Genomic DNA, 72,089 nt, shown 5'->3' on the forward strand with positions numbered 1-72,089 from the left:
CCAAGATCAATCACAAGATTGCAGGAGAGACTCCCTCTGGCTTTTAGATTGGTCCGTTTATTCGGAATGAATTGGGGTCCATATTGTCAGCTTTCGAACTGGTCAGCTTTGGGTCCTTCTCCTAAATAAGAGAAGAAAGAAAATCCAGTCCTCTGAGGCTTCTAATCTCTTGTCTTTTTTCATTAAACGGAATCAAAAGAAAAACAGAAGCCCTAACAGTTTCTAAACATTCTGGCAAACAGCAGGACAGTTGTGGGAGTGGATTGTTTTCAGACTTCTTATTTTTGTGTATTATTTTATATGGGAAGTTAATGATCACATTTACATTTTTTAGAGTAAAAATACATCTTGTTTACAGGGGGTGACACATTTGTGGTCGGGCCTGGAGGAATCAAAATTCAGCATTTGTGATCATAAGGTAATGCCAACAATAATTTCTATGTCACTTAGAAGGAGAAAGAGCCTCCTAAGCTATATTTCTGTTGTAATTTTAAACAAGATATAATAACACAAAGAGAAGCAAAGCCTCCAGACTGGTATTCAGGCTTGATAATTCCCTTTGTTTCAGCCTCAGGAACACAGACCAAAACAATGGGGTTTTTCAATTGATTTTGAAATGTAAAAGCATCATAAAAGGAGCAAATGGAAATGCATAATAAGTAACCGATTGTCGGAGTCTGAAACAGAAAGAAAAAAGCATCAGTTCCATGGTTAGTTGGGGGAAAAGATGTAATTGTTCCAGGAAACAGTGGAATCCTAGAACCACCCTTTTGAGAGTTAACTCCATTTTCTTGCTTAAAGAACTCTTAATATTTTGTACTCCTCGATGTGATATTTATTTCCAGGACAGCATCTAAATTCTGATTCCCAATATCTGACAATAGTTATATTTACTTACATTTATGGTTACTAATGTCCAATTTTGAGTTATGTTGAATAAATATTTGTATAAGAATTGGAGAATTTTTGCCACTACTCTAGAATAATGGAGAAAAATTAGAAACTTCAGGGTATGACTCATGAGAGAATATTTTCCCTGATATGGATATAATACAGTATATTCACCTTACAATATGGAGATGTTTTAGTTCATTCAACTTACTTCAATTAAACCTGTCATAGTCACTGTATATGATTCGAAGGAATTATAAAACATGGCTCCTGCTCTCAAGTAACTGGTGGTCTGGTCAGAAGAGAAAAATGATGGATGTAGGAAACGTTTAATAGCAGCATAGTAAATCTTAGACTGCCTGTGAAGTAGTATAAAATTTTAAAACAATAGGAATCAGAAGATAGAGGTTACTATAGTTCTAGCTCTACTGTTGATTCTGTAAGTAATGTAAATCCTCTTGGTCTCAGTAAAATCTTCATTGGACTTGGACGATGTTGGATTGAAGTTGAACTTGGACAATGTCTAAGTGTCCTATTAGCAATGATGTTAAAACAAAACAAAAAAAAAGGCCAGGTGTCTAAATATTTGAATAAAGAGAAGAAAAGGGAAATTTAGTAAAAGAAGAAATCAAGTTGGGCTGTCATGCTAGGGAAGACTTCAGGGAAGAGGTGAGATAGTCCAGCCTCTTTGAAGAATAAAGTTTATACTGATGCTTCCTTTTTCACTGAACATATGTCCTCGTAGCAAGCAAAGTGGCTATTGCATATCTGGATAGATAAAAGTGTTCCTAAGAGCTTTCTAGGAAGTAATTAAAAATGAAAGGGCTTCATCTAAAAAACAAGTGTGTCCATCTTAGTTTATTTGCTTGATTGCCGTGACATCATCAAAGGGCATGTGTAAAAATTGAAAATGTGTCATAAAGATAGCCTGATGGACAACATATAGTCATCAAGACTTCTTAGGAAATATGTTGCCTGAAAGAACATTAGATTAAACAAACACGTTTGGAAAATCCACTGTATAGACATAAATATAAACCTTTATACATGTGTTTTTAAATATGATAAAACATTTCTACCTTATCAAGAATGTTCTATCTAAAATCTAAAGACTATCAATAGATCTGATACGTCAGTCGGTACCTTAGTTCCTTCCAGGCATATTGCACTAAGCTTTGCAAAGATGAGGCTATTTCAAGTGTGGGGATGTCTTTAATAGAGTATTCTCTGATTCAGCCTGAGGATTTTCATATTTTCTTCTTATTATTATATTAATTCTTATTTTCTATCAATTATCAATAACTGAAAAAACTACAAGACCGTGATCAATTTGAACATTTTTTTCCATCAGTTAAAAAAATTAAGTTGTAGATAAAAACATAGTGTTCTTGGTTTGACCATTTATAGAGAATACTTAAAATGTTTTGAGTGCCTTTATGTCCTATAGTAACCATCTTTTTGAACTTTTGTTCTCAGTACTATTATTTTGCTTTGTGTTTTTATCCAGTATTCATATTTATACATTAAATACATCTATTCATTCCTCCCCTTCATCTGGTGAGCTTAAAATTCTTTGTTTTGGAGTATTATATTTTAATTTTTATGTAGTGACATATATCTCTATAAAATTATTCTACTATATGATATCAGAATTTTCAAAAACTTGCCTCCAACTTTATCACCTCTATTTTCTAAAAAAAATAAGCCATTTTAATAACATACTTATTGAAAAGATGTCTAAATATTAAGTATAGATGTCTGAAAAGCTAAATTTAAAGTATCTAAATATTTAACAAAGGACTCTGATTGCATTTTATAGAACAGAGGAAATTCTTCAAAAGGAGAAATTACAGTGATAAATGTGATAAAATTATATTCCCATTTTTAATAAAAGAGAGTAATGTTGCATTTCTTTCTTTTTCCTTTTAAGGTATGGAATTTCCTAGAAAACTAAAAACTAATTTTCTAACATCCCATTAAGGACACTATACATGGTATATAAATAGCCAATTGTTATCTTGCAGTGATTCCTTTTGACAATGTGGCATACTTAAAAGGAATCAATAGGTAGAAAGTATCTTGTTTACAGCCATCTCATATTTGCTTTGTAAAATGAAAACTATAATCCCTGGAACACTTTTTTTTTCTTTATCACTAAGACTTTAGGAAGATATAACATATCTTGAAGATAAATAGTTCCCCCCCTTTTTTTTCATTATAAATATCAAATGCTATATGTTTAGGGCAATAACCAGTATAAAAAAAAAAAACAGTAGTCAAGGAGGGATGGTACAAATGCCTAACGTGTTTTCTTGGTTGAAAATAACAATACAGTGGGAAAACACTGAACCATATGTAGCTTGTATATTTCAGCATCTTGCAAAATCAGCTACTCTTTCCATGCACAAATGTGCTAAAGCTGATTTTACAAAATAGGCAGCAATGTTTGTCCAAGTACCTGATTCAGCAGCTGGCCCACATTTTTTTACTATGAAAAATGAGGATTAATTGATGAGAATGTTGACCTTCCCTCTAAAGAATCACTTGAAATTTAGCATCTTTGTTTGGTTTGGCAGCTTCGTATTATTAGACTTACATGTTGGTATTTTTAAGCTAAAGAGTAGATAGAAAAGGTAATATGTACATGAATTTAAACAAACAAACAAAAAAACCCAATAAATCATGTAGTCAATTTTTTACTAGTTTTTGGAGCTACTGTTCACTGCTCTGTTTTCAGCTATGAACTGCTAAATAACTTTGGCCAACTACAATGTTTGCTTTGAAAGTTATGTGATCTTATTTCTCTACACTGATGGAAGCCGAATATTTTCTATGTAAAATGATTTGGAAAGTAGGTAAAATTATTCTATAAGCAAACTACTGATATATTGTAAATCCAGTGGATGTATGCTGGGCACTGAAAAGATGACAGAAATTAATTAGGTATGAATCTTGTTTTCAAGGAAATATTATTGGTCATCAGGAGAAAAGGACATATATTCAAATTGCTATTGTTTCTGCAAATAACTTGCTTTGTCACTTTAGGCAAATCATTTCAACTTTGTGGTCCTCAATTTCTCTACATAGGAAGTATTCTAAGTATCCTTCTAGTTTGCAAATTCTATGACTCTTATTTTTCTTAATCTCAGAAATGCAAATATATATAAGAAATATTTTTAGACTTAAAGAACAGTTCCACCAAGTTTTTCTGGACCCATGTGATTTTTTTTTAACTTTAAAAGATACAGAAAATTAGTTGGGTTAAGATAATGAACACCATATACCTCATAAACTAGATTTAATCCCTATTGTTTGTTTTCCTGAAACATTTTAGTGTAGATTACAGGCATCATGACATTTTACTCGGAAATACTTCGTTATGTAATAGCATCACAAGTCCATTATCGTAGCTCATGAAATTAACAAGGATTCCTTAGTATCACCTGATAGCCCACGTTCATGACTTCCTAATCATACCTAAATACCTCTTACGGACGATCCAATCAGTGTCCCTGCACTGCATGTTGCTGTTACGTCTCTTTCGGTCTAGACTGGTCCTCTGCCTCTCCCACCTTGTTTTCTTGTTGTCCTTTTGTTCATGACATTGACATGTTTAAGACATTGGATCCATTGTTGTCCTGTAGAATGTCCCACTTTCTGGGTTTGCCTTTTGGTTTCTTCTCCGTGTGTTTTACTTCTCTAGTCCCTTCTGTTCTATAAACTTGAAGTTAGGTTCACAGGTTTGATTAGATACAACTTAAACATTTTGAATACTTCCTAGATAGGGCTGTATATTTCATGTTGCCTCAAAGAGTTTGTTTCACTGTCAGTGATGATAGGATTGATCAGTTTGTTAAGGGAGTGATAACTTGTATTTTCGATTGTAAAATCTCCCTTTGCATGTGTTCTTGGGATGATTAGATACTTTTCTTCTTTAAGTTGGAATCTATGCTAACTGATCGGTGGCTGTCTGAAAAGTCTAATAAATATGTCATCTCAGCAATCCTATAGTAACATTGAAGTCATGTGGGTATAATAGCACATTAACTCGCTGATAATGTCTTCTCTTTAAGGGGCAAAATGATAAAGAGACTAGGATAATCTTGTCATATGAAATAACTCTTCTGAGAGTCAAGATCTTCACTTTATTTCCTAGAGGATTTCATCCTGAGGTCATTGTCATTGTTTTACAGAAGCAACTTCTTGGAATGCTTGCCAGGAAATAGTATTTCACCAATTTTTTTAAATATATAAGGAAATATAACTATAGTTTATAATTAGCCATGGAGTATAGTTTTAATGTTGATGCTCATAGGCTTTTACAAATAAATATTGGCTATTGTTTACATCGAAGATATATTTGAATCCCCCAATGGGCAGGCACTAAAATACTTAAAATGTAACTATTATGGCTCCAGTGATAAGTGATTGAAAATTGTACAGCCACCTATTTTGAAGAGCAGCGTATGATTTGACTGGTATCTTCAAGTGTACAGAGTCACAGAAATATGGAGCCAGCCTTCTCGTGTGGAGTCATCAGCCATGACGACTGCCCTCCATGCCCCAGCCACACACCCACACATGTTGTAGCAGACCTTGTCAGCGCCTAGTCCCATCCCTTTGATCTGTCAGCACATCTTGCAAAGTTTTGAAGCATTTCCCAGAATTCCCACCCCCGACACATAATTAAGCTGTCACTATGCACTGTATCTGATTTAATAGAGCCTGTTTATTGTCAAGGTTCATTCACACATGTGTATCATAACCCCACATCTTTACCAGGGTTCCCACCATTTTCTCAAGTAAACCATTTGGACTCAAAGCTCGTCTCAGGGTTTGCTTCCGGAAAAACCCAAACTGAGACAAGGCATCCTTCTTCCCCGAACTATGCGCACAAATTTTAAAGAACAGACCTATTTTATCTCCGTATTTGTTCACGTGCAACGCAGCCTGCGAGGAACACCATCCTTTCCTCCCTCCCCTCTCTTTGGGTAGCAGGTATCCATCTTCATTTTTAACATTTAGGTTTATGTCTAATACGTATTCTACATGCATATAAAGAAGAAAATGGTTCTATAAGGTCTGTTACTGTCTAAAAATATGTTTAAAAACATGTTCTTTCCCTTTTTTTTTGCTGTCTTCTTGCTGTGTTTATTTCAATTCTCTAGCCCTCCACTTTCCCTATACCCCATTCCCTAAGGGCAAGCAACCATTTGCAACTTTTGCAGTGGATTCTTGTGGAATTTGCCTCCTAATCATATGATATTGTTGTTTCTTGATTAATGGATTTTTGGCATTGTCTCTGCATTTCCAAAAATGGAAGAAGGATGATTTCACTTTCTTTATTGGCACAGTACCATACAGATTCACAAACATTTCTGTCTCCCAGTTCTCCTAATATGCATGATAATCTTGATTAAATAAATATTCATTGTTTGCATTAGTTAGACTGCGTACACACCATTGACAGAGCTGTACTATGATGATTTTTTTCTTTTTCTTACAAATTTGGTTTTCCTTGCAAATTAATAATTATCCTACATTTTTAAAATTCTTAATTAGAATCTTCTGTGAAAAAACTAAGAGAAAAAAAGACAAGCCACAGACTGGGTAAAATATTTGCAAAACACATATCTGATATAAGACTGGCATCTAAAACATACCAAAAAATAATAATAAAATCTCTTAAAACTTAACAGCAGTGAAAGAAACAACTCAATTTAAAAATGGGTAAAGGATGCTCAACATCATATGTGCTAATGACAATTGATGAGTCTCGTTTTTCTCTTTTCCTTGCAGGATTTCTGCTTCTTCCAATATGCTTGCTTTTTTGTTTTGGTCTTTGTCTTTCATGTCATATGTTTTCTTCAAAATCTGGAAACCCTTTGCTAGGAACTTATATCTAAAAATATTGAAAGAGAGAACTGTATGAAAGTCCCGTTCACTTTGCTGGGTTGGCTGTAGTTCCTACTGTAGGCTGACCTGTCTGGACAGTTCCATTGCAGAGTCCCCAAAGTCACTATTTTTTCTCTAGGGCTGGCCAGATTTCTTAGAGAAGGATTTTTCAGTGACGTTTGATGTCTGGCTGAGAGCAGTCTATGAGTCAAGTGATTTAAAAAGACTGGAATCTCCACATTCAGCATGTAAACATTTACTTCCAAAGTGTGATCTTCAATTGTTCTGGTGTCCCCAGTCTAGACTCCTTCTGTTTTGCCATCTCCAAAGATTAAACGTCTAATCTTATGGGGAGGAATGAGGCATAGTTGCCTAGTTATGGGAGAGAAACTGCAGGTCTAATTGCTCCTTAAGCAGCTTTCAACCAGTTCTCCCCGTAGCAACTCCAAGGGTAGCTGGTGCAGCCATTACCTGTGTCTTTCATTGATCCTCTGATACAAATTAGGTGACATCACAGCTTCCTCTACTGCTGGCATAAGGTCAAGTCTTCCAGGTCTGCTAAGTCAATTGCCAATTATCCCTATTTATGTGAGTTTATGAATAAAACAGGCAAACAAAAAGTCAAATTTGGACTTAACTTCAGTTGTTAAGTGCCTTTGGTTAATTCTCCATCTTAAGCCAGAATTGATTCCACTTAATCTGTAAGAAGACTTAACTCCCAAAATTCTCATTCAGGAGGCGTCTCCTGCCATCACCTACCTTCACCCCATCCTCCTCCAGGTTGCAGAGAATCCTGAGTATTCCTGAGTCTAAGGCAGTGCTTTCAACTTGTGTGTCTCAACTCTTGCTCTGTCTGTCTTCATCCTCGATCTATACAAAAACCTGGAGATGAAAGCCTCTGTTTTTCATCCCTGTGTCTTTTTGCTTAGTCAGTGCCCAGCTCATGGTAGGCCTTCTTTATGTTTATTGAATACATGGATGATTGAATGAACTGTTAAGGAATTGAGCAAAAGGCTAAAATAAAAGGGAGTGGGATTCAACCATATTCTAGCTCTTACCGGTCACTAATAAAATATGCTTTGCTGTCACACTTATGGGCAGTTTCACTGAAGGTGTATGAAAACAGTGTGAATGGAGGAATAAAGAATTTAGGTGCTTTGTTACCTGTTTATGGTAATAAAAGTAAACATGGGTTCAGAGCACTTTCTAGATTATTTTGTGAGACTCTAATTTCTGCATCAACATATCCTTTTGTTAAATTCTATTTTTTTTCTGTCCTCCTCCCACCATCCAAACAGAAAAAAATCCTGAAAGAGTAGTTGCAAAATTACTGTGTATATCTGATAGTTGACTATGCCTCACCAAAGGTCCTATTTATTTGTTTTAACCAATGTTCCAAGGAAAATGTGCAGACTCTCTAACATATTGCTTGGAGGTTAAAGTATGTTCATTTCATAACCTTGACTTAACGTGCTGTTTCTGTATTCCCTCTAACAGAGCCGTATCTATCTCCTGAACATCTATGAAAGGGAACTCCCCTAGGAAAAATAATTTATAAATATCTGACCAGTCACAACTTAATCTTTGATGTTAAAACTTCACAGGGAGCTGCTTTTAGTTACGGAGGTTTCAGAAAATATGTAGTCCAGGCTCTTAGGTCATTCATTTCAGGTATATTAGTTCACCACTTTTAGGGCTTCATGTAACTGAAACATTCCACCCTGGATATTGTCAACTGAAAAAAAAAAAAAAAAAAGCACAGCCTAAAAGTTGAGAATTATGTTTTCTTTGGTGGCTTTGCTGTGGACCATAGCCCAGGAAGGCAGCCTCTCTGGCAGCTCTGAGGAACTGTTCCAAAGAGATAAGTGAGGGACCAGGATATATAGGAATTTTTTGCTGAGGAAAAAAATGTAGTCTAACATCAAAAGATTACTGCTAGTCACAAAAAAACCAGACATGTTAAGTTAATGATTTTAGTGTTTTTCTATGTATGGGAAGTTGCAAGAGTCTGGGCTTGTTGAAGTCATTCCTTTGATGTCCACCTCAACTCTCTAGGGCCAGGATCCTGTTTTTCTCCATCCTGAATTCTCCTGAGGGTGCACCATTGGGGGCGGCTGCAATGGCTGATGGCTTTATGGTCACAACATCCTTTGTTTACTGAAATGGCGGGTGACATTCTTTGTCCATAGTATAGATTCTGGGAGGCAACCCTCCCTGCTAAGCAGAGATGAGAAAAAATAGTCTAGAATCTTCCTCACGAGCGCAACACTTTTTTAGTCCATCCTATTCTAGAGTAGTGGAGTCAGGGAGCCGCTGGTAAGACACCTGTGCCTGGGCTGTGGACTTGGCATTACCTGTAGTGTTGCAGGGTGGTGACAGGGATTCAGGACTGTGTGCTCTGTCCTGTACCTGAAAGGGCCTCTTGACCTGAGGACTCTGGGAACAAATGAATTATCATGGAGTAACCAACCAGATTGGGATAAATTGAGGTAAATTATGTAAAGATTTGTTACACCATAAAGTGGTGCGTCACCTAGTGCCGACCGCTCATCAAGAAGGCCTTTGTGTCTCTCTGCCCCAGGAGTGGCTCAGGTCTGGTTTTATATCTAAACGTCTTGGTCTCCCCCCCCCTTTTTATTTCGTCTTTCCTTGCTCCCTGACACTTGACATCCACTCGCAACCTGATCAAATTTTAAGGGTAAAAATTGCCGTGAGGTTGTTTGCTTCTATCACCTCTGTTCTCTGGCCAGTGGTCACTGTAACTTACGCTTTCCTTCTCCAAAATCTGCCTGGTCAAATGCTCGAGATACTGCACTGGGTCCCTTCCCACCCTGCATTCTTATTCCGTTCTTCACACTATCATTTATTTAATTTTTAACAGACTTTTTAAAATTTCTAATTACAGTTCAGATTTTCTGTAAGATGAATGATGATACCAATTAGCATTGAACAATCTGCCAGACTCTGTGAAAGCAGTTTACAAACATGATCTTAAATCACTTTCAAATAATCCTTTTGTCTGCAAAGGTTGTTTTTTTCTCATTTCATACATGGGAAAAAGGTGAGATTCAGTAAGCTTTGGTGTTTTTCCCAAAGTGACACAGCTAGAAAGTTCTGAAGATGGAATTTGAACCTATGTCTACCTAATTTCCCTGCCCTTGCACTTAGCTATTTATCAGAGAAAAAAGTGAAAGGCACCCATAATTCTATTAGCTAAAAGAAAATATTTTTGATATTCTCTTTTTCTTGTTATTTTGCTTACAATAGTACATGCATAAATGTGCATGCATATCCAAATTTATGCATGTCCACATACATATTTTTATGACTTTTTAAGTTATATATCTATTTAATAGGATAATTCTGTGTATGTTTTTTACTTATAACTATTGTGAAGCTTTTCCTGCATTGTTTTGTATACTTTATGAAAACACAATAATTTAGTTTTGTGAAAATAAACTCATATCTACCACTCAGAGATAACATATTTTAACCACTCCTTTACTGGTATTTACGTGTTTGGGGTTTTTTTGCCCTAATCTTTCGCTGCGAGAGATGTGGTGGTGTGCACGTTTCACTGTCGACCTCAGCCTGCCCTCTAGGGGGCCTCCTTTGCTGTATCCATTCTCTCCAAGCTGCTTTCATTGTTGGAGCCAAAATGGCCAGTCTTCCCATCTCTTACTTTTTTTTTTACTGGCCACCTCCCAATATAGTATATTCCGCCTGCTCTAACTCTAATCAGTCCTCATAAATGTGTACAGAGCAAAAGACTAGCTTCCCAGGAGAGTGACGTTAGAAAGCCTATTTCCCCAGAAGTCAGACACACCCCTGTCTCTGGCTTCTCCTGCTTCCTCCTCCTCATTTCAGCTAAACACCTGCACGGGGGAGGTCGGTGTCCTCTGTGTGAGCACATCGATAACCAGGCCGTCACTAACTGATGTGTCAAGTGGACCCTAGTAGTCCAGTCCTCAACTGCGTGGCCCCTGAGGTTACTGGTTTCCAGCTGCTCCCTGAAATACCGCGTCTTAGGAGCAGGTGCTACCTGCATACTTTTATGTAAATTTGAATGATGACATTATATCCAGAAATTACTCTTAAGTGTTGAAAGATGTGTCAAGTCCAAGGTACCTGTAAAACACTTCGCTACCTTTAAGGTGTAGTCTTAGCCCAAAGAGTAGATTTTGTCACTTCTTAAAATTACCTTTAAAAATTACAACAGACCTTTGTTTTACTAGCTAAGACTTACGGGAGGGAAAGAAAATTCTTAAGACTTGTACTTAACTCCTTATCCTCATTTTTATGGCATTTAGGTCACTTACAAAGCTTCCGAAATTTGAACGTGACTACACTTTTGTAAACCGCCTGATTGCAGTTTTTCAAACAGAATCGTGTAATGTTTTCTGTCTCCTGAGGAATCTTCTAGGTTAGGTACCTTTCTAAGTTCTCTGCATATCACATAGGACTGCCTTATTCCTTATTTAGAATGTTTGCATCAATATCATGAGCAGTGAGGGGGAGATAATATTTGTATCCAACATGCGAGAATCTTTCGTTCCTTCACACACACACACACACACAGACGCACAGAGAGAGAGAGAGACACAGAGAGATAAATATGTGAGGTGATATATGTTAATTAACGAGGTTGGGGGGAATTTTTTCACAGTGCATAGGTATTATCAAGTCATCATGATGTACACTTTAAATACCTTACAATTTTATTTGTAAATTATAACTAAGTAAAGCTGAAAAATATTACTCATTTTTCTGTTCAAATACATTTAAATAACGACAGTATCCCTACTAGAAGGCTCCCCTTGCTCTGCTTTATAACTTTTTAAATTCATTGTTAGCATCTGATCCTCATCAGCCTCTTGCCTGATACAAATGGAACCACCACGTCCGGCTCTGCTGGACGAAATGCCGTTTGTTGATAATAATACTAGTTATGGTTTGCCGATCACCACGGGCTGCTCTAAATACTGTACATACTCAGCTTGAAGCCTCCTAACAGCTCTGCAAAAGTGATGCTACGATGTGATTTTACAAATCAGAAAACAGAGTCAGAGAGGTTGAAGAAGTTGTTCAGCATCACCTGGTTAGTAAGAGACCAAAGTGTGATATGAATCCTGAACTCTAAGAGTTTGTGCTCATTCCACAACTCTCTCCACAGTCGGAAATTATTACCTGCGGGCTTAAATGCAGTATTAACCCAGTGCATTTACCAACAATGCATAGCAGATTTCAGTTAAAATTAGTCAACCTGAAGTTCAAGTGCCATTGCACGGTTGGAATCAATTGAGCATCTACCAAGAACCAGACAATATGCTGGTTACTAAAAATACAATGGAGAGAACAAAAAGGCATGGTCTCTACCCTCATGGTCATAAATGTCTGGTGTATAGGTAATAATGCTCTTCCTACATGGTTTCTGTAACCTGGGGCTTTATAATCTGAGCTCATGTTAATGAAGGGAGTGTATTTACCAGAAACTGCCGTTGCTTCCCCATTTCCCGTAGTCTTTGCTTCAGCTAAGTGCTCCCATTGACCTTCTTCTCTCCCAGCCGGTCTCATTCCTGAATAAAAATCTTGAGCTAACTAGAAATATTTTTTTAAATATTCATACCAAGCCCTGCCCCATTCCTCTTCCCTACCCCATCCTGGAGTGAGACCCAGTCTTCAGTATTGTAAAAATACACCCAAAATGATTCCCATGGGCATCAGGGGTTGAGGCTCCTTAGGAAGCTACTATGTCGCTTACAACTTCCCATCATGAATCCGTTAAGATTCTGTGGCTGCAGCAGAAATCTGACTCAGGGTCAAAGCTCTGTCCACTGCAATGGCCCATTTCTGTTGCCCAGATGTTTTTCTAAGTTCCTGAACTGTTGTTAACATTTCCTTATCTGACTTTGGTGAATTGAGTTCTACTATCGGGCCCCACCTAGGGTGCTGGTCAGTTCAGTTCAGAGACCGGCTACCTTCTGGGCATTTGCATAGTCTAGGGAGGGAGTGTCTCATGAAATAAAGCAAGGAGAATTAAGTGTAAGGAAGTCCTTGCCAGAAGCCTGTGACAATGACAATAGCTGGTGGCTTCTTGCCTGGCACTAAGCGCCCAGTACAGTATGTGCAGAAGCAGTTGTGTGTGAACATCATCATGAGTATTCAGTATTCTGGAGAACTTACTAGGGATACAGTTATAAGACGATCCAGTGGTAAATAAATGTATGATGAGGGAGACAATTTCAATGATGATAAATGTCAATGAAAAAGAAGAATGTTACAGCATATGTTAAATAAATGTTTGGCAAGTGTTAGAATTTTAAGAAGGGAAAAAGTTCTATAGACTAGAAACGTCTCGCTTAATGAAGGAGGGAGATGAAAGATGCGTAGGATTGTTGAGGCGACGAGATCAAGAGAGAGAATTCCAGCAGAGAGACGTTTCGTGAGCAAGAGAGCAAGAGTGGAGTGGATGAGGCCAGCTCCTGCAGCACTAAACAGGGGTGTTAAACCAGGAAGCACAAGGAAGATAAAGGTAGGAGGAAGATAAAGGCCATTTGCTTATATAATCCACTCAAGAGGTTGGGCTCCTATTGAAGGGAAGAGTTGTTGAAGCTTTTAGGGCAAGGAAATGACAAGCAAGCATTGTTCCAAGCAATTCAGTCTCTCTGTGTTGTTGTTCGAATTAATTGGGGATAGATGAGAACTCAGAGAGGTGAAGTTTTAAAATAAAATGGACCAAAAAGAAATGTGAAAGACGTTGCGTACTAGTTTGGATAGGGGAAGCCAAGAAGACAAAGGTGGCCATGAAATACTGGACATCTCAGAAGAATGAGGCTGCCATCAACAAAAAGAGGTAAATTCAGAGGAGGGGGCATTTGGCAGGATTAGATGAGGGAGTTTGTATTAAAGAAGTCTTATTTATGACCTTAGGATCTCTGAAGGGCAAATCCATGATGAAGTACCTGTTATCACATGAAACTAAACCCAGTGACATATGAAACTGACATGAAAACAGCTGAAGGAAATTTTCACAGAATTGTGTAGGGTGCAGAACATGGCAGATGAACGATACTGTGGTTACATAGGATGATGCATTCATGTGAGAAAGATAAAAACTATAATTTTAGCATGATGAGTTATCTTATAAAGCTGTCACTTCTATATAAATTTGTAGTTTCAATATTCAAGGGGTTAACTGTACTGAGCCATTGTCACCACCTAAGCAAAGGATGTGGGAATTATTGCAGACTGCTTCCTAAAGACCTTAACCCAATATGACATTGAGTAAAATAACCAAATGTTTAAGGTTATAAGAAAAAGTTTAAAAAGCTACTTAATATAACATATACTTAGGAAACTATGATAGCTGTAGAAGATTTAGGTTACTTTACTTCTAGAAATACATGTAAGTGATTTGATAAAGGTCTTTAAAAAAGAATAATCCCCCTGTTGAAATAAAAATGAATAAGTCAGAGTCCCAGTCATTGAGGAAATTACTGTTTCGTGAGCAGAGAAAAAATCTGGGCAATTAAATTACTGTAAACCATGATACAAAATATTTCAGAGGGATGAAAAGATTGTTCTGATAGCACAGAGAATGGAGCATTGCTTTCACCCCAGGGACTCAGGAGAAGGTAACCAGAAGAATGAATATTTGAGTTGAAAATCAAAAAATGGAATCATCTGGGTAAAAATGTGTGTCAAGAGTTCCAAGTGCAGAGAATAGCATCTGCAAGGCTGTGATGTCATGAAAAAGCTCAGCAAGTTTACTGAACAGTGAATTTATTATTATTATTTGTATGAGGAGTAAGGAAAAAGGAGAAGAAGAATTACTGAACAGCAGCCAAGGTGGAGAAGGTAAAGTGAATTATTCAGAATAGGCAAGGTTGTGCTGCCATAACAAACACCCCCAAATCTCAGTAATTTAAAACTAGGAGGATTTGTTTGTTTCTTTCACTACATGGTGACCCCAGACAGCTTGGATCTCTGCTCTTCATTTTCCTCTTTCTCCACCATATGAACTCTAGACACTATGATAGGGAAAAAAAGAAACATGTTGAATTGTGCACTGGAAACTCACCAAAAGTGAAACACACCTCTTACATTTTATTAGCCAAAGCAAGTACCTGGGCACACCTAACTTCCAAAGAGCAGGGAGGCGAAACTTTACCATGTCCCTGAAGAAAAACTGAAAATATTGGTAAACTGTATCAACTACTGCATAAACTTTGCTGCAGATTCTGGCCTAATCTTACAGGTAACCAGTGGATCTATGCATGGGAGGAATGACACCAGGGGATTTCTCACATATGAAACCTTTTGGCCAGCAGAATAGAGGTCAACTCAGTGATTCTCAGATTCAGCATTCATCAGAATCGTGTAGAGGGCTTGTTAAAAACACAGACTCCTGGTCCTCACACCCAGAGTTTCTTAATCAGTAGGTCTGAGGTGGGGTCTGGGATTTCTTATTTCTACCAAGGGTGATGCTGATACCTCTTGTCTTGGGACCACATTCTGGGAACCACTGAACTGGTGGCATCAGATACTGGAGTTACTGTGAAAGTCTGATGGGAAGATGATGGATAAAACTAAAGCACCAGCAAAATGACAAGGGAATCAATGGCATACCCAGGAGACATTTTCGAGGTTGCATTACCAGGATTTTATAATATTGGATGCTGAGGGTGAGGATTAGAGAAGGTTGGAAAATGATAACAACTTACTTTCTCTAGATAGATAATTGCTCCATTAATCAAGATGGGGGCTACAGAGGATGGAGCAGGGTTAGGCATGGATGGAGGAAGACCGAAAGGAAGAGAAGGCATTTAGTTTATGACATGTCGTCTCTCAAGTCCCTGAAGACATGCAAATGTGTTATGTCCAGCCAGTGAAATGCAGCTCTGAATCTTGGAAGAATGCTAATACCTGAAAATAGAGATTGAGAATCATCAGGGTATTAATGAAGTGGAAGCCAATGGATAAAATGAGAACATCCAGGAAGAATATTTTGCATGAAAAAGGCAAAGAACCAAGAGCAGAATCCTAACATGCCATAATAATTAGATAAACGAAGAGGATGTCGAGAAGCCAAAATAGGACAATAAAAATGAACAAAGGGTAGAAGAACTAGCAGACGTCTGTGTCGGGAAATAAAAAAGGAGAGAGATTTAAAAATCAGGGAGTATCAGTGGTGTCAGATATTTTAGAGAGATCGAACATGACCAGGACTTAACACAGGCCTATAATAAATGCATCCATCACTTTATTTAGCCAGGCCCTAATCCACCTGTTGGGTGTGGCGTCAGCACAAGTCTCTTGTCCTCATCCTTGAATTAATCATGGGAATCTTCTTAGCCACTAGGTTCAGCCTCTTAAAACTGAAGTGACCCCTGAGGTATTAGTCCTCCTGCAATCATAGGCACAAGAAGAAGGTTATCTTACTCTCTTGGCAAAGGGAGGGAGAGTGAAAAACGGAATGAGTCTAAGCCTTTCCTTGACAACACCTCAAAGACAGCTAGAAACTGGAACTGAAAGCATGCTGCCCTGAGATCCGTAGTTGCTTGTGTGCAAGGGGTCATTGCACAGGCCACCCTCTTGCTCAAGTTTTGGAAATTCTTCCCAATCGCTTTATGAAATATCTATATCCCTGCTTCTATCATTAGGCCCAATATGGACCCTAAACTCTAAGTTGAATCTCTGCCTTTTCTTCTTTCTTGACTCAGACCTCTCTCTCTCTCTCTCTCTCTCTCTCTCTCTCTCTCTCTCTATATATATATATATATATATATATATATATATATATATATGAGTCTGTATTCCCAGATGTATCTCCACTGGGCCTGCCGCCTGGCCCGACTAGTCAACGTGGCTTTTCAGTTCACACTCAGAGAATTGCTAAGGTCATCTCAGGTCTCTGCAGGTCTCTGCAAACTACATCCAACCTGTACCTTCTGTACCTTTCTTTACTATCTAAGCCTAAGCCCTGTCTGGTCCTTGCTGTCATCAAATTATGTCCTTTGTCTTGCCCAGGCAGTTGAGGCTACCAAGTATGGATGCTATGACCATGGCACAGAGTCTTATTAGTGAAAGAAGCCAAACAGAGCAAGATCTAAACAGATCAAGCTAAGCCTTCATGACCATGAATGAGAGATGATGTGTCTTTCTTTCTCTTTTCTTTTTTTTAATTTTTTTTAAAGCACCCATGTGGGAAACTTCTTTCACTTCATTATAACTGAAAGAGAAAAATATTCTCTCTTGGACCTTTATGGACATATTGTGGTTTGAGTTATATGCATGTTTTCTTGGTTTAAAAAAAAGAAAAAAAAAGCCAGAAATGATAAATAAGTGAAAAGGTGTAGACTGGTTCTGAGAAATTATCCTAGTCCTTTATCCTTTTCAATCAAAACTACATGTAAATGTAACAGAAACAGCTCCCCAAATAGTCATTGATTACAAAAGAGCAAAGAAAAGATACATGATGTTATAGGTTTAAGACCCTTGATCCAGTTATTCTAGAGAACCTCAGCTGTCTATATCTTTATTTTCTCATATCCACAATGGAGAGAAATTCATATAGGATTATTTCATGTCATTCTTCAGTCATATTTTAATTAATAAATGTTCAGTAGTCATTCTATGGAAGTGTAGGTAAAAATGAATCCTGAACTTAACCTCGAGTTTATCCTTGTCTTTGATATTAGAGACTGAATATGAGCAACACCTGCTCTATAAATAACTCCCTGATTCATCTGAACATAAAAAAGTTCAGCAAAATAGTTGACTGCTTTAGGATACAGATGGCATCTGTCATTTCAATAACTAAGTTATTGAAATTGAGTAGCAAATATATCTGACAAATCTTCTTCAGACAAATACAGCAAAGAAATCTGGAACAACATCTAAGATATCAGAAGTTGTCTTTAGGCCTTCAAGATTTTCTTTTATTCAGGGGAAAACTATTGTGTCTGTCCCTCTCTTTTTTCTCTCTCTGTTGTGAATTCCATCTGCTTGTAAGTGTCATTGCTGAAGTTGAATGGAAACACTTTTGAGTAGCACTAAAAAGTTCTCATGTTTGAGACCTTGAATGCAAAACTTCTGACAAAAATAAACTTCAAGGTCTGGGAATACTCTTATCAGATCGACGATATGGCCCCAGAGTAGGTTGCTTAAATCTTCTTGGTTAAGCTTGAGTGTGCAAAGCTTAATACCCACAGGCTTGCAATCTTTTTGAATGTGATTATAATTCAGCACCAACTTTGCATCCTGGATAAAGGTTCCCCTTGAACACAAAGCGTGTTACATGCTTGTGTGCTAGTGATCAAAATACTCAGAGGATTACGGCACTTGCTGTTCTTAAACCTCCAAAATGGTGTTAACATGCTCCATCCAATCAGCTAAGCTGTAAATTAAATTTTTGTAGATTGAAGACATAATTTTATTTCATATGCCAGAAACTCATGCATCCCTAGCATTTCTGTTAGCATGTTGCATCCAGCAGCATAACTCAAGAGGTTTAATGAAAGTTTAAAAACAATATGTTGCAGATTTTGTGCCTAATTTATTTTTAATTGCAAACTGTACAACATATTATTGCCTGTGAAAATAGAAATTTAATTTTCTTCCCGTTTTTTTTTTCTTTCTTTTTTTTATAACTCTAATGCAACCTCAGATAAGAAACAGGGTTTTTAACATGCTGTTTTTCTGGATTTTATTTCTTTGTTTTTAGATCCTTGATGTGACATCTTTGGAAAATATAGCTCATGTCACTAACATTATCCTTCAAACGCACTTTCCTGCTTTCAGAATGTGCTATTTGGAATTTCTGTGTGTGCTATTTGCACTGACACAATGATCGCAAGTATATAACGTGCACCGTGGTTACAGCGTCCCTCTTTTCCACGTGAAAATCTGATAGTTTATTCCTGCTAACAGTATCCGTCTTCATATTTAGAATTAATTTAGATTGTGAAGCTTTATTGGTGAAGGAGTAAAAGCACACACAAGGTAACTTTAATCGTAAGAATAGCTGGAGAGTTTGTGAAAATTAGATGTGCTATCATATTTTCATAATAGTAGAAGAAATACTTTCTTACTGTGCAATTTGCTTTTTCGTGTGACCTTTAATTTTTGTAATTGGTCTTCTTGGGCATGCAATGAATGAAAAATCAACATGAGCATCCATTCCGATCTTTTCTTTCGGAAAGTTTTGTCACACTCTGCTGCATCTGGTAGTTTGACTTTGGATGGAATCTGAAATGAAGCTTAATGTGAGTGCTATCAAGTGATTCTAGGAAAATGTCAAAATACAAGAGAAGCAAACAAAGGTCTTCTGTGCTGGATTTGCATTCCCTTCTGAAATCTCTGGCACTTTACATCAGAGAGTGAGCTGTGTTGTTTATTTTAAATGTCCTGCCTTTCTCTTCCTCCCTCTCCTTAGAGAGGGGCCATCAGCTCGCTTCCCGCAGCCCTTCCCTCTCTGTGCTGGGCATTGTGTCAGCGCGGCCAGCTGCCTTCAGAGCTGGTGACAAGACAAGGGCTGCCTCTTGCCGGAGAGGGGTGGGCAGGATGTCATGACTGGGTCTCCTTTCCTGCCACACACTTCTCGTGGCCTCTCCAAGGCCCAGCTTCCAGGGATGGCCAGATCAATGTGATACCCTGTTTCAGGTTTGCTGTTCTGAGCAGGTGCACTAGACAACATCACAGTCTCCATGGAACACTTGTTGTGAGTGAGTACCTTGACCTTGACCTCCTACAAAACATCATAATTCAAGTTCAGGTAGGACTTGTGCCTGGGGTGATGGAGATGGACTTATGCTGTAATATTTTGAGCACTTGAACTGCATTGCAGCTAAAAATTAACTAAAAATGAAGCAGGAAGAAGGTCAGGACAATTATTTTTCAATAAACCTCACATAAGAAATGTAATAACCCTCCTAAACCCGAGAGTTTTAATCATTTTAGAAGAGTATACTCCCATAGAAAACATCTGATTCGTTTAAAATGCTACCTTATAAGCTGCTTCTCTGAGACTTTCGTATGTTTCTATTTTAATTTTTCAGAGTATCTAAGCCTGTGATATGACTTTTCTCCCTTCACGCACCACATGTCCTTAAAGGGACGTGGTATTGATTAAATTATTATCTCCTAAGATATTTGCCGATTTCCAGCTTTGCCACATTAGTTTGGATCAGAGTAAAACATTAATGTAAATTATTCTTAATGAAGTAAATAAACATGGAAAGTCCAAATAGATAAATTAGATCTCTGTGCTATACAAGAAAAACTGACTCTCTATTGTATTTGTGTAGCACAAGTACAAGTATATTTAAAAGAGATTCGATGAAAGGACCTCTTAGAAACCTGATCACAGAATGGGCCAGCCATCCCGAAGAGAGTTTGGATGGATGCTATTGACCAAATCGATGGGGGATGCATGAATTGATGGAATCAGCTGCAGGAAGTTTTTGGAATGTAGCGATATACAGGTTAGGCTGATAAGATTGGTACCTACGCATATAGAAATTATTGTAGAGAAACGCAGTTGCAATTACTAGGACATGAACATGTACCTGCTTTTGTAAACTCCTGTCAGAGACTGAAGGACAGGTTTCCAGAAGGAAAGTGCCTCTCCTGTTTGCTCTCCTCACCATTTCCATAGATCAGAGCGCTGTGGATAAAGACAGTAACGCCCACAGATCCTTTGGTGGAAGTTTTGCTGATGGGCGTGAAGGCAGCTTGAACTTCCGTCAGTCTCAGATCCTTCCAGATAGATCTATGTTAATTCTTAATTATTTGCTTATTAAAGGGATGCTTGTCTCTTTTCTCCACGTGTATACATAAGCTCAGTGTAGCCTTGAAATACCTTCAATGTATGATACTGCGCCATTTGCACACACACACACACACACACACACACACTGACCCTTGCTGGGGTGGAGATTCCACAAATGCATCCATAGCTTTGAAGTTTCGGCAGTCTGCTGAAGAGGAATATTTTCCTTTTAAACGGAATCTTCAAAATGTGATAAATCTTTACTCAGGTCAGAAGATGGATGTGAATATACCTGTCCTTTTATTTATGACTTTACAACTTTAACTCATTGCTGAAAACCAACCACTGAATTGGAAAAAAAAAAAAAACCTGTTAGGTGAAAATTAATATTTTTCCCTAATTTGTATGGGTAAACTTTGATACATTTCATCTCCATCCAAGACACTCCAAAATTGTTCAGTTTAAAAAATATATCCATTAAAATTGAAAGCAAGTTTTTACAGGTAAAAAATTTGAACAAAATATAATTTATTATATTTTGCTAATATTATATTATTATATTTCTTTTGTTTACCAAATACTAAACTATTTTAGAGCTTATGGATTTCTTGCATTCAAACTAAAGTTAAAAAAATAAGGTTACAGTCACAGAGTGGTTAGTTGGGTTTTTTTTTTTTGAAACACAGTTGACTTACCATATTGTGTTAGTTTCAGATGTGCTACATAATGATTTGACATTTGCACACATTTGATCACCACCGTAAGTCTAGTGACCGTTTTTCCCCGCAGAGAGTTATTGCGGTGTTATTGACCACATTCCTTATGCTGTCTATTAACATCCCCGTGACTTATTCGTTATATAACCAGAGGTTTGTACCTCTTAATCCCCTTCTGCGCCCCCTACCCTTCTCCCTTTTGGCAACCACCCAGTTATTTTCTGTTACCTGTGAGTCAGCTTTTGTTTTTGTTTGTTTTGTTTGTGTTGACCTAAAGTTAGTGAAATTTAAACCAAATGATTGTCATTTGAAAAAATTTTAGTTGAGGTTTCTGTGGTTTCATATTGAACATATTACAAATATACAATTCTAAGCTGTGTTATAATATATACATAAAAATAAACAAAGCTATAGTTCAGAGAAACACCATGAGCATAAAGTCAAACTATGAGAACCCTTTGAAACACTTGGGAATAGAATATGCATATGAGGTTGAAGAATTGTAAAAATGTTACTCGTCATCTCTCTTGCTAAAATGACCTGTGCAAATCAAAGCATTGTGGGTTAATTCAAACATGGTGTATGTGTGCCTCATAGATGAGTGAGTTAGGGAAAAAACAAAAGTTTCCGCCCAAATATTTGCAATAGGCTGGCCATCCTTTTAAAATACTGAGGCCAGAAATGAGAAAGAGGGTGAAAAATATTCTCCACTTATCTACGCTCCTGGATTATAAACTACTTGTGAGCAGGGAGCGTTCATCGATGAAACACATATACATTGAATATCTAACATGAGTCCAGTACTCTACCTGATGCTGGGTATACAGAGATGAGAAATTCAGACGTATTCTATGATCTCATAGGATATAGACTCTTACAGCTAAAGATAGATGATAGATAGATAGATATAGATTCAACATAATTCCTTTAACTGTGTTATTTTACATTGAGCAGTGATCATTTCAACCAGTGTAATCAAACTACCTGACCTATCCGTATTCATTCATTCAACATTTATTATTTGCCCATTATATGCTATATGCTGTAATGCAGTGGGATTTCTTAATTTTTTTCCTCAAGACTATGTTTCATACAAAACAACAGGATAGGGGAGGCAGAGGGAAATGAAGTAAAATCCATGAACAGAAAGCTGATTTGTATTAACAATTTCACAATATAATCAGTCTTTTATAAATCCATGCATGTACACAGACGAAACCAATAAGAAAAGCATCGTGTGTTTCTGAATCCAGCTCCTTGATTTTAAGTTACATCAACCTATAAATGTTTCTTTTTGTTCTAACAAATCTGTATTCTGATAACTTATTATTTGTGTAAGATTATTTTTAAAAATTCATTCATCACCATAATATTCTAAATAAGAAGTGTCTTGCGGGCTTCTGTGGTGGCGCAGTGGTTGAGAGTCCACCTGCCAATGCCGGGGACATGGGTTCGTGCCCCGGTCTGGGAAGATCCCACATGCCACGGAGCGGCTGAGCCTGTGAGCCATGGCCACTGAGCCTGCACGTCCGGAGACTGTGCTCCGCAACGGGAGAGGTCACAGCAGTGAGAGGCCTGCGTACCGCAAAAAAAAAAAAAAAAAAAGTGTCTTACAAATTTTATGATCTATACTTCCAGATATATGATAAAGATGACAAGTACAAACACTGCTTTATACAGAGGTGCTGTGCAAAGAGATGTTCAGAGATGTGGCTTTAGGCTTGATTTTGCTACTTTTACTCATTGACACTTCGGACAAGTCATTTTAGACTCGCTGAGGCTCAGAGGTCTTAGGATAATGAGTTCAAATTGTGGCCCTCAACATAACTCACCTAAGGAGGAATGACCAAGAATGCATAGGGGTTTCTAAGACCACAGTACCTGTCCAGAAGTGTTTGAGAGGTACAGTTGCTGGGTGAATGAATAAAAGTACAAGCAGGGAAAGCTTTCTTTTACTTCCAGACCACATTCAAATCACAAGTGTTTAAATTAACTTGGCCTTTTAAGCACAGCTTCAGAGGCATGTGCTGTGAGTGATTCAAAGAAAATAAAATGTGGTTCTTTCCATTAACAGAGTGAAACCTATGTAGAGAAACAAGACCCCAACCTGAGATAAGGAAGAAGACAGGGGCATGTGTAAGCACTGAATATGTGCTGTCAACTGAACTTGAGTTATAATGAAAAGAGGGTGGTCTTGGAGAGGGACATGACTTCTAGTCCTGGTTCTGACCCCTTTTACAAGCTGTTAACTGTATGCCCTGACCTCCAGTTACGTCCCCTGTAATGTGTTTAAGAACATGTACACCAGAAGGAAGGTTATGAGAATTGGAAGGGAGAATGTAGGCGAAGTACTTAGGATAATGTCCCCAGATAGTTTATGCTAAGCAAACATTACTTTCTCTTCCATCCTTTCTCTGTAATCGTTTAACAAAATGGCGTGATTATATATTGGCTGTGCCTGGCTTAGACTGCTACCTTGAAAATGCAGTGTAGTCATGGTTGTGAAAACTTTGAATGTTGTAAAAATGTAAGTATTTGTGAGGTATTATTTCTGGTAATGGATTTTCTGAACTCATGATGTCCAAAGGCCTTACCAAGGAATAGAATTGTATTCCCAAAGACTTTATTATCATATAAATGACAGGAGCATAAAGAACCACCACTTAGATGTGGGTTCCAGCTCTCCTTCGTCTTCATATCAAAGGGAACACATGTCACCTCAGATAGAGTCTGGGGATGGGGTGCTATTAGCAAAGACACACCAGGCTGGATTCATGAGAGCATCAGAGCCCTAACTCCCCTGGTATTAGACACCTAACACAGGTGACAGCGTGTGTTAGAGACTAGAATGTGTGTAGGAAGTCTGTGCCTAGCAGAGACTCTTTGTTGATCACGTGTAGAGCGCTGATTTTGAACTTGTCCTTGCACTCATGTGCTGTTTCCATCACATACTATTGAATACACATGATCTCGGTCACAGTACCTAGCTTCTCCACGGGTTAGTATACTCATTTATACGGTGGGGCAAATGATTATGCTTCCTACGTGGACTGCTTGGAGAATAAAATGAATATGTGGCACATGGTAAGTGTTTGGTGAATTTGAACCATTATTAATGCTAAGTGATGATATGAATAGTCTTTTGTGCATGTATTAGATAAATAAGAAGCTATAACCAAAAAGATAGAGGCAGTGGTGTGTGTTTCCTACCTCCTGGGAAGGAGCTTCCTCTTTCAAGAAGACCCTGGCTAGACAGGGAGAGAGGATTCAAGGTCATCCTCGAGAAATAACTCAGATGAAATTGGAAGGAATACCCAGCAGACGAAGTAAGAGAAGAAAAGCTGTGCAAGATTTAGGGATGCTGATAATAGAATTTTAGTAGTGAGCAAAAACAGGTGGCATAGCGGTATGTACGTCATACAAATACATGTTGGGATATGTCTCTCTCACAATTTCTGGTCTATTTGAAGTAACTCTCTTCCATCAAAACACATGACGTAACACAGCGGCCGACCACCTGAGCTGCTCTGTTACTTCAACCCGCTGAGACTAGGTCTGAACAGCCTCCAGATCTGCTGTCAGCTCCGTCACTTCTCTTTGCTAAAACGTGTGAGAACATCTTTTATTGACCTCTAGAACTTTGGTAGGCAACAAAGACCAATTTAAATAAGATACTTGTGTGAAGAAGTTTAAGTCTCACAGTCCCTTTTTCTTAATGGATAAAATTAATGAAACAATAAAACCTATAAGAAAATGTGATATATGCATACCTGTGATTTAGTTAGATCACTTGGGGTCAACACAAAAGGCTTCATTTTGCAAAGATCCATTACAAAGGCTGCTATAGCAAAATATTAAAGCAAACAAATGAAGGAGCAGGCAAATATTAAGTCGGTATTTTAGAAAGAGTTGACCTTTTTTGGAGGGCAGGGGGTATTGGTTTTTGCTGACAACTGAAAAGAAAGCTATCCAAATGTGGTTTTATAATCGTTGACTTTATGTGTTTATCTTTTTTTTTTTTCTTCTTTTTTGCGGTACGCGGGCCTCTCACTGCTGTGGCCTCTCCCGTTGCGGAGCACAGGCTCCGGACGCGCAGGCTCAGCGGCCATGGCTCACGGGCCCAGCCGCTCCGCGGCATGTGGGATCTTCCCGGACCGGGGCACGAACCCGTGTCCCCTGTATCGGCAGGCGGACTCTCAACCACTGCGCCACCAGGGAAGCTCCTATGTGTTTATCTTTAATGAGGCCCAACACAGAAACAAACTAGATGATCACAGTGGGTTGATGGATTTCCCTGTTAGCTTTCTAAGCTGGTTAAATATAGGTAGTTACTCTAATTACATATTTACTATGCCAGTTTTGCAGCTTTCCGAGTGACAGAAATTCAGCCCCCTGTCACGAGTTTGAGATGTTAAACTGTCCTAAACATTGGCAGTGCTGTGATAGATGAACACAAGCAGCAAGCACTTCATACATTGTCACACGAGGCTAATTTAGGCTGCTGTAAATGAGTGGCTTGTAGGAGGGAAACCAACGTGGTGAAAGTAAGAGGTGTGAAGCCGTCTGGTGACAGTCTCAGTCTGTGTTGTGACGCTGCTTTATTAATGTCTCATAAGATCTAAAGCGGGTTCTGCCTTGCTTTTGTGTGTGCATTCATCATCTAACTGTGTGAGCTGACCCAAGGGCAGTGCTATGAGCAGGATCCTGTTTTTGCGTCGTATTTGTTCTGAAAACATGGATTAGTCAAAAGCGCTACAAATAGGACTTGTCGGAGCAGAACCAGAGAGACTTTTTTGCCAAATCAAAGATCCATTCCCTCACAAAAGATAGACTTGTATTTGTAGTTAATGATTTGTCTCAAGATCTGATAAGTATCCTTCAGATATACAATTGATTTTAAAAGAGAGCCATTGAATGATACCTCTCCACACTCTGTCCTTTGGAAAATCTGTACCTGTCGTCTGTACAACTTATCTAAAAACTATACTTCAGTATTCAAGTTGCTCTATTTTTTTCAAGCAGAATTAGTTTTCAGAAGTATTTTTGTTCATTTCTTATTGGGAAAGACCTTGCTAGCCTCTTCAAGCAAGAAAATTACCCCAAAAGCTTGCAAGATTTATAATGCTTAGGGAAAAAAAAAAAAAGGCAATTCAAAACCTAATGGGACATTTTAGGCCTCATTTACATCTCTAACCTGACCCATTTTCTGTAAAACGTTTTCACTGGTAATTTACATACTAAAAGCCAGTTATTTATCCATCCTAACCAAAAAGTTGATGAGATTACTAATACCACAGTGAAGTTGACATTACCCTGAGAGCTAAATATTGGCCATTTCTAGAAGGTTGACTATTGAGTCATTTATTTAGCTATAATCTCCATTACAGGCTGGCATCCAAATTCTGAGAGGATGACATGAAAGCTCAAATATAGCATTGTCACACTCAATTTATTAGCAGGAGTCTTTCCAGGAGCACATACTTTGGAAATAAAGCATATTAAGGTGCTCTGGTATGTACACACACGTATCTACCCAGGAAAATAAATAATGCAATGAAGTACATTCTCTAAAACAAGTTCCAATATCATATATTTTTTGAATCCCATAATGCTTTGCATATGTTCAGAGCTTAAAATTGTATTGATGTAGTTTTTATTTTTTTAATAATTGTAAGTTCCTGAGATTTGGGGGAAACGACTGCAAGGGGAGCTGAAGTGCATAGTTGCAGAGAGAGATGCTTCTCACTGCCTTCAGGAATATATATATTTTTTCAGGATGAAAAATATATATCCATAAATACATATATTTAGTTTATAAATTTAGATCTATATATATTATGTTCATATTACATACACACTTGTCTTTTTATTAAAACATCTTTCAATATTTTATATATTTGTATTTTAGTATATATTATAGATATTATGTGTTATATATGTTATTATGTTTGTTCTATGTATGTTATATAGATGTCATGTCACCACCTGTTGCTGCTTGTTACTTGATAACTATCACAAAGCACTGGGTTTCGTAATAACGTGGCTCATGTTCATAATATAAGCATCTGTGAAACAGGAACTGCTGGTAGACCTTTAAGTTAGTTGGACCCCAGTTGCGCACATGTTCACAGTCACACTTCAGGACCTTCAAGACCGTCCTGAGGTGTAATGTGCCTGCATGCTAGTTTGAATCCCTCTCTAAGTGGCATATGCCAAATCCTACCAGAATCCAGAGGTTGAGAGTACATAATACATCTACGCGGCTCCTAGCTAAAGGAATTTTGTTTTGTTTTGTTTAGGGTTTTTTTGTTTTTCTTTTTGGCTGCACTGGGGGCTTGTGGGATCTTAGTTCTCCGACCAGGGGTTGAACCCAAGCCCTCAGCAGTGAAAGCACGGGGTCCTAACCACTGGACTGCCAGGGAATTTCCAGGAATTTTTAAACAGATTGCATTGTGAGTCCCTTGATAAGTTCTGGTCCTTTGGGGCGGTGTTCAACCCAATTTTAGTCTGTTCAGCGTCTCCTGCAAACCTTCCTGCCTAGCTTAGTGTAGCATTTCATTGCCATCAGGGCAAGTCTGGTACCAAAGAAGTGACCTTGGAGCCCAGGGTCTGAGGCTGGGCCACCTGAGACGGCTGCGGGGCCTTGCCCTCCCTGGACAAAGGTGGCTCTATTTCGCTCCTGTGTAGTTTTAGTTTACTCAGAAATGAGTTTCAGATTGTGCTTGTTTTCAGAAATTTTGTTTGCTGTTGTATTCTTCCTGTTAGTAGAGGCTTTACTAGAGGCTGCGCATCGATTATAAGCAGAGAAAGCAGTCCTTGGCTCATGTAATTACTAAAAACTCATCTGCAAAGTAAACTGCCATCATCAAACCTTATTATCTTATGACACATAAGAATTGTGATTTTGTTCCCTGTTGTGAGGATGTCACGTCTGGTTGGCATTGCCACCACTGTCTCCATGGCTGTTGCCACCATCACAGTTATGGCTACTGCTAAAGCCCCCTCTTGAGGAAGGCCACTTGAAGGGTTGGATTTCCCCGCTCTGTTGAGTGGTCTGAAAACATAGGTCGTGTTGGCCCTACACTCTGCCTATCTCAGTCTTCCAAAGAGCATGTGGCAGCTGACTGTCCAGTTTTCTACTCAGCTCCTTGGAATATCTTTGGATAATGTCTCTAGTGCTGGAATTGAATGGTAATACTCAATGAATAGTGTATTTTCTATGAAAACACTTTCCCTTGTCAAAGTTTCCCAAGTACATGCTGGTAAATGAAAGACACCGTCTCCAGCTGTATTATTAGATGCTAGCATCAGGCCATACAGCAAAGCATTTCTTTTTTTATCATCTGGGCATTCTTGTGTTTGATCTGTGAAGATAGTATCATTTAAACACCACAATTCCTATACACTCACTTCAAAGATATCTCATGATGATCTTAAACTATGATGTCCCTCTTAATTTCCTAGAAATTAAATATATTTTAAGATTCCATGTCTACCAATGTCTTTTCAGTCATTTCTTCTAGAAATGTTGAGTGAATATTCACTATGTAATAGTTACAAATGAAACAACCATGATACCTCACCTCATGAATCTTGGAGTCCCGGGGAGGAAGTCAAACCAACAAAAAGACCACAATATAATGCCGGGTTATGTTAATTTAGAAGAAAATGGGGACTTCCCTGGTCGTCCAGTGGCTAAGACTTCGTGCTCCCAATGCACGGGGTTCTGGGTTCGATCCCTGGTCAGGGAACTAGATCCCACATGCTGCAACTAAGAGTTCGCATACCGCAACTAAGAGCCGGTACAGCCAAATAACTAAACAAACAAACAAATAAATAGAAGAAAATGAACAGAGGACTGTAATATTCAGTAATGGAGAGAAGGCTGGTATTTAGATAGGGTGGTCAGGAAGCCTAGCTAGCAGAGGACATTCAGATCAGGACTGAAAGGTGATATGGAGCCAGCTATGTGAAAATTAATGGGAAGAGCATGCCAGGCAGAAGATGCCTATACAAAGCTCCTAATGCAGTAAAGAGAACAGTGTAACCACAGATTGGAAGAAGGCTATTCCGGTTGGAGTGTGATGGTGTGTGTTAGGGAGACACACACAAATGAGATTGGAGAGGTGGACGAGGAGAGAGACCATGACCGTGGTACCAAACCTTGGGCACCGTTATCACTGTGTGAACCAAACCTACACTCCCAACTAGGGCCTTCCCCCCGCCCCCATCGTTGGTAGCACGTGCCCCTGAGCAAGCTTGTGGCATATGGGAAAACAGAAAAGAACTGGCATCTTCAGAGGAGAGGCCGGCTCCCAAGAGAAGGGGATGAGAAGCGTCTGCCCTAAATTGGTCCGGGTTTTTTTGTAAACTCACTAATCAAATAAGTTACTTCACCTTCCGTGTGGCAGAGAAATGGGGGGGGGGGGGGCGGAAGTTGCCTGACTCTTACCCTAACGTGGTGCCCACAACAGCTCTGTTGTCTCGCTCGCTCTTCTGGAAGTAATACAATCTATCATTGTACAAAGGAAAGTTCTTTTTTTTTCCCCATAAAGTTGAATTTTTTTCCATTTGCTCTCAGAATCCATGATGTGTGTTATTGTAAAGTGAACATGCTAGATATACCCCAATACACGGTCATACCAGACCTGAATGTTGTAATGTTTGAATATCCTAAGAAAATTAACTCCAATGCTGAGAAGATCAGGGCCAGAGTTTTGATGGATCTGCTAACTAACTATAGTCAACCTTGCGAAATATGCCTTCAGTATTTTATTTGTATCTTTAGTGAATGTTGTGTACCTACACATGCACAATTATATCACATTTATCTATTTATTCCTCTTTTCCAGAAAAAAAAAGCTCATGTAATTATAAATGTTTATATGTAAGAATTACCAACAGAAATAGAGTTTATGTATGTGAACTATTCATGCACAGTCATAGTGGCTTGTGGGTCCCTGTGTAAGGAATGCCTTCTCTCTGCAGGCCAAGAGCTGTTTCCTAAGAAGAGGTGCTGCCTAGGAAGGCAAGGTGGCCACCACCCACCGCAGGGCAGAGCCAGGGGGCCCAGGCCCAGTGCGCTGACGTTGCTGGCAGCTGGCCTACGTGGAGGTCCAGAACGACCCCCTGGGAAGACACAGATGTGGTGAGTACCCATGCGAGGCCAGGCACTCTGATAGCCTGTCTTCTGGAGAAGCTTGTTTTCTGATTTCCTCGTCAATCCCGTCATTCTTTCATACATAACTTTCTAACAAACTGTCAGACATCTGCCTTTTCTTTGTATACTTTTTTCTGCACCCTGCGTGTAGCCATAGTATTTCAGTAGATAAATGACATCTCACCTCCTGTTTTGCATAAGTGTGCAATGTTGCAAATGCCAACTTATAATAAGAAAGAAAGGAGGGAAGGAAGAAAGGAAGGGGGGGAGGGAGGGAGAAGGAGACAAGGATGGAAGGAGACAAGGATGGAAGGAGAGAGGAGAAGTACATCAGCCTACTGTGTAAGCCTGTAACTCCACCGTCATAGTGCTTTTAGCATCGGTTAGAAATAACTATTATCAAGTGTCCGGCTGCCAGGAGCCTTTGAAATCCAGTAATTGTTTATGAGAATGTTATATAGAAGAGGTAGAAAACATAAAATAGCTTTGGTTCATAAAACAGGAAAGATAAATGTTACCAGAAAAAAAAAATCTATAACAAATGTGTAATGAACTCTGTGAATGAAAATCTGTCCTATGCTTGTGCGATTGTTAAATGGAAATCAAGGGTATTTGCTTTGTCAGTGAGCAGGTTCTGCCCCTCTACATAAAAGCAAGTCTGTTCCCGAAGATATGACACAGAAATATAATTTTTATTGTTAGAATTTTGGGGGGCATGCTGATTGTAAATATATTGTAAAGTAAACCTAAGGCTGCGGTTTTCTTTCTTTTTTTTTTCCTTTTTTTTTTAACCATGGTCATTTAAAGTTTTTTGACGTGGAATTTCTAAGTTCCTCTAAACGTAATTATAATCTTTAAACCACTTTATAAGCAAGAATTATAAAAGTAGTAAAGCATAAAGAATTAGTATTTGCGGCACCATATACCCTCTGAGTACTTGACTATTTAAAGGTCTCTGACTGTATTTAGAGAGAACTCATACCAGCATGTGATGCAGGCAAAGACTGAAAGCAGGGATTGTGTAGGACGTCTAAATGTCACAGGTGTTACTGGAATGCACATGTACTTTTCTATGCGTTTTATAGGTGTTCTATATAGCTAGCATTTGACACCATACTTTTACACTTTATTTTCTGACTTTTTCACCTATTACCTTTTCCCAGATTACTAGAAACTAAAAATACCCTCCTGAAATTAAGAGCATGGATGCTTTGGCAAATAAAGGAAGTGCGAGCTTTCTGCTATCATTAAGATATATGCTTATATCTTAACGAAATAGATCATTTCTAAATGAGCTGAACTAACTACTCACTGTCAGAAATCTTCCTGAGATGCGATTTCTGCCTATCAACATAGGATAGATGTGACTTTGGAGATAAGTAATTTGGGCAATCTAATTATTTGAAAAAAGGAGGAGAAAATGAGTAATAAACTTATTATAGGAAAATTAGATTTCAATAAAAGCAGAGTTGAAGATTAGAAAACACGTATAATTAATGAGAGGATTCCTTTTATTTGGCATTTGAACCACAAAATCGAAGTCTTCACATTTTTTCCTTGACAAAACTCAAGTTTTTCAGAAATTAAATAAAATTAAGGAAGAATTTCCTTTCAGAGCAAAGAGAGATGGTACATTTTTAATTAAACACATTATATAAAAATGTAATGAAAAGAAAACCTGTCACTTACGTCATTCTGCAATTTTTAAGGCAAATTGTTCATCACTGAGCTACTAATTAACATGTAGGAGAAATGCTGTATTTAAATAACATCCTTATTCGCTAACTGGATATTACACTAATGGGTATAAAAATATGACACAGCAAGGATACCACTTAAAGCCTTCAAAACTGTGAATATCCAAACTATTTTCTGTCTGATATCATCACAGTCACATTTATAACCAAATGTGTGTTTTATAAGTACTGTTAAGTCATAAATACAATGGGTCTATTCTTTAGGATAGCATTTTTGGAGCTAGTTACTTGAGTAATAATTCACTGCAAACACTTTCAGAGTAATTTTGCAGAAATAAAACAACTCTTGAAGGAACACAACTGCTTTCTTACTAGGAACAGAAATATTTTAAAAAGAAAAGAGCATGTGTTCCTTTTCCCCTCCAATGACTTTATTGTCCTCTGGATCGTGGGAATTTGCTATGGGTAAAAAGAGAGGTGTGTTGCAATTCAGGATCACTTTGCCCACCTGGGAACTTGAGCATCCAGTTCAGAACATGACCTGACTTGTTCAGATGACGCCAGGTTCTCAAATTCTTCTGTTGTCATTTAAATTTCTGTTCCTGTTTGGACAACCCTTCTTTAGTAGAAAGCACAGGAAACACCACGCTGCACCTCTTGAATCTCCATTCTTAAGCTAGAGCTTAAGCTTATTCTAGAGCTAATGTTTCTATAACACGTGGTGTCACAAAGGAGAGTGAAAGTCTCACCTTGGATATGCCTCTGTAATAATTCTCAGTTATAGACTGTAATTAATCTGAATAATGGCAACAGAAGAAACACATGAGAGAAGTAATTTTCGTCTTTAGTTAAGGAAGCTTAATGAAAGCAGCATTCTCCCACTTAACAAATATTTATGTGCCAGGAACTTGGTTGCTAGGTGCTGAGGATCGTGAAACTTACATCTACGCTGTGCTCTCGTAGCAAGCTGTTCTGATTGAGGTAAAAAATAAAGCACACAGTTTCACCTGGATTTTGCAATAGGCTCATCTGCCCTTGTCATAGGGGAAGGAGGGGCACATAGGGGGTCCAGTATTTGAGCAGATTGAAGCTTGGGGTAAGGAGTGGGCAGGATTTTCGGCCGTGGGAAGAACACAAAGTTCTTAAGGTGGGGAACTGCTTGGCACACTTGTTGACCTGAAAGGGGCCCAGGGAAGAGCAGAGAGGAGATAGAGATCACCCTGGAGCAGTGAGTGAAGGACAGGTCGTCCAGGGCCTCGCACACCCCATTAAAGAAATTTGATCATTATTCTAAGTGCGATGAGAAGCCATTGGGGATTTTTAGGCAAAGGAGTGATGAGGTCAGATTTCTATTAAACATCATCACTCGGATAAATGTGCGAAGAACGAAACAGACATGGAGAGGAGAGGCTACGGGAAGACCAATTTGGAAAATTTTACACCAGCTCAGGAAGGGGAAGCGGGTGACGTCGTAGGGGTCCCCTGGGAAGATGGAGACAAGTCTGTGGTTGTCATGGCTGGTTAAGAAAGAGAATGGACCGGATGGGTTAGAGGTCAGAAGGGCCAAAATGACTCTCATGTTTCTGGCTGGAGAGACAAGGTGGTGTTTCTGATTCTTCTGTTCAGTTTGAAGTGGCTACAACATATCTAGAAGGGGTGGATCCCAAAGAAAGCTCTGTATATAGTTCTGAGGCTCAGAAATCTGGACCAAAGGTCTGAATTTGGAGTCATTGGCTTTCAAATGGTAATTGAAGTCACGATAGAGGATGAGGTTGCTTGGAGAGCGCACACAGAGAGATAAAGAAGGAAAGTCCTAAGCAGAGAGAAGCTAAAGGGCTCTGAACTTCAGCCACTGGGTGCAGGGGGAGCAGGTGGGAAGGAGACTGATGAGGAAGAGACAGAGAAGGAGGCGGGAACGTGCAGCGCGACCGAAAGGTCAGCAGAATGGAGTACGAAGCATCCCCTTGAGTGAAACACCAAGAACATCACTGGTAGCCTTTGCAACAGAGTTTTGATAGAGGGGTGGGGCGAAATCCAGGTTAAAGAAGGTTGTTCCATGAATGATAGAGGAAGAAAACGGAGCAACAAACGCAGACAACTCTTTCCAAATATGGCTGTGAAATTGAGGAGATGAATAGGAATGCATGAAGGGAAAGATGGGAAATAAACGGAGGTTTGTTTGGTTTGGTTTTTTTGGTTTAGTGATCGTACAGAATTCCTGAAAAAATAGGCATGGATGGGACCCAGCAATCCAGTGTAGAAAAAGGTATTTTTTTCTTGAATAAAAACATTTTTATTAATGTCTCAATAATGAAATTCATGTTTTGATTTAACTTACATCTTCATCTTTTTTGCTGAGAAAATTTCCAAGTTAGCTTGAAGCCTTGTCGTGTATTAGGATCTTCCTCAGTGGTTTCCATCCTTGTCTACATAGGACAGTCACCTGGGAAGCTGTATAAAATACAAGTGCCTGGGTTCCATTCCTAGAGGTACTGATTTAACTGGGCCGGGTTTTATCCAGAGTACTGGGGGCTTTAAAAGCTCCCGAGTGATACCGGAGGGCAGCCGCGGGAGAGAAGCACTGACGTAAGGGACTGTTTTGTGCAACGACTAAGCGTATTCAAGACGTTTTAAACATTCAAACTTATTATATTAGGAAAAGGTTTTAAAAAGGAAAAGGAATATCTCTTCTAATGTATCAGGAGAAAAAGAGGAAAGGATGGATACAGTGCTAAGAGGCTCTGTTGGTTCCGTGGCGGGAGTTTGAAATATTTGCTGCACCGGGGAGGGTTGTGTTGAGAGTAAAATGAGCAAACACAGTCCTGGGGTCGAAGCAAGTAAACAGTGTTTGAAATAATCATCGCGTTGAATGGAAGAGAATAACAACTAGAGGAAGTCAGCGAAGTCGCCTGGCATTGCCGGGAGCTTCTTAAGGTGGACGACTGTGAATGCTCAGAGGACTGCGTGATTTTCTCCAGAAGCTTCCCAGCAGGAAAACTCCCATATGGTATTAATCCAGGGTGAAATTTTCCAAATAGTGTGTAAAGAACAAAAGAGCCTGAGAATGCAAGAGGGCGGTAAGGGACTGATACATATGTGGGGCTGGGGATGGTAACCGGGATGAGAAACGAAGCAAAGACAGGAAAGCCTGGTGTCATGGTCCTGATGGAGTCAAATAACAGGTTTAGTGGGAGGCACCGAGCAAACAGGATAGGTAAAGAGGGGCTGGAGGTGAGGCAGAGGAGGGCTGGTTTAACGTTTCAAAGTAGAGTTTCAGGAAGGGATACTCTGTTCTGTGACTCTGGGAGTGGTGGATGAGACGGAGTGAAGGAAGAGATCACTGAAAATGTGGATGTCGGGAAACAGCGGCCAGATCGTGCCGTCCCGTGCTGGCAGTGGTAGGCTGGGAAGAGCCGGTAGACAAAATCTTAAAATAATGAAGAGCCGTATCCAGAGGTTTAGCGGTTGGCAACGAAGAGTAGAGGTGAACAGAGGCACCACTAGGTAATGTGGACTCAAGGAGTAGTTTCCCCACACGAGGATAGAAAGGATAACGTCCCGTAGGTGGTGTGGAGCGAGTACCACTCTTCCATAAATAGCGCCGTCCCCTCCTCACTTCATATATGTTTGTCTGTGTTGCATGGTTTGAGTGGAAACAGTCAAGTCTTGTGTGCAACCAGCTAGCCCATCAGCCCCATAGTGATGCCTCGATATTTTGTGAGAGTCGAGTCCTTCATTAACTCCCTGCGCCAGGCATATTCAAAGTCTTAGACGATTTGCACAAGAGGGTCTTCTGGCAGTGATCTGAGGGTAATGGCTTTGAAACGTGGCTAGTGGCTCTAGCGCTCGCTGGTGATTGTGGGTGTGTGAATTAACGTCTCTGCGCTTCAAGCTCCTCATCTGTGAAATGGGAATAAAAATAATGAGTTCCAGTGTGGGATTGTGAAGATTAATGGAAGTAATGTACATAGAACCAGCTGACATTACGTGTCACATATGAAGTATTTAATAAGTAGAAGCCGACTACATCGTTATTGTTGTTATTTTAATGTATAATCCCTCTTGTGTGCTACTGTTCAAGCTCAAAGAAGTGTAAAAGGCTTCTTGAGGCTCCCTCCTGCCTCTGTGACGTCACACATTCTGAAACGCCCCTCCAAGTGCCCATGCCCTATGTCTAACTGGCATGTTCATCTCAAATTGGCTCCAGCCCCAAATTTCTGTATCTTCCAGCCCAAAGTTTATTCTCATTCCAACCTCTAGATACTGAACAGATAACCTTATCTAATAAGTCCTGTATCCCCAGCCCCTGAATCAGAACTTGGATCAAAGTAGGTGCTGAGCAATATCTTAATGTAAAATGGTACAAAAATGGAACTTGCCCTAGGTTGGTAAGAGACATGTTGTTTGTTTATCTTCTAGAAGCAGTGTTAGGTGTGGAAAGCAGGTGCAGGAGAGAGACCGCCTGTGAATCTAAACTGAGGGAGGAGAGAGAGCATATCCTTTGCTTCATCCATTGCAAGTGATGTTTTCTGGTGCACTTGGCTGGGGGAATGGATAATTATGAATTACAGTCATCAGTCTTAGAAATGATGAAAGTTTGTAACATCCCCACATCATGCCTGCTGAGCAGAGGCCTTAATCTGGCAACATTTCAAATATGATAAAAAGATGCTTGAGTAACATTTGGCAAAGGTTTATAAAACATTACATCCCATAGAAACATATTTGAAAGACCTAGTTTTTCAAAGTTTAATAATCGGATTATTATTTAAATGAATCACTTTTTAAGATGTCATGCCCAGCAGGAAACCAATCATGCGAGCAGAACTTCAGTCTTTTAAAATTATAATTAAGTTCAATAGTATCTGGTGGCTTACATGTAATATGGGTGATAGTGGTGCTGATCTTATGCAACGAAACATCATCAGCTGCCGAGAGGTACAATCAGCTTATTCTTGCAATACATAGTCATTTCAATGTGAAAACAGAGAAAGTTAACAGAAAAAAAGACTCAAAATTTTGAAGTAGTGGACTTAACTTCTTTTATTTTAATGACCAGGTTGTCCTAACAAAAGAATTAAGTAGAAGAGATTGTAGGATGGGCTTTCCCAACAATAGAAATAAGATACAGCGTCAGCAAACCACTACTCTTATATTATGGTGGCAAGGAGAGAGGCAGGTAGCACTGACTGAGCACTGCTCTACTGAAAAATCCTGTAGACACCGCATGTGGCGTACCTCATTTAATTGTGATTCACTAACTATCGTCCCTTATTTTCATACTGTTTTGAAAAACGATATGAAGAAAGATTGACCTGGTGAGACAGGGCTATTAAGTGACAGACCTGAGGTCTGAATTCTGTCAGATGCCAAAGCCAGTGTTTTCATCAGTGACGTATGAAGCCTCAATTCATCCTTGGATTGTCTAGACAGCTGTGGGCCATTAACTTATTCATTGCAAGTTAAGAGTTTAAAACCAAGGAGTGGACAAACGATTCCTGAGGTCTTAGAAGACGCGGTAGACCTGCTACAACATATTTTGTCAAAATCCGTCATTTTTCTTCGATACTTGTTAGACTGACACAGCAGGAGTCGGGATTCTAAGCTAGCATAACAAGGCTTCTGTCGTGACAGACTCGTGGGCAAGACGGAGGAACGGGAGCAGGATGACGAAATGGATAGGTAATACTGGTGCTGAGACTGTGTACTGTCAAATAATTATAGCGCCAAGTGAAGGTTACAGATATGAGTGTGTGAATGATAGTGGGACTTGAAATGCATTGTTCAAACGTTTGTCTAAGATACTTTAGAAAGTATTTTGAACAAAAAATATATTAGCAAGTTTGAAGTCTAGAAAATAGATTAACAGGTTTTAATCAGAAGGCTCTACATTCTCTGAATAATTAAGAAATTTGAATTCTGAACCACCCACAGAATGGTAGAGACGTCTTGAAAAGAATACAACTCTGTATAGCTCACTTCTTGAATTGGGGAAATGTGGTTGTGGTTTGAACATTCAGTAGAGAAATGGTTTCCCATCTAATAGAGAGTGTCGTACAGGGAGGGATGCTCCTCTTTGGAGCAAAAGGCTTTAAAAGTGTCGGGGTCTCTCAGTCACTTAACCGGCAGTGAAACAAAGCAGAACAGGAGACAGCGAACTAAACCTAATAGGAAGAGTTTATTCAAGGGTTATATTATATGATAGAAAAATGATTTAAAATAGTAAAAGTGGGGCTTCCCTGGTGGCGCAGTGGTTGAGAGTCCGCCTGCCGATGCAAGAAACACGGGTTCGTACCCCGGTCCGGGAAGATCCCACATGCCGCGGAGCGGCTGGGCCCGTGAGCCATGGCCGCTGGGCCTGCGCGTCCGGAGCCTGTGCTCCGCAGCGGGAGAGGCCACAGCAGTGAGAGGCCCGCGTACCGCAAAAAAAAAAAAAAAAAAAAAAAAAAAAAAAAAAAATCGTAAAAGTGGCATTTCAAAATAATTTCAAGTTGTTTTAAATTTCTTAATATTGAGTAGCATATAGAAAGGTAGTAAATGTCCATAGGCTCTATAGGAGCTTAAACCTGCTGAAGTAATAATGCCTCTGGTAAGCAGCTTATTATGACAGATACAAGTCAAAAAAAGGCAGAGCAAACAGAGACATCAGTACGTCTTCCTCGAGGTTAGAGCCAGTGTTTATTTTAGAACTCTGAGTCAATTTCATTATTCTGCCTCCTTGGTAATCAATTTACTGTTTAGGGTTCTCTCTTGATTAAACCCTGTCACTTCAGGGGAAGTTCAAGAGAATAGAGCATTATTGACATCACAGAAACAGTTGTTAGTAATCAATACATTTTGAACCACATACTGGGTATATCTTTAAGGACATAATTCATCAAAAACAGGCTTACTGGGGCTCTTCGTGCTATTTTCATTGATTTTCCCTTTGTGGGAAGACATGGTAGATATTCTATATGTGAAATAAGAGTTATATTCAAAGTAAAGAAGTCAGCTGCTCAAAAATGCTCAGTTACAAAGAAAAAAAATCAAGTATAAGGATTCTAAAGAAGAAATAAAATGGAATTTAAGTTGTTATTCTCACATTTTAATAGCTCATGCAGAAGAATGTAAGTAAATGACTTACAATTTTTTAAAAGATTACACGTAAGGAATACCAAATTCTAGGTGTGAATTCCATTCTTGACTTTCTGTGTGAAATAGAGGTAGAAAATTACTTTTATTTAGTTATCTTATGGCCACTGCATAGCTTTCTTTTAAATTTAAAATTAAGTGTAAATATACATTGCTTTATGCTGTATGTCTTCTACATATTTGTCTGTTAATGTAAAATTTTAAATAACTATTGGAGTTCACATTATAAAGTATCCTAAATGAACCCTAGTGTACAGCAAATGATTTATAAAGGGAATAATAACCTTCTAATCTTGCAAATCTGTGTTTTCCTATATAATGTTAGCTTAAAAAATCAAGACAATTCTGTTTTTTTTTTTAACATCTTTATTGGAGTATAATTGCTTTACAATGGTGTGTTAGTTTCTGCTGTATAACAAAGTGAATCAGTTATACATATATATATATCCCCATATCCCCTCCCTCTTGAGTCTCTCTCCCTCCCACTCTCCCTATCCCACCCCTCTAGGTGGTCACAAAGCACCAAGCTGATCTCCCTGTGCTATGCGGCTGCTTCCCACTAGCTATCTGTTTTACATTTGGTAGTGTATATATGTCCATGCCACTCTCTCACTTCGTCCCAGCTTACCCTTCCCCCTCCCTCTGTCCTCAAGTCCATTCTCTACGTCTGCATCTTTATTCCTGTCCTGCCCTTAGGTTCTTCAGAACTCTTTTTTTTTTTAGATTCCATATATATGCGTTAACATACGGTATTTGTTTTTCTCTTTCTGACTTACTTTGTATGACAGACTCTAGGTCCATCCGCCTCACTACAAATAACTCAATTTCGTTTCTTTCTATGGCTGAGTAATAGTCCATTGTATACATGTGCCACATCTTCTTTATCCATTCATCTGTCGATGCACATTTAGGTTGGTTCCATGTCCTGGCTATTGTAAATAGAGCTACAGTGATTGTGGTACATGACTCTTTTTGAATTATGGTTTTCTCAGGGTATATGCCCAGTAGTGGCATTGCTGGGTCGTCAGGTAATTCTACTTTTAGTTTTTTAAGGAACCTCCATACCGTTCTCCATAGTGGCTGTATCAGTTTACATTCCCACCAACAGTGCAAGAGGGTTCCCTTTTCTCCACACCCTCCCTAGCCTTTATTGTTTGTAGATTTTTTGATGATGGCCATTCTGACTGGTGTGAGATGATACCTCATTGTAGTTTTGATTTGCATTTCTCTGATGATTAGTGATGTTGAGCATCCTTTCATGAGTTTGTTGGCAATCTGTATATCTTCTTTGGAGAAATGTCTATTTAGGTCTCCTGCCCATTTTTGGATTGGGAAGACAATACATTCTTTTCAGTATTGACAAAGAATCTGAAATGAGGGCTAGGAAGGTAGCGTATCTTAAATTGTGTTAGAAGATGGAATATTACCGCCCTTCAGAGTCAGGAAGAAAGACTGGATCTAAAAGTGAGGGTTTTCACTTTGAAAACAGTGGCCTATTTTGTTTTCTGAAATCCACATATTTTAGGTCACAATCTAACCCCCAAATCTGTCCAAATAGCCCATTATTCTAATTTTTGCGTTGAAGGTGCATTGTTATAAGCTCCTTGAGTGAATTTGCTGTGAAGAAATCCGATTTGTGAAAAAATAAGAAATCTCTTCACAGCTGCATACAGCTGCATACAGCTGCATACAGCTACAGCTGACTCAAACAGCCATTGAATGCACAGACAGACACTTTGTATGTTACCTCACTCCTGGCCCAACCTTAATTTGGAGCCTTACTTTTACCACTTGACCTCCCCACTCTTTCCACGTAATGCCTCACCAGTCCAGTCCATCTGATGCTTTGCTCTAGCTAATGTTATCTGCCAGAAATATTCTCCTTCCTTGTATGTATCGGTGGTTCAATACTTTTTATTGCTGAGCAGTGTTTCATTGACTGGGTATACTTGGTTTGTTTATCCATTCATCAGTGGAGGGGTGTTTAAGTTGTAATCCACTCGGCGGGGCGTATTTTGAATAATCTGCCACGAGAATTGGAGAACAAGTGTTTGTGTGGATCTATATTTTTATTTCCCATGGGTAAATAGATAGAAAATGGCACTTATGTATCTTATTGTAAGTGTATATTTACTTTTAAGTAGTTGCCAAATAGTTTTCCAAATATAGCACTTCACATTTGCATGAGCAATATATGAGACTTTCATCTGCACCACATTTGCACCAAAACTTGGTATGTCAGTCCTCTTAACTTCAGCCACCCTTAAATATGTGTCCTCATGGTGGTCTTAATTTGGTCCTAATGACTGATGACATTGGATATTTTTATGTGCTTATTGGATGTCAGGATATCTCATTTTATAAAATATCTGTTCAAACCTTTTGTCCATTTAAAAGTAGTTATTTGTCTTATTATTGTTTGGTACTTCGTGCATTCTGAATAAATCTATCAGGTATCAGTTCTGCGAATATTTTTCTCAGTACACGACTTGCCTTTTCATTTTCTTAATGGTTGTGCTTTTGAAGAGCACAGGTTTTAAATGTCGATTAAGTAGAGTTTATCATTTAAAAAATTACTTCTGTGTGTCCTATTTAAGAAATCTTTGTCTAAGTTCACAAATATTTTCACCTGTGCTTTCTTTTAGAAGTTACATAATTTGGGGGGTTTTATTCAGATTTCTGATTCCTTTCAAGTTGCTTGATATATATGGTACAAGGTAAGAGTCAGTGTTTTTACATGTGGATATCCAGTTGTTCCTGTACCATATGTTGAAAAGTATTCCATTTCCTCACTGAATTCCCTGGGACTCTGCTACAACTCAATTGGTCATATAAGAATGGGTCTATTTGTAGGCTGTTGATCTGTTCCATTGATCTTTATTTTTCTTCCCATACCACATATTGTCTTAATTACTGTAGCTTTATAGTACATCTTGAAATCAGGTAATATAGATCCTCCAGCTTTGTTTTTCTTTTTGAAAACTATCTTGGTCACTGTAGTACCCTTGCATTGCCCTATAAATTTTAGAATCAGTCTTTTAAGCTTGAAAACCTGTTGGAATTTTGATTGGAATCACATTGAAAACAGAAATCAATCTGGGGAGAATTGACACCTTAATGATATTGTGTCTCCTCATCCCTGTTCATTTATTTGGGTCTTCTATTTAGCAATGTTTTATAGTTTTCAGTATCTTGGACATATTTTTTAAAATTTATCTCTACATATTACATGATATTGATGCTATTTTAAATGATACAGTTATAAATTTCATTTCTATTTGTTGCTAATACATAGAAATAGAATTGATATTTGTATATTGATACTGTATTCTGTGACATTAAAAAAACTCATTTATTAGTTGTGGGAACTATTTTGTATATTCCATAGGATAATTGAATAGGTAATCATTCCATCTGTGAATAGAAAGGGTTTTACTTCTTGTTTCAAATCTTGGACTTCCAGTACAAATTTGAATAGAGATGGAGAAGTAGACAACAATGCCTTATTACTGAGCTTAGGGAGAAAACACTCTGTCTTTCACCATTAATATGATTGATCTGTAGGTCTGTTATAAACAGCATATATTTGGGTGTTGCTTTTTAATACAATCTGGCAACCTCTGGCTTTTAATCAGCATCTACTTTTTTTTTTTTTTTTTTTTTGCGGTACGCGGACCTCTCACCCTTGTGGCCTCTCCCGTTGCGGAGCACAGGCTCCGGACGCGCAGGCTCAGCGGCCATGGCTCACGGGCCCAGCCGCTCCGCAGCATGTGGGATCCTCCCGGACCGGGGCATGAACCCGTGTCCCCTGCATCGGCAGGCGGACTCTCAACCACTGCGCCACCAGGGAAGCCCTTCTTTTATTTATACATTTTATTTATATGTTTATAGGTTATAAAATATATATTTATATTTAATGTCATTGTTGAAATAATTAGGTGAAAAATTCCCAGTTTACTGTATTTTTCCAGTTGACCAGATGTTTTTGTTTCTTTTTATCTTTTTTCCCTGCCTTAATGTGGTTTAAATGAGTATTTTTTGTATTACATTTTATCTCTGCTATTGGCTTACTAGCTATAGTTCTTTCTTCTTTTTTTATAGTGGTTGATCTAGGGCTTACATTTATCACAGCAGCTTTCAGCCACATTCTACCACTTCACGTATTGTGTGAGAAACTCGCAACACTGTTCCTTCATTTCCTCCCTCCTGTCCTTTGTGCTAATGCACAAATGCTAATACATTTTACTTTTTACATGCATTATAAACTCCACAATACATCATTACTCTGTTTTATTTTGAAGAGGCAGCTATCTTCTAAAAAGATTAAAATTTAAAAAAGTTTCTTCTATGTGCCTTCATTTCTCCATACATCCAAATTTCTGTCATTTCCCCTTTTCCTTTTGTTGGATAAGCATCCTTTACTATAATTTGTAGTGCATGTCTGCTGGTGATGAATCTTCTCAGATTTTTTATGAAAACAAATGGCTTTATTTTATCAATGCTTGAAAAATATTTTCACTAGATATAGAAGTTTATTTTGACTTTTTTCCCCCTGCAATTAAAAATTTTTGTTTTTTCTTTCTTTCTCTACACCTAATGTGTCTCTTTTTATTCTGGCTACTTTTAAGCTTTTTCTCTTTATCATTGATAGTCAGCAATTTGGCTATGTTGTTCTTTGGTGTGATTTTATTTGCATTTATTTTATTTGAAATTTATTGAACTTCTTTGATTTGAAGGATTATGATTTTCTTCAAATGTGGAAAAATGTTAGCCATAATTTCTTCATTTTTGTGTGTGTGTCCCCCCTTTTCTAGAACTTCATTACACATATGTACACATATGTTAAACAGATTGATGTTCCACAGGTCACTGGTACTCTTGATTTTTTTTCCCCTCAGTCTTTTTTCTCCACTTCATTTTGGATTTTTTCTATGGCTCTGTTTTCAGGGTCAATGATCTTTTTCTACTCAGTGTACTCTATTCTGTTGATCTTATCGAATTTATTTTTCACTTCAGTATCTTACCGTTCATCTTTAGAAGTTCCATTTCAGTTTCTTTTTTATATCTTTCATAGTTCTCCTCATCATATTTGTGTGCTTCTTGACAATCGTAAGTCTATGAAACGTATTTATAATAGCTGCTTTAATGCTTCTTCTGTCTAGTCCTATCTTCCCACTTGTGTGTATCTGTTAATTAAATTGCTTGAATTTTCTTCTAATTATGCCTCATATTTTCCTGCTTCTTTGCACACCTACTAATTTTGGATTGGATGCTAGACATCATGAAGATTATGTTTTTGGATTCTGGATTTTGTTGTGTTCCTTTACAATAAAAGTATCGGATCTTGTTCTGGCATGCAGTTAGGTTTTACTTGGAGTCAGTTTGATCCTTTCTGTATTTGCTTTTAAGCTTTGTTAGGGAGGATCCAAAGCAACTTTAATCTAGGACTAATAGCCTCAATATAAAAATGATGTCCCCCTTGAGAAGTCTACAGTATTCTCCAAATATCATGATGTCTTTCCACTCTAGCTGATGGTAACACAGGCTCTTTCTAACCCCGAGTGATCTCTGGGAATTTCATTGCTGGTACTGCTGCTTTCCTGTAGTTCTTTCCCCAGCTTTAGGAAGTTTCCTCTCATGAACAGATTAAAGATTCAAGGGGACAGGACCCATCTGCAGATTTCCAGAGTCCTCCTTGGTCCTCTGCCCTGCATGTTACAGCTGCCTGGGACTCTCTGTACTCGGTTCTATGTCTCCTACTCTCAGTGAGTTAGCTAGGCTTTTTAAAAATTTCTCCTTCTGTGTAATGGCTTGGAAACTGCCTCCAGAGAGTAACTTAGGGCAATTGTAGGACTCACCTCATTATTTCATTTATGTCAGGGATCAGAATCCTATGCTTCCTCTGAACCAGTGTCTGAAAACCTTTTTTTCAGGTATTGTGTCTGGTTTTATAGCTGTTTAAGGCAGATGGTATATCTGGTCCATATTACTCAGATATTCCCAGATACAATTTTTCTCTTTCTTTAGCTTCCTTTTTTAAGACATATTTCATGTGTAATTCTCACTGGGAAATTACCACTGACCCCATTTTTCAAGCTGAGTTAAGTTTCATTCAGCACATCTCCATTCATAGTGATTCTGTCAGTTAGGACACTTGTTTCCCATTGCCTACTGAGTGTTGGTTTCCTTTTCTGTCTTAGGAAATAGTGTCCCCCTTGAGGGTAGGGACTGGATCTTATTCATATCCATGCCCCCCTGTACTAGACTAAATCAGTCAAACTTACTACTCTATAACAAACAGCTTGAATTTTTCTGCTTTGTCCACATATTAAACATACATTTCTCAACTTGGTTTTCAGGACCATCCATTCTGTGACCTAATCTATTACCATGGTCTGACCCTTCTCTACAAGAGCATCATGGTTTAGCAAAGCTGCAGGGACAACCACTTATAAAAACTACACAACCCTCCTGCCCCTGGCCCTTTCCTTATGCTATTTCCTCTGGCTGCAATTTCCTTTTCCACCATGCTACCTATCAAAATCTTGTCCTTCTTTTAACATACACATCAAATGCCACATCTTCCCTAATGTTTATTCTGGTTGACCACTATTTGTAACACCTTGACAATTTATTGGTTTTTGTCATGTTTCCTATTTTATCTTTCCTGTTCTGTTCTAACTATTTCTATCTATTCTGTAATATTCTATGTATTTCCTATTTTAGGACTATCTCATATTCAGTCATCAAATTCCATGTCTACATTAGGCTTACCAAAACCCAACCCAATTTTCCCATCCTCTTTTAACTAGATTATTTTTTCTCTTTAGGATAATAACTATGTATTTCTTTTCTTTTGGAGCTGCATTTAAAAAGTATTTTTTAAATCAAAATGGAAATAACAAAAGATTTCATTGTTGTAATTGTAGCAAATATTTTAATCTAACAGCTTTATGATATATAATTCATAAGCATAAGATTCAGCTTTTTAAGCGTACTATTTAGTAGTTTTTAGTACATTCACAGAGTGAATGTACTATCACCATCCTCTCTAATTTTAAAGCATTTTCATCATCCCCCCTCCCCCCAAAAAACTGTACTTATTAGCAGTCACGCTTTTTTCTCTCCACCCTCTAGTCCCTGGCAACTAGGAGTCTACCTGTTGTCTCTACGGATTTGCTTATTCTGTACAGTTCCTATAAATGGACTCATAAAATATGTGGTCTTTTGTGACTGGCTTCTTTCACTTAGTGTAATGTTTTCAAGCCTCTTCCGTGTTGTAGCCTCTGCCTCAGTACTTCATTCCTTTTTATGGCCAAGTAATATTCCACTGTATAAATGTAACACATTCTATTTACCAATTCGGAAAGTGATGGACATTTAGATTCTTTATACTTTTTGGCTATTATGAATAATGCTACTCTGAACATTTGTGTACAAGTTTTTACATGAACGTGTTTTCTTTTAGGTATATGCCTAGGAACAGAATTGCTGGATCATATGGCAACTCATTATTTAACACTTAAACAAACTGCCAAACCTTTTTCCAAAATGCTGTGTCACTTTATAATCCATGAGCAATGTACAAGGGCTCCAGTTTCTCCACATCCACACTTGTGATGGTTGACCCTTTTTATTGTAGCCATTCTAGTGGGTTTGAAGTTGTATCTAATCTAAAGTGGTACCTAATAGATATCTAGTGGTATTGTTTTGATTTGCATTTTCCTAACGATGATATTGAGTATCTTCTCATGTGCTTATTGGACAGCGATATATATCTTCTTATTCAAATTTTATTCAAATTACTTGCCCAATTTTTATCTGGGTTTTTGTTGGTGTTGTCTGTTGTTGAGTTATAAGAGTTCTTTATGTATGCTAGGTAAAATTCCCTTATCAGATATATAATTTGCAAATATTTAATCTCATTCTGTGGGTTTTCCTTTCCTCCTCTTGGTGGTTTTCTTTGAAACATAAGTGTTCTTAATTTTGACAAAGCCAGTCTGGTTTTAGTCGCTTGTCCTTTTGGTGTCATATCTAAGAAACCATTGCCTAATACAAGGCAAAGCAAATTTTCTCCTAAGTTTTCTTTTGAAAGTTTTATGGTTTTACCTACATTTGTGTCTATGATCCATTTTGTGTGCATTTCTCTATATGGTCTAAAGTAGGGGCCCAACTTCACTCTTTAAAGATACTTTAAAAAAACTGAAAAACTTGCATCCAACCCTTTTTTAAAAGTTGTTTTCCATTATCATATTCTTTAATCAGGTAAACATGTAGATGTCTTGAGAGAAAAAGAAAACTGAACAAAAACTGGTTGAATTCACATATTTATTACAAGGTCTTTATTTTTTCATTTCGATACATTAGACTGACTAAGGCATTCCTCAGATGGTGATCAACTCAGCATTTTCTTGCCTAGGATTGTTAAAAAGCAAAGAGTACCTCTACTTAGACATTATCTTTTATCAATTCTTCTTAAACTTCTCTTCTCTAAAAATGTCATACCAAGGAGATGAAACAAAAGAATTCACATCCCCCCCAAAATAAATAATTTTTAAAATGTATGAATACATATAGATATTATATGTGTTCTGTTTCTTTTCTGGCAGAATTCTAGATCCTGTAAAAATTATGCTTTAAAAAGTAAGAATTTATAGGCATATATTTAAAAAGGTCAACAGGATTGATATATCCAAGGCCTCAGAATAGTCCTGAAGCTCCACTTTCCTCCACCACTGCAATGTGGCATTTTCAGTGAGCAGCAAAGGGAGGAAGGTTTGGATGAGGAAATTACTAGATGTACACATCACATCACAGAGCGGAAAACTGGGTCACAGAAGAGGGACTTAAGTCCTGCCGTGACACCGTGCCTCTTGCTGTTTGTGGGGACATTTTTCCCTCTAAAATGCCTTGTTTGAAACTTCTCAATTGATTCCACACTTGACTTTCAAATGGTGAGTCAGATACAGCCTACATGCCATGACCTGTCCCAAGCAGTCACATTCTTGACATCCACTTAGCCACGTGGGAGGACCACGCTCATGTAAGAAGGCTGAGTGAGTCTCATAGAATTTAAGGGCAATGTTGTTATACGCAAACTGTATGCTACAGTGTGATCGCATCGTGCTGTGTGAGCCGCGTACACTTTTCAGGAACTGATTGTGCACGCAATTGTGTCCTTGAGAATCCGTTAGTATAATACAAGAAAGTCTTGGGAAGGTAGAAGGAAGAACACATCACGGTCAGGTTGTAATAATTATTTAAACTGTTTAAAATCACTAGGCTTTTTTTATAGTAGAAAAACAAACCCTCTACAGTTATGTAGTTTATGCATTTGATATGGCTTTCTGATTTCATGCTTGAGACAGAACATGTTATTACACATTTTAATATTGATGTTTAGGGAAACAACTGCTTGAAATGTGAAATACAGCCCCCAAACCTTTACAGCTTGAAGTAAAATATTCCTCTCAAATTTCTTTCTAGTTTTTACTTAGGAAAATGTTGAACATGTTAGTACAATACCTTTATTCTTTGTAATTCATTCGTGATATCCTGACTCATGTGGTAGGTCCTCCTTACTGCGTCTCTCAAAATATTTCATTGGTGCTATTTTTAGGAAAAAAATAATAATTTCCCTTTATTTGAGTAAGCTAGATATGTTCATAGTTTTCCTCCCATCTGTTTTACATAAAAATTTAGAACTTACTTTATTCTATTTAATTACTGGGAACTAGGTAATAGTTTTAGTAGTATAGGTTTATATTACCATCTTATTCAAGGTATAAGTTTCTTAAATCACAAATGTAGTATGATAGATGTCTAATTATTACACTGATTGTCTCCTTTCAGTGGACAAAAAAATTAATGGGGTATGAAATATAATTAAATTGGGTTAAACAAAACACTCCAAGTTGCAAAGTACCTTCCTATTAAAAAAATATATTTAAGAGTGGATGAGTGAGGAATAATGAAAATAAACTTCAAGTGACACTTAGAAAGAGACTATAAATCCAAGACCTGAATCAAAAGGAACAGGGCGGTATAGCAAGAAATAAATAAGAAGCTGAAAACTCATTGGCATTGATATATACTTTTCAAATATTTGTGATACAAGTGAGATTTTTTTTAAAGCAGAAAAAAAGAAAAGTTAGTGATATCTGTGTCCAGTGGATGATAATACACTGATTTTTGGTACCTTTATCATGTTCAAGAAACAAGATTGATCCTACATTATATATTTTAAAGATTTGCCAGGGTAAATAACTTACACTTTACAAACAGTAACATTGTTTGGTTCTATTTCATCACAATTAACCAAATTTAATGTGAAATTAAGAAGAAAAAAAAAAAAGACAAAGTACTTCCTTTGTAAGCCCACAAGTTTTATTCCCTTCTTTGATTTCTCTTCTACATCTTGTCTGTATTTATTGCAAAGGTACTCACATCTTCTGCAGTTTATTTTCCACAATCAAGGACAAACGGAGCAATTTCTGTTTCTGTGTGAATCATCCCCAGATGGGAATTCCAGTCACTGTAAGCCACAACCCATCTTGCATGTTTGGCCACCATCTGTGTAGGGCTCTCTTCAGCCTCTCCATTTTCAGTTCTCTTGCCTCCTGTAGCAACTACACTTGTGTAGTTTGACACATTACTGCTGGAAACTAGAATTTTCTCCCCACTAGAATGCCTAGGATCTATAGAAGACAAAGGAAGTCTTAGGTCTGTTCTCACTCTGTATCACTGCCAAGTCCCTGATTTGAATGCCTATCTCTTTATCATTCCAACCTAAATTTCAGCTTTTTATAAGCATTTTCGTTTTGCCAGCATTTTGCCTTCGCACTCTCTGATTTAACGTGCTTTTCCCAGGGTATCCTCAGCTTTCCTTACAAACACAGCTTTTGGAAACCTTGCTACATTTTACTAACTTCTTTTCATTCCTTCCGGTGGACGTGTTGGCCTCCTCTATGTAAATGTGCCTTTTGCTTCTTTTCAGTATATCAGTTTATAAATCTCAGATGTCAAGTTGGATGTCAGAATTTTTTTCAGTCCATACATAAATTAGTCACTGTTTTTGTAAAATTAATAAATGATTGATTCAAAGAGCAAAAAAGTTATTTTTTTAGTCAAATGGTTCTATTGTAACTCTTAACTGTCATGCAGAAGATTTTCATTGGTTTGATCTGGGTGTATCATAAATTTTGGCTTGGAGTGATACTTTGTTATGCTTACTTGCGTAATGGTGCTGTATATTCTTGCTTATACTTGAACTGAAATATAGTACATTATAGCCTCATACACGGAATCACTCAATCTTCTTTTTCTCTCCATATATAAAATATGACTTTCGATCACTTCTTTTATAAATTATTATGGCAATTAGGGAACAGTATTCTAACTTTGGCTCAAATATCTTGTAACGTTGCTATTTGGGCAGAAATGTAGCTTATTTATAATCAGTCAATTTTAAAGATATTTGTCCACTGAAACTTTGTTTTAAAAACTACCTGTATATTTTTGTTCTGAGAAATTGGATCCAGACACAGTTTTAAATAACATTAGAGTTAAGGGTAATAAGTCACAGTTCATGGCCAGAACAGTAAAGCTGACAGAAAAATTGTAAGCCATTTCTAAATGTCTGTTCTCTTGCATTAATATACCTAAATAGCAATTCCAGAAAATTGTTATGTTAATATGTCTGGTTCTTTTCCTGTTATTTAAAATAACAGTATTTTACATATTTTCCATTAATTCTATTAGTCCTCCTCCAAAAATGAATGAGTTCATGAAATTCTACTTTGTTAAAATGTTATACCTGGGACTTGGTATCTTTACACTTACACCCTTAAAATAACACTTAATGACAGCCCCAGAGTCACATATACAGTAGAAAAAACCAGCAGAACCTCCATGATGTTTTGTCATTAAGTCCAATTAGTGTGCACAGCACACTGTATTATTACTCAAGTACATCTAACTCATCTCAGAACATAGCACACGGGGTCCTGAAATGTTTCCCTTCCCAATGTGTGACTGTGTCTTCTTCCTGCCAATTCACAGTGTGAGATTTACTAACTGAGAAAAATGAAAAGTAACTTCAACTGTACAAGACTACAAATTATTCAAGAGAAATTATCCTGTTTACCAATGTCTTAAATAAACTATTTCAAGATCAAGTCAGAAAATATCAACCACAGAGTAAAGTGTATAGAGGGAAAGTATTTTAAAGTATGATTGGTCCTTTTCAATTTGCAGAATTTTTCCAGAGAATGAATTTTGAGGAAAAGGTATAATTAGGCTTTTTTTTCCCCCCTAACGCTCTCTTTTAAAAGTTTTTCCAGCCTTTATAACACACTAAAATATATAACTGGTACATTTGTTTCATATCAGAAACTTGGTAATAAGCTGTTTTAAATCGTAAAGCACAATTTTTTTTGGTCACTATGGGAAGGGAGCCTGGGTGTTGAAATTGACCTCATAAGGTTGCTCAGTGACATGCTTCCAACGCCCCCTCCCCCCCAAAAATGTGTTCCTTCAATCCTTTCCCTCCTCGAGCAGTGGACACATACATACGAGCCCACGGTGGTGGGAGCCTACTGAGGCTCTTCTTCCCAATGTCCATTTTAAGGTTAAATACCAAGTATTTTCTCTGTCAGAGATCTCAGATTTAAACTTCTTTGACCTTGCTCTCTTCAGAAATGTATCAAAATTAATCAGCCCAGAGTAATGCGATTTGCTAAGAGTATTTGCTATTACTTTTACTTCTTCTTTAATTCCTTACAGTAACTGGCTTAGAAACCCAGATTGCAGCACCAGCATGCGTACAAAGCGTGATTGCCAAGTAGCAACACTACAGGCTGTACGGTGAAACGTCTTCTTAAATGCCAGTGATTGTTACCTCCTGACATGAAATAACTAACTTATTTCCCCAGTTAGGATCATATCTTTTGACATAATTGATGTTTTTATTTGGTTGATAATTTGCTTAGCTTGAAAAAAAAAAAGAAACTAGATCTAATCTTACAATGGTCATTAGCCGTGACGACTGAGAACTGAAGCAGGGGCTTTGCACATTGATTTTTCAACATGGCTGCTCCTTGACTGGCATGAGAAATTGTCTTATTAGCTTCTGCTGGTTAATTTTAAAGTATGTGAAGCAATGTGTCTTTTTTTTAATAGTTAATAAAAATAGTATCTCCGAAAGAAGAAAGAAAAGAGAAACTACGGTCTAGGTTTCTCAACCATAGTTGAAGTACATAAATTCAGACAATACCAGATGCCAATATAGATAAATGGGTAATTCAGTTAAAGTCTCAAATGCTATGTCTACTTTGTCAGAGATTATCACATTTTTTGCTTACTTATTTGTTTATATTTTTGGCATTATGATCCTTTTGGTGTTGCCGTTAGAGCATCATTTTGCTTCAGTCTGTAGGCGGAGGGAGGAACCGAAGGACTGCACCCGTCCCCTGAGCCACAGGATTGCTAGTCGCACAGGCTGCTGAGCTGCTGTTGAAGCGCAGCTGTGGTGAGGTCAGGACAGCCAAAGGAGGAAACAAACAAACCCACAAAACTTTGAATTCGGGTTCAAAGTTTGGAAAACTGGGTTTGTGAAAACCTGGGTTCAAGTCTTAGATGCTAGGGTTGTTTTTTTAAGCTCCATGAACGTGTGCGAGGCCCTTGGCCACCTGCCCAAGCACCTGCCCAAGAATGTGATAGGCTCTAGGTTGGCTTATTTATCAATACCTACACAGTCATTGAATTAGAAGAGGAAGCAGAAGACCGTTGTACAAGTCCTTTAGAGCGTCGAAGGTGGAGCTGGGAACCGGAGACCTGATAGGGTGGTACTATTATGGCAGAAGGTAGAAGGGCCCATCGAACAAAGTCAAGTGACTGGAAAACTTGGGCACCTGGGGGCAACATATGACACCCGTGGCAGAAGGCGTTTTCTCCTTTGTTCAACACAGAACACAGAGTCAGTTGAACAGAAAATAGAGAGCAGGGATAGAGAAGCACCAGAGGGTCCCCCTGTGCCACAGACCTATTGCCAGGCCCCTCCATGGGTGAGGAGGCCAGCGTAGCTACTGATGAGGGCCTAGTTCCTGAGCACAGAGGAAAGGTGGTCTCTGGAGGCTGTGTGGAGGGGCAGGGAATTCTCCAGATACCGGATACAGAAGTGGTAGATGTAGGTATGTGCTTCTTCTGGGAGGTTTTTGGCTTGGGGCGATTTTTGGTTTGTTTGTTTCATTAAGTTTTGGGTAGCAGTGCAGCAAAATGGCTAAGACCACGGGCTCTGGAGCTAGCCTGCCGGGGTTGAATCTGGGCTCTCATGCCTGTTCACTGTATACATCCTGGGAAGTTATCTGTACTCTCTGTGCCTCAGTTTCCTTGCAGAAAATAGAGACAATAGTACCTATTTCGTAGACGTATTGTGAGAATTAGATGAGTTAACACATTTTAGAATAGTGCCCACACAAACCCTGGTCATTGGAGTTTGATTTTGGATTTGGCTGATCTAGACATCATTTTGCTTAATCCTGCTTATAACTGAAGCACTCAAATCAGGCGTGAAACATAAGAGGCAGGTGCTAAAAATTCATAATCGAGAAAAACAGTGTTTTAATGAAGTCATTTTTAAAATCAAAATTGATGCGAAAGGATTTCCCTGGTGGTGCAGTGGTTAAGAATCCACCTGCCAATGCAGGGGACACGGGTTCGAGCCCTGGTCCGGGAAGATCCCACATGCTGCGGAGCAACTAAGCCCGTGCGCCACAACTACTGAGCCTGCGCTCTAGAGCCCACGAGCCACAACTACTGAGCCCACGTTCCACAACTACTGAAGCCCGTGCGCCTCGAGCCCATGCTCCACAACAAGAGAAGCCACCCCGATGAGAAGCCCGCGTACCGCAACGAAGAGTAGCCCCAGCTCTCCGCAACTGGAGAAAGCCCGTGCGCAGCAACGAAGACCCAACGCGGCCAAAAATAAATAAATAAATTTTTAAAAAGAAAAAAAGAAAGAAAAAAATTGATGCAAAAAAGCCTATAATGTGCAGAGTATCAAAACTTCACCTAAAGGCAAGGATCCATCAGCTTATTTACATAGATGTTTGTCACACCACAGATCAGGCTGGGGTAATTGTTGAGTAACAGAAAGGTTGTTCTTGAATACGTTTGGAGCATCATGGCTGAGATTTACTAATGGGACAAGACGTGCCTGCTGGTTGTTCATGTTCAACTTAACTTTCTTACCATTTAGGCATTGTCACAACTGTAATTACACAATTATGTGTACCTATAGAAACATTTATATGCATACATACATATAACAGCAAGATATTGATAGGTACAATTTTTAAAATATAGCACACAAATATATTTTGCCACTTAATACTGATATACCATGAAAGACTAGAAAATGATTCTAAGAAAAAGATCATGTACACACACCACATAGTTTTATTCATCTATCCGGTGCATATATATTGAGTGGCTACTCCATGCCAGACTCTGAAATTTTCAATCTTTCTGTCTAGTGTTTTTCACCTTTTCTTCCTTAGATGGAACTCTAGGGTGCAAAGCAGATAAATCTGCAGTTGCTCTGGTTGGATGGGAAACATGGTACCCTCCTGCCTTACTACGTAATTCTCCACTTACAGCCGTGCCCATTGATGAGGCTCTGGACTCCAAGAATTTGAAAAACACTATTTTAAACAAATGATCGTGCAGTGAATTTCCTAAAATGAATAACAATGTAGTCAACAAAAGACAGAAAAGAATATGCCTATCTCAGATCTATTTTTATATGTGAATATAATGATCTGTTTAAATATAATTTGTCCAGGTACCAAAGCCTCATCTACCCTCTAGGAGTTTTGCAATGAAACAGGCACCTGCTCCCCTCTGAATAACCTCCAATACCAGTCAGTTGCTGCCTCTATTCTCCCCTTTGTTAGAGCATTTAGAAGTTTTGTTCGGCATCTTTATTTGGGCCCCTGTAGATCTCTAGGATCTAGCAAGGTAACATAGGCATGCAAATGAATTCTCTGTCTCTGTGTTTGTTAGCTGATGCTCTTCCACAGGAAAATGTGTGAAGAAAGGAACCAAGTTCTGGGGTTTTTATTGAGCAATTGCTTTTAATTGACTGAAAGCGTGAAAATCAGAAATTCCTAAACCTGTTCTGTTGCTCTCTGGAAACACTGGCGATGTCTGTAGAATATTTTTGCCTCTGTGGCGTATTTGAGATGTGAGACACATTAACCATGAGAGGGGTTTTAGGTCAGAATCACTCTGCATCAGAGATGCCATTATCTGCTGATTTAGCTGGGCTGAAAACTGCTGAAAAATAATCCTTTTTGTGCCCTTGTCACTGGCTTCAGCCTAGAGTTATAGAAAATCAGCTCTACCTGAGTCAGATAATCATTACAAAATGAATTTTGTTCCTGATTCAATGGAAGTAATCTGGGGAAAATATTTGATGGGTATGAGGACAATTATCTTAAGTTAAAGCTTTCTAGTACATAAAAAAGACTAAGTGCCCCTAATACTTGAGCCAGCAGAGGCATTGGCAAATTATCCTTCACACTGGATGTAGGTGATCACCTAAAATGTATTTCTCCCCCCCAAAGCTTGATGTTCTCCTTTTCTTGGGCTCTGGCAAGGGGCACAGGGTTCATCCCACTGAGGTCCCCCCCCCCCCCGCAGCCTGTGAAGCTGATTACCCAGCAGGCATGCGGTTCCAGCGGGGAAGTCAGGATGGTGCTGCCTGTTCCCTGGGGAGGGACATCCTGTAAAAACACCAAGGTTGAGCACTGTCATATTCACAGCAGTAGGTGCGTTTTCCTCAGAAATTAATGGAGCAAGCTGGGCAAAAATGTTTTTAAGCTACATCTTCCCTAGAGAAAGATGCAAATTCAAAGTTCTTTTGAAGCGCTGGCATGAAAGTTAAAGGTACGACTTTCTAGTGTTTTGACATTGGTAATACAGGCAGCCCTAGCACGACGAATATTAAATTGAAATGCTAGAGAAGGGGGCTGGGGATTGTTCAGGTTAGCTCGGGGCGCTGTCACAACCCTTTCCTGAGCCTGTTTTCCCAGTTGAAATGCTAGAGAAGGGGGCTGGGGATTGTTCAGGTTAGCTCGGGGCGCCGTCACAACCCTTTCCTGAGCCTGTTTTCCCAGTTGAAATGCTAGAGAAGGGGGCTGGGGATTGTTCAGGTTAGCTCGGGGTGCCGTCACAACCCTTTCCTGAGCCTGTTTTCCCAGGACAATTTCCATACAGGATTATTGGGAATTTCCTGTATATTTCTTCTTCCGGGGAGCTATAGACAAGCAGTGTGCTCAAATTATGACTGGTATATTTTAGGGTGCGATAAATGTATTCAGTGAGTAGCTTTGACCCTGAAAGTAACATCTGGAAAGGAAGTAGCCACAGCCTTTGGAAGTTCTCTGTTCAGTGTTCTGCAGCCCTGGGGGGTGGGGGGGGCGTGTATGTGTAGCAGGGGAACTGTGTAACTTGTCCCCCGTACGGCATATGATCTTAAATTATACATCCCATTCCGCAGAGGTAAGAGAGGATTACGTGCTAAACTTAAAAGAACGTGCAGCGCATTTTGGAGAACTGTTTGTTACACTTCTCAAAGAATGTGCCCGCAAACGTTTTGAACGTGCTGGTGATGGCCACAGTAAAGGTGTCTCCTGCTTCAAAACCACCTCTTCTCTTCACGTGGTTAAGTAGAGGAAAAAACTAATACAGAAGCCCTCTCTGCCTTAGATGTATGTGCTTAAGGACAGTTCTCTGGCTGGGACGTTGACACTCATTTCCAAAAAGAAGTACAGTAATCCTCAGAGCTCGTGTGGGTACAGCACCTTCTGAAAGTGCAGATATTGGGCTGGCCAGAAAGTTCGTTCGGGTATTCCCAGCAGACGTTTCGGAAAAACCCAAACGAACTTTTTTGTCCAACCCAATACACATAGGATTCCTGCCTTATCACATTGATCTGAAGAGCTGCAGAGCCTTCGGTATAACCTACCTCGGTCTACCAACCAGGAAACTGTGGTTTGCAGAGGTTGAGGTAATTTTCCCAAGAGAAAACAGGAAAACCTAACAAATTGGGTCATTCATTCATTCATTCCTCCATTTAATTACTTAATCAAAGGATATTTCTTAAATTCCCTTTTATATGTCATTACATTTTTCCTTCCACCACTGGCTAGTTCTGGGCCCTCAGCAAATCCCCAAATTCTTCAGTGATCTAGTTACCTCAAATAAGAACTTGAGAGGAGAAAAAGTCCTGAAAATCGGGGATTTGAATACGTGATTTTTTTTAATAAATTTATTTTATTTATTTATTTATTTTTGGCTGCATTGGGTCTTCGTTGCCACGTGCGGGCTTTCTCTAGTTGCAGCGAGCGGGGGCTACTCTTCATTGCGGTGTGCGGGCTTCTCACTGCAGTGGCTTCTCTTGTTGTGGAGCGTGGGCTCTAGGCATGCGGGCTTCAGTGGCTGTGGCTCGTGGGCTCAGTAGTTGTGGTGCACGCGCTTAGTTGCTCCATAGCATGTGGAATATTCCCGGACCAGGGCTCGAACCCGTGTCCTCTGCATTGGCAGGCGGATTCTTACCCACTGTGCCACCAGGGAAGCCCTGAATAAGTGATCTTTTGAGATGCCTTCTTGCTGCAATATTTATACTTACATTAATTTTTTTTTATATTTCCTTCTTGTTGACTTTCTAACAGACACTTACAAGATCTGTTTCACTCTTACTTGTTTATTTTACACCTGAAAGTTCAGGAAACATTCAAAATAAATTCGGTGATTTTTGTGTGTGTTTTCTGAGAAAATATTTAGAATATACACACACACAGACCCATATATATTATAGCCGTCTATCTAAAACATTTTCATTGCCAAATATCCAAGGCCACCCAAAATGTGACCAGACTGTTGCTCCCAGCTAGAGCCTTTGTTTTATAAAGAATTGTCTTCTGTCTGTAAGATGTTTTTATTGGAACTTGAAACCTTCAGTCCCCAAATTGCCGCCAGCACCAACAACAGCAAATTTGGAGCCAGCTAACTGGAAAGCGCCGGAGCAAGAGCATCTGGGTGTGATCCATTGTGGCAGTGCTGTCTCCGATTACTCATAGTAGGTTTTCATTCTGAATCATGTGAGTACTTAGAAGGAGGAAAACAGGAGTCCACCAGTTTGGTTTTACGTGTTTTGGGTATGGAGTAAGTGATTTTTTTTTTTTACCAGCCTAATCATCCCTCTGCCCTTTGCAGAAAGACAGGGTAGTCTAAATCATTAATGATGGAAAAATATGTGCGGCTTGCTCTTGTACATGAGAAATGGACTGGATTATATTAAAAGTCGTCTTAAACATTCCATAAAAATTACAAACATATCAATTAAATGTTAGTGGCAAATATTTCAATTATCCTTAATGGAACAGAGCATATAAACGAGCCTATTGGGAGACTACTGGGACTTTATGTGTAGCCATTCTCTTCAAAAAACAACAATTATAGTTTGTTTTCTTTTTTTCCCGTACGCGGGCCTCTCACTGCTGTGGCCTCTCCCGCTGCGGAGCACAGGCTCCGGACGCGCAGGCTCAGCGGCCATGGCTCACGGGCCCAGCCGCTCCGCGGCATGTGGGATCTTCCCGGACCGGGGCACGAACCCGTGTCCCCTGCGTCGGCAGGCCGACTCTCAACCACTGCGCCACCAGTGAAGCCCACAATTATAGTTTTGCTCATGAAAATCGGTCCATAAAATGTAAATGTGCTAGCAAGCTTGGAGTTTATTTTAATGTAACATTATCATAAGGTATGATAATAACCTTACTAGTTCCTTCTGAAAAAGCTATAGAAACAAAAATATAAAGACATGTATTAGCATCGTCTTTCATTAAAATGTCATCTTTTAGTGGACTGAGAATTTCTTTTGTAATTGTACTGCTTCTCTCTGCTGCCTGATAGATCTAGCAATGTGATTATGCCCCTACCGTCACATGCTGTTTGGGCAACAGCAAGGATCACAATGCCAGTCTCGAGACTGCCACACTGTCCATTCCCTATGCAAACTTCAGGTTATAATCGGGTTTTTTTGTTTTTTTTTTTTTTTAATTTTTAATCATTGCTTTTAAACACGTATTGGCCATTTCCAGAAGACAGATATGTGTATTCCTTCTCTCGGTAAAAGAGCATTCTTTCTTTAAATATATCAAGAGATTTAAATTTAGACATCTGAAGCTTCCACTTGACGACATGTTATTAAAACATCTGCCTTTCCATAAGCCATTCTGTTCCTTGCCATTCCACATGTCCTTTTCTACTTCATCAGACAAAATTGCCCCATCTAAATTTTAGCTCAAGTGTTTGATGGTTTTCACGCTGAGCTCAAACTGTTAATGCTTCCCTGAGAGAATAGAATTGAAATGGGATTTCATCTAAAGTAACAAAACAGAATAAAGGCTTTACATATAAATAAGCAATGTCCTGCACAGTCTTATGCAAGTTTTTCTTTTCCGGAGCGTGCATGTAAGAGAGGGAAATGGCAAATGGCAGAGATTCAGAATTTGACCCCGTGGCAGAGACCACTCTAAATAAATGAACGCTGTGTTGTCTGCCATCTGATTAATGCACTTTGCTGAAACCAATTTTAAAATTGTTTTTAAAAGCTATTCCTAATATTAACTTTTAATTTCATGTGGTTATTTTATTTTAACGGTGACATTTTCAAATATCATGTTAGATAACCATTATGAACACCTTGGAAAATGCTAATTGGAATGGTAGATGATACCCTCCTTGCTAGAAGCGTCGCAACAGGCTTAGACTTACAACTAAGCATCCTCTCGTGGAAGCCGATGCTTCCATTGACTACACATCACAAAGCAAATAACAAATTACCTACACATTTGGGAGCAGGATTCTGGAGCAAAACCCTGTGGTCTTTGCCAGAAGGAATTAAAAACAAACAAACAAACAAAAACCACCTTTCTTTCAATAAAGTGATTTTAGTACCAGAGCTGTCTGTCTGTCCAGCACTCCTGTCTTCCTTTCTCTTAAAAACATGGCCCTCTGTGCCACTCTCAGAAATGTGACCTCTCTCAGTTAAAAAACAGGGAGACATTGTAGCGTTGTGTGGAAAAATTTAATAGGAATCATTTAACATAAAATCATGATTTGTCCTACTTTGTTGACACTGAAAAGATAAATATTTTTGACCTGTTCTCTGTGTGTGTGTATATATATATATTTTTTCTTTTTCTGAACAGATTTAAAATGGTACGAAAAATTGACAGTTCAGGATATAAGTTCAGTTCCTTCAGCTCTAACGTGAGAATAATAAAACTGCTGTAACTCACCTCACAGAGCAGGTGTGAGGTTGAGGGGGAGAGAGGATATTTTGAAAGTGCTGCATAAAGTGTTAAGCTCTGGGCCACTGTACAATTTCAGCTGTTACCTGGAAATCACAGTGACCAATAATATCTATTTACATTTCGTTAACATCACTTTGTGATCATACCAATAAAATTAAGCTACAGCTAATTCCAGTATTCTTACGGGACCAACTGAATGTTTATCCACAAGTATGCGACACAGAAACCCAGATCAGTTCCTAGTAACTGAATTGCTAAGAAACCTACCACATTTCTTTAAAATGTTTGTTTTCTCTTCCCCTCTCTACTATCCACACAAAATAAAAACACATAACATGTTTTATTCATTCAGATGGCGATCTGGAAATAGCTGCTCATGTAGCAGGTCACAAAGAGTGTGAGGTTGGGAGCACAAAGCTTATGTATGTGTCTCTATTTATAAATAATGGAAAAAGTGTGTGTTTAACAAACTTGACTTAAGTTGGGCAAGATTAAAATCAACCATTAAATTGAGAGATAGATTCATCTTTATGGCACTTACTATCAATATTGGATGTTAACCAAACATAAAATTTAGTTAATTTAGGTGTATAGGGACATTTTCATGCAGGCCATATCATTATAATATACATAGGAGGACATTTTCTTTGTGAGTGAATTGGTGATATTATTTTAGAATAGATGTCCACTATGGATGAATTGGTTGTCTTACTTAGATGGCCCCTATTTTTATTTCTTTTTACCAAAATTAACAAGTCCCCAAACTTTTGGGTGCAATTTTGAAAATTAAATGAGAATTTTATGTATATGTGAATGACCAAGGTTGATAAGTGTCAGCAGCCTTATCTCAAAGATAAAAGGTGAGAGAAATAAGGATTCAAAACTGAAAAGAAATGTTTAAAGTTGGAGATTTTTCATGCGATAGTAGCTGTTTGTCATGAAACTAGTGGAATAAAACCATCTTAACAGTTCTCCATGAGAAATCAATATTAAATAGTTCAATGAAAGTATGCCTAGTTTAGGATAAGGCTTGAGGAATTTTGTAATTAAGAGTTTTATGAGAGGGCTTCCCTGGTGGCGCAGTGGTTGAAAGTCCGCCTGTTGATGCAGGGGACACGGGTTCGTGCCCCGGTTTGGGAAGATCCCACATGCCGCGGAGCGGCTTGGCCCGTGAGCCATGGCCGCTGGGCCTGCGCGTCCGGAGCCTGTGCTCCGCAACGGGAGAGGCCACAACAGTGAGAGGCCCGCGTACCGCAAAAAAAAAAAAAACAAAACAAAAAAAAAAGAGGTTTATGAGAAAAAAAATCAATCTAAAAATATTTTTGTATTTTTCTTTTCCTAGGCTTTTAAAAATCATCTTTATTGTTTTAACATAAATATCAGAAGTAGCACAATCTACGTGTAACACATTGACACGATACAGAAATGTACCAGATAAAAAGTAAAGCTTTGCACCACCGCCATCTCCCCTCATCAGGGATGATGCCTACAAACCATCCAGTGCTCATCCTTCAGGCTCTGTTTGCTAGAAATCTGTGGCTTCATGTGAGAATCCACGTAGATCTTTCTTTTTTAGGTTTTCCTACTTTCCATTTGTATGGTTATCCACACTGGAGGATATTTAAGTTGTTTAATCTCTCACCTTCACAGACATGTTTAGATAAATGATTTCTCTGTGTTAAGGGAAGGAATAGATGTGACTGTTTTCTGGAACTCATTCTTATGTTCAACAAGCTATGGAGTATTTAGTATTATCTCAGTTTTTACAGAGATGAGACTAAGGCACAGAGAGGTTAGTTAACTTGAATAAAGCAACATAACCAGAAAGTAGCAAATCCGGGCCATCTGGCTGTGGAATCCGTGCTCTCAATGACTAATTGATTCCATCAGCCTACACAGACCCCCAGCTGTGCTCCCAACTCTCTGTGGGGTGTGGGGCACGATTCTTCTCTCTAAGCCTCAGTCTCTTCATGTGCGAAAAGAGAGAGCATCGTTCTCTGTGTCCAGCACAGTGGAAGTGCTCGATAAATGTTACCTATCGTTATTCTTACACTGAACTTTATCTTTATGTTCAGACCTTCTTACCGAAGCGGCTCAAAACCAGATCCCTAGAAGCAGCGCTGCTGGGTCACAGTGTTTCAAATTTGGTTCTTTATTATGGTGTTAGTTAGCGATGGAAAGGTATCAGGCTCGCTCCAATAGAGACGAACATCAAAGCAACTAGGAAGTATCGATTGATAACCAGTCTCAAGAAAGTCAAGTTGACTGCCTTCTCATTACAGGGAAAAGTTGTAATGGATCCCTTGTAAACAGCAATTCGCTGTCTAGGCTGAAAATTGTTCTAGAACTTTATCCTCCCTGCTGTCACTGAATTCACCAGCATTAAGCACTGTGTGCTTTCTTATTTCCATATCCTGTACTTCGTTAGTTATGCAAGCATGGTTTCCACTGTTGTTCCACTGTAGTCCAAGTGCTTATTTGGTTCATCCTCATCATTAACCCCATAAGGGAGTGAGTAACTCTGGTTGAAGGTTCCAAATGCACAGGTGTTGGCGGTAGATTTGCTGGGGAGGAAGTGTGTTTGTTTCAGACTGTGCATTCCTAAGCGAAAGGCATCGGTCTATTTTCTCTTTTCATATATTCACTGAAGATGAAGCATCAGATAGACACTTTGTTGATGACTGCAGAAAATTCTTCTTTCACCCTCCGAAAAGGGCTCTACTCTTACTAACATGAAAGATAGCTTCATCTTTGTTTTTTGTTACTTTCGCTTTTACCAAGTAGTTTCTGTAAGATCTACTGGATGTTTTGTGTCTCTGTATTTTACCAGCCTTTTATTTTATATGTCTGTACAATTTACCATTCTTTAATTATATTCCCATCTATTGACTAAAATCTCAAAGAAGCAGACATAAATAAAATGGAAGAAAGGCCAAGGCCATTCCCAAGCAGTGATTCTTCCTGACACATGATGTTCAAATACCTAGAGTATAAGCCATCCACCTTTTGTACCACAAGACAGAGTATTCCGGATGCTAAAAATAATTGTCACTATTTTGGGTGTATAGTATTGCCCTTTTCAGGCAAAAGCAGAAGAATTTTACAAAAATATAAGAAAACAACTGTAAGTGGCTACATCTGAATTTCTTCTTCGAAACAGTGTAAAGAGAATTTGGGGCTTATACTGGAAAGACTCAATAAGAACCGTCAGGTTGACACTGGACAAATATTCCCCAGTGGTTTCAGAGTGAATGGTCCAGAACCTGTATCTGTCGTGCCAGTTAATACTGCTTTTAGAAAGGGTTTTTTTTTTTTTTTTTTAATTACTATTTTTACAGCTTGAGACTGCTGTGGCACTTATCTACAGTGAGAGGTATAATTTTACCATTTGTTGTCACAAATAGGACTTCATTCACACTATGATACTAATTGAGTGAACCTCATCAGAAAGGAAAGCAGAAACAATCATAATCATTCTGTGGATTTAATCCTTAGCTGTAATAAGGTGGAACTCTTTCAGACTCACCTGCAGGTCTTAGAAATAATTCTGGGAGAAAGTCTTACCAAAATATATGTTAAGAATTAAAAACAAAAGATGCGGAATATCCTTGGCTTATCTCCACCACAGGTACTTTTTAAGAAGATTTTGACTTACAGTTTAATTGCGAGCGAATTGCTTTTCTAGTTAAAGATGTTTTTCCTTGAATTTTCTTAGATATGGTTGTACTACATATATCATGTTGATATTTTATATTTGATTGGGTTCTTCTGCCCAAGTCAAAAGAAAGGTGGTGGAAGTTGATCAGCACAAGTCTGGGCTGCGTTACTCATCTGATGATAAAAATCTTTCCAACTTTTCTTTCAGAAGGCTGTGCGGAAATTGTTAGGTGTTACGAGCAGTTCTTCATCAGCAAACGTACCCCTTCCTACTGCTAATCAGCACTGAGCTCTCCTTTCTGTGCTGTCAAAGCTTGTCTTTGGCGCCTTGATTTTTTTAGTTTATTTCCTGTGCATAGAATACTTATTTAAGGCAAAATGAAAGGTTCAGAAACTTTCAACTGTTTTCAATTTTATATATTTTTTTCAATTAGAGCTTAGTGTCTGCACATTTTTAGTTTTTGTGTTTTTTTTCTTGTTTGACGTTAAAGGATCTGACATGCTTAGAACATGGCTTGTGTTGTTATTTCCCAGCTCTCGCCTGTGTGCCTGTGTGTGTGTGTATTTTATCCCAGCTAGTTATAACCTGATAACCTGATTTCATACTGTGCTTTAGCACAATACAGTCATCAAACTAAAGCAACACAGTAAGCGGTCACATTAACCATCATTTTGCTTGATCACCTGGGAGGGATTAAATTTATTCATTTTTACTATAGATAATCAAATATTAAAACATGTTAAAGGGAAGTAGAACTATTGAGCTGTGACATGCTTGTTGCCAAAACAACGTCCTATATGCGATGCATAATGCTTCTTGGCAAGATGTTTGGAAGAAATTTCATCAGGTCCTTTTTTCTTCTCATTTGCATTTGGTTTATCTAAAGTGAAATCCATTCAATTTTATTGAAATGTAATTCTAGTAATTTACAATATTTACATGCTGCAGTTAGATGGAAATCAGTCCTTAATTCAAATTCAATCTAAATTTACTGCATAGTAATTAGGGCTTTGTAACTGACACGAGGGGCCTATTGATTTAATGAAAAACTTAACCTTACAGTAAGTGTTTAATTAGTTGCTGCAGTAGATTCTGTTCTGTCCTAAATTGTGGACTTTAGAGAATCAGGTACTAATTTAGATTACACAACTATATAAAGATCAGAACTAATTTTTTTTTTAACATGTAGCCTAGCAGATGAATTAATTTCTTCCTCTTTGAAAGGAGAGGGGAAAGAGGCAGTAATGAAAGTAATTTCCTACCTTGCCTTATTTTATGTAAGGCCGGGCTAACTATCCTGGAAATGATTACCTACTTCTGTTAAATATTGATATAAAGAGTTATGAAAATTAAAAGTCAAGGAGATTTCTTCTAGGATTATTTTGTAAATAGAAAACTGAAACAATATGCATTCCTATTGAGTGCAGAAAGACTCTTGATACAGAAAGAAAAATAAAAGATTTTACCCAAAATAAAACTGAGGATGTTTTTCTCTAGATAATATTACTCGGCAGCCCCAAGCTTCCTTTTTAGCATTCATGTTAATTATTTTCAAGATGAGAATTTAAAGCATAAGTTGAGATGAACTGTAGTGGTTTTAGCTTGTTGTCATTGTTGATCTCTTTTGAAATAAACCTAAAGGAACACAACCTATCTTAATGGTAGTCAATATTTTTTCCTAATTTATTTTAAGAATTACAATAAAGTATTGAAAGAAGGACACTTTTAGACTGAGTTTTAACCTGTCTCTAATCTGTCAGGTCTATAATTCATTTCTCGTAGTACACATTTGTGTTCTCGAAGCTAGAAATAGTAATGTTTCTATATAAAACTAAGAGATTAATGCCAAAGGAAAGAAGATTCCTGCTGGCACATTATTCATTACTTGTCTAATTTATATTAGATGTACTAAAGGTACAGTGAAAGGAGACTTTAAAAAAAAACAACAAACCAGTATCTCTTTGATTTTTCCATTTCATGTGAAAAACACAGACAACTATTAGGTGGCAAAAAAACAAGATATTTTTTAAGTGAACGCTTTAAATATTTTTAAATAGTTTTTCAAACAGTAAAGTAACTGTTAAAAACACACCAAGTAGAAAACATGAATAACATCATTACTATATGAAATTGGAAAGTGTTAATAACGATACAGTTAATTCTTTAATGCTACAGTGATGCTTACCTTAGTATCATGGTGAGTGAACCAAGCATTTCAGTTTTGATCAACAGTGAATTCGTTTGAAAACACGTAAGCTACACCCGCTAACTAAGTAATACAAAATAAAACTAGTTGATGCCTGAAGATGATTGGAACACTTGTTTTAAGTGAACCAGTTCTTACTGAAATTAAAAATGTTTATTTCAAAGATATCTCATTTTAAACACTTCAATTTTTATATAAAGCTATGGGTAAAGAATTTTACTATAATATTTAAAACTCCTAAAATGCATAGAGGAATGAGAATGACACTCAAAAACTTGGCGGGGGGGAACCTGTAATATGTGTTTGAGTGTGTCTAAGACTTGATTTTGTGAAAACACTTTGCAAAAATATCTTTCTTTCCTTGACAGTACACCAGGTCCAGACTTCACCACCTTGACAATACACCAGCTTTAAGCCCTCACTCCCCCAACGCACCTCAGCATGAAAGCAAAACACACCAGGTACAGAAGGATGCAAACCGCACACTCTTCCTTTCCTTTTAACGTGTGCTCTGATGAATGGCACACGCGCAAGCCGTACTGCCCATATCTCTGCGTGGCCTTCGCTGCCAGCACAGCTGAAATCTGGAAGCTTGCCTCATTCACATTGTCAGCTTAAATACCCAGTAAGGACTCAAACTGGGAATAAGACAAAGTACCATGGCATGTTGATCCACTTCACTGGTCCCACCAATTAGCTATGAAGAATATGGCTCATTTAGAAGTGTATATGATAATACTGAAGCATAACTGAAAATTAGTTATATAAAAAAGGAGGTCATTAGCTTGCACTTGTCTAATCTTCAGCTACATGAATCACAGATAAAATCCAATAGGATAAGTTAAGTCTTCTTAAGCTTTTGAGCCCTTTCTTATGTACTTACATTAGGTGCATCTCGATAAAGAAGGCTTATAGCACTGCTCTTAACTACACACTGTTAACGTCGTGCTGCAGTTTGCATGACCAACCTCTGTGTTCTGAGGTGCCAAGCCTTAACGTAAAAATGTGTTCTGGGTTCAAAAAAAAGGGGTGTAGTAGATTACAACCAGAAAATAAACCTAAAGACAGTATCTATGCAATTTTCAAAGTCTTAGGATCCCAAGATAGCTCACAATTACATTGGCACCTGCTATGTGTTAATGAGTTCTTATAGATTAAAAATATAATCCTCTAGTAGAAAATTAAATGTAATTTATCCAAAATATATACTCTAGAGACGTGTTTGTTTGAGAGAAATGTAAGTGTGACTCATTATTGGTGGGATATAGCCAAATAGAGAACATAATGAAGTGTCTGCAGTTGTTGAAAATCATAATTATGTTACCTGCAGTTCATGGATTATGTACTTACCATAAAAACATTATTAGGAATGTAAAAATGTGTAATATAATGTCTTTGTTCTAGAAAAATAATTCTTATTGTCAATTAGAGAAGGCAAAACATTTTCAATCAGAAGATAGTGAGCCATAACAGAGCTGTGATGGGATTCCAACATACACACCCGGATGGATAGGTTGATAGATTGGCAGTGTGATTGATTGATTGATTGATCTATCTTTTCATTCTTAACATTGACACTGTTATGAGCACACCTGACAACAATTACCTGAAACAAAACACCTGGAGATACCTGACCTCCCAGCAGTGTAGAACCCATCAGGTGAAAGGCACAGGATCTAGAAGACCGAATCTGGGACCCAGACCTCTCTCAACATCTGTCTACCCAAGTTAGTCCTGGCCCCATTATATCCAGACCCCTGTATGTCCCTGAAGGATGCTAGGGAAAGGGAAGTATGGTGTCTGGGCTTTGATGAGCACCTCTTGCTGGCAAGACCTGCCTCTGGGGAACCATATGGACAGGAGAAGGTTTGCCACCCTGATGGTTGGCTCCCAAAACAAGTCGTATAAATTTCTGGCTTCAGTCAAAGAGAAGTGAATTGCATCCTGGGCTGGGCTACTTTAAGATGATCATGGAAGATCATCTCAGGTAGACCGTTTGGAGGGTAGGCTGTGGAACAAACCTGAGCTTTGCGGTCAGGCAGCCAGTGGGAGTTTTGGCTTTGCCATTGAGTTTCTCCTTAACCTTTCTAAAGTCTGTTTCCTCTAAATGGGAAAATGATATTTACCTTGCATGGTGATTTGGGGGACTGAATGAGGTTTTATATACACACTGCGTACTAAGTACTGTATAGATAGAAATGATGGTGATTATTATTATACTCACCATCAGTACGATTGGTGAGTGTTGGGCAGTAAGCATTTATGTTTCCCTTGGGTTGTCTCCAAGCTTCCCTATCCCTGACCCCCCGAATGCTCACTGTGTGGGATTTTCAAGATTACTAGGCAGCAAAATCAAGACAAGCCAGCGGGTGAACATCACCTCATTCTCTCTAAGGGTTTCATTTACTGATTCAGCCAACAGCAGTAGCAGAAATTTGATTTTAAATTGGAAAAAAAAATGTAAGAAATGTTTGTCAAGTTTACCATGCTTTAGACTGAGTTCCAAAACTTTTTAAAAAGCTGTGTTGACATTTAACCATCTAAGTGATCATTTAAAAATAATTGTGGTTTTTGGCCATCTTGAATATATAACAGATTAAAGTGGACTTGACATAACTTTACAGTAAATTGGCAGAATGCATTGGCTTGACCATTGTCTTGTTCGTTTATGTATGGTTTTATACAGCTACATATTATAATAAATTTACACAAATTGCAAGATTCAGTGTTCTTACTCCTCAGGTTGAGTGCACACAGTAGACAGTGTTTGAGCCACCAAATCTCACTGAATGGTAAATTTGTCATGAGGAACTATTTGCCAAATTCCCAAAGGCCACGATACTTGCCTCATCAGAAACCTGGCCGAGTTTCCTCTCCAGCATCCCTTACAAGGTGAAGATCACCCAGTGGCTATGCCTTCTTTCTGTAGCTGCTGTTACTTAGATCAGGGTCCTCAAAGCCTTGCAATAATATCCTCTAAGAACCCAGTGGCAAGTGACCAGAGGGGACCCTCACTGCAAATCGCCTGGGTGCTGAGAAACCCATTCATTCATCTGCAGGCAATAGCACTGCAATTCTGAAAAGGCCCCGTGCTCCTTCCCAAGGCAGCTTCTGGCCTGCAAGCTTCTCTTTTGCTCCATGGACAATATTGAGTTTTAGGACTTCACTCTCTCTGTAAGAATCACAATTGTCCACTTCGTGTCTCCTCTCTGTAGACAAACCTTTCCTTGGCAATGGCTATCAGAAAGCTCTAGAATAAGCTACTGAAGCAACTTCAAAAATAGCCGGAGAAATCAGAATGGGCTTAGAAAGTACCATCGTATGTGTGTGCCTCTGTGCATGTGTCTGTGTGTGTGTGTGTGTGTGTGTGTGTGTGTGTGTGAGAGAGAGAGAGAGAGAGAGATAAATTCAGATAAGGCTGAGACTAAGCCGTTTAAATTATAATCATGTGGGGTTTGTTTTGTTTTGTTTTTACTTTCAGTAATTTATTTACAGTCATAATCCTAGTTCAGGAATTTCAACATTTGATCTGGGCTCTGTTTAAATCACCTGGAAGGCTGATTGCTTATTTTTTAAAGTTATATAAAATATTTGACTACACAAATGGAATAGTATAGTAGGCAACACAATCTAACAACATGTATATGTGTGCTTGGGAGTGTGTATATAATTAGAAATTCCAGTTATAGGAAGCTATCATTTGTTAAGATTCTCCAAATAGCTAATTTTACTTTTTTTCAATCCTGATTTTAAACAGAGTTCATGGAAAAGTTTATTTTCAGCTAACCATAGTACACATTTGTAATTATCATCCACTTGTAAATTATCCATCAGGGTACATTTCTGGTTCAGTAATGCCATTTGTAATATTTCCAAAGCAGTTGATCTGAGATTAGGTTCAATAAAATTCTTCATCTTAATTTAGCTATTTGTATTTTAGTATGCTTGCACCAAGTGAAGATTATAATTTATATTCAGATAACCTATTTTTTGTTTGCAGTTTGATGAGGGAATATTTTTAATGGGTACCTGGGGATGACTCAGTACCACCAGATGGTAGTTTGCCATCCACAGGTTGCACTTTGCCTATTTGTGACAGCCCACAAGGACGTGCTGAGGCATCCATCCGGTCAGTAATGTATCTGGGACAACTTTAATGCTGCAAACATCCTTATGAGTCTAAACGGCTTCAGTTTGTCCTACTCCAGTACAATTGGTCAGTACAGTAAGTCGTGGCATTCCGTCCGTTTGGAACGAATGCACTGTGTTAATTGTCCTGATCTGGGCAAGAGCACAGAATTCAGTGCAGTCATTTTTACGGAGTTTTCCAACAGGACTACAGAAGTCCTTCCTGTTTTGTGCTGATGCTTAGCGTGAGTACAGCAAATCGTTTTGGTAGGAACACCTTGCATGTTGGTAAGAATTAGAATAACAACAGTGGTAGCTATTGTTAGCAATGATAACCTCTGTCATTATTACCAGTCATGTTATTTTTAAAACTAAGGATCCATCATGTGATGTAGGCTGTGCAGAACTTTTACCCTTTGATGTGTCTCCAGAGTCTTGTGCTATGGAGCAAATAATTTTCCATCTGTCTTCAGATTTTTCAAGTATGCTCTCTGCTGACTTGAAATTGTCAAGGCATTCCTCCTCCCATCCTCCCCCAAAAATGTAATTTTACATTTTGCATATAAAACAAACCTGCCAATGAACATATTTTAAAATTAAAATGATTTGTTAGTGTCTTGCAAATTAATTTTGATTCTATCTGTAAGTTTGTTCTTTAAAATGCCTTCCAAGACTTGATGGTTTAGGAATGCCATTTATGGTCTTTCTGGAAAAAAAAAATTGGATTTTTGAATTTTCTGGTAAATCTGACACATATTTGTTCACTTCATCAAGATGGCATGGAATGGTAAATGCCCTGTTGAACAGGAAAGGTTATATTAAGATTCAAGCTTACAATTTTACTTGGTTATTGACTTTAGGCTTCTTTTTTATAAAATGGAAATAAAAGTTGAATTCACTATTTTAAAATGAAGAGATAATTCATGTTCACATTATGAAGTATAAATATAGAGTCACGCTAAATATTGATACATATGTGGATTATTCCAAATAAAGTAGAAATTGATTTTATATATATTTTCTCATATGTATTTCCACATATTCTCTGTCTGCTTCTCTTACCCCAATTCTCAGAAAAAGATAAAAAAATAAAAATTTTAAAAACCCTAGGAAAAGATAATGAAAGATGGGTTTTTTCTCACATTCCTGAAGTATATTATATAAAAATATGCATTTTAAAATTATGCCTTGACAAAGTAAGGAACAGGTGGAATTTCCCATTATGTGAGATATGTATTTTAGGACTTCTTTAAAAAAAAATAGATGCAGAGATAGCACTGCCAGTTAATCATTTTTGAAGGCTGTTGAACGGTACTAAGTAATGATTCTCTTGAAAATCATTGTTGGAAGTCTGCACAGATGAGTGCTATTAAAATATATTATTTTAGATATGACTTTGCTTTTAAGCCAGAAAAGTGGACATTAATTTGTAGTTTTCTACATTAATAATTTA

This window comes from Mesoplodon mirus, assembly GCF_964341445.2.
Source record: "Mesoplodon mirus genome assembly, chromosome: 20".
Classification (NCBI taxonomy): domain Eukaryota; kingdom Metazoa; phylum Chordata; class Mammalia; order Artiodactyla; family Ziphiidae; genus Mesoplodon; species Mesoplodon mirus.